Genomic DNA, 71,009 nt, shown 5'->3' with positions numbered 1-71,009 from the left:
AGAAATTGAACAGCATGGTTAGTTCGCTAAAGAACAGTGTTAGTAATTTTCACGGTGATTAGATAGCGCCGAAGTACGGCGAGCGTGACGCCACCTGCGTCGGCGCATCTGCCTCACGCGCCGGTAGTCGCATCGCCATTGCTCCAGGGTTCGGTTGGTTTTATGGCGAAAATGGAGAACCCATTTCAAGGATATTTTTGGGACAGGGACAGAAGCAAGCGTAGAAGAAACAATGTTTTTTTTGACACAGAAGCATGTGTAGCAGAAACCGGTACACTTTTTGGCACAGAAGCAACTGCATGAAAGATAATCAAAAGGTTCTCTTACCTCAGTAATTTAAATGAAGGATTAGTCGCCAGATTCACTGCAGGAGAACTAGTTGATCTTATTTCCTGGAGGAGAAATGGAGGAATTCATTTCAACCAAATGCTGTTCACTGCGGAACAAAAGACAGTTTTCCACAACGAACGGTCCTGTGTTGCCCGCATCCAAGTGCTTCGCAACCTTTACCAGATCATCAGTCCACTGAGTGGGAAATTCAAGCACCCAGGTTGTTTTTCAATAATTACTTAGAGATTCATTTGAAGCATAGAGAACAATACTCTAGGGTCATTATCACGGTTTCATAGTAGAGTTTCATTAGTATGTCCGAGGCCTCTGAAACCAAAAGTTGTATTGTAAAGTATATAATACCTTATTAAACTGACCAGGACTTTAGCAGTAACTGATGAAACAGGCCCTAAAAACTTTAATATTTGTTGTCAAGTACATTCCTAAGATCTTTTTAATGATGCAAGCCCTTCAAGGACTTTAATCAATAAACAAGATCTAACGATACCATAAAATACGGAACCATGATTCCTAGTTGAACATCACCTTATCCATGTTTATTTGTAAGCAATACTTTCTACCAATTAACAGATGCTGCGGTGAGACCATTAATTGAAGTCATTGGTATTTATTCGCGCTTTTCCTTATTAATTCATATAATTTGATTTGAGTGCCCTGAAAAGAGCCTATTATACATAAACGAATAGAGTAAAATTTAGAATTGAGATAGAACCTTTAAAGTCATCATTATCAATAATTGATGGCTAAAATCGGTCCCTAAAATCGATCCCGATACCCCCTGTCAGTATTTTTAGCACCCACTCTTTTATTTAAATGTAATATTCGTTTGGATGCGCAGATTTTCAATTCCCACTTTGGAATGTGAAATTCAATTACAAAAACAGCAATCGCCACAGTCTACCGGGCCCTAGTGCAAATAATAAAAGAATCTCCAAATTAAATAAACCAATCGAGAAGTAGATTTTAACGGTTCGTCGCCTCGCGAATATCAAATATTACCGGGGTATTGGCTCTGTCGACCGAATAATCGATACATTGTCAGCCGATAGTTTTTATGATCGAGTTAGCGGTATCGAGTTCGTTTGCCCCGTCTGTTAAATAACCCTTGACTTTTTGTTGGTTTTCGTCTCTTTCCACTGGGCTTAGTTAATTACGATCGGTGGAAATTGAATTTTACGTAACTAGTTCAATTGCTTGAAGAAAATTAAATAAAAGAGTACTCATCCAAAAATGCTACGAATAATTACCTAGTCTGTAAGTAATTAGATAGGTAAGTAGTATGATCCCATAGATGAAGACAATTTTATGCACTCGGTAGAACCCAGCTACTGCTCAAAGACTAAAGGCCCAGTTTTATTATTCATACTTAAAATAACTAATAGTCAAATTTTGCTACTTTAAATATTAACAAAATGTAAACTAATAGTTCAAAATAGTACTAAAATTAAAGCTAAACATTGTTCGAAAAACATTTCGTCACTTGCCTAAGGCCCAGTTTTTTGATTCGTAGTCAAAATAAATAATAGTCAAATTTGACAGATGTCAAATGAAAAAACTATTAAGTAAAAACTGGGTCTAATTTATTTAAATTCATAATCATTCATTTAGTATCTACTACATAAAATTCATAAAATTCATTCATTTTTGACCTACACACTCTCCACACTGGCCAGGGTTGGACTGACATAAAAATAAGGTGTAAAAATAACATGATGTCAGTAATGAAAGAATATGGGCGTCAGTTAGAATTCTAATGCTATTGTTGTTAGACTTAAAACAAAAAATTGCGAAGAATGCAGTTTACCATCAATAATTATTCGATTATCACTCGACGTGCAAAGAAACGGTTACGTACGATATAGTGTTTCAATTAATATTCGCAGGGTGTGCAATAATTTAATACATACGCTATTGAGTACGCGTAAAAACTAGTTGCTGTCTAAGGGTTGATACACACATAAGCAGGCCGGCATTGTTCGGGAGTATTTTTGTTGAACAAGAAAGCCAAGCCGACGAAATCTCTTCACTTTCGGCTTCAGTAATGGCAAAGCCGAACGACTTTTTACACACTTACACTTTACTTACACAAGCTAGCCTGGCGAAGTTCGTACCACCTCATACCCCATTCTATTCTACCTATCTATCACTACCAAAACTACTTCTAATACCACTACCATGCCGATAGATAGCAGCGCTATCTACATAGTTATCGGGTCCAATTATTTTTTCAAGTCATCCAGAAACCTATTGAAATAAAATACATAATTTTAACCAAATACGAGGAACGACGGAGGAGGAGAATCTAGGTTACAAACACACGTCCAGAAGAATTATGCATGCTAACATAATATTCCATTTTAACGCCCGGCCCGGGTGTTCCGATTAATGCTGACCCGCTTATGTGTGTAGCAACCCTAACACCTCACGTCGTATACGCACGGACTATTGCAAGCAATTTGGCAAGTATGATGTATGTGACGGTTCTATAGTCCTAATTGAAAAAGTTATTTACTTTAAATTAGTTTTGTAAAATAGCGATGTAATGCAACGAATAATGGTGTAACGGACATATTTATGATGACAATCAAAAAAGGCACACTAAAAATTAATAGAAATGACAAGCATTCAGACGCGTAATTCCCCTTTATTACGAATCATTTTAAATTAGCTTCATTATAAACGTTATTAACAATAATACATGGTTTTAATGGAAAAAGAAGAACATGAAAAATAAATAACAAGTACCGGCTTACGTTAACTATTGAAGGTTATAGGATTATTGTCTTTGAAACTCAGAGAAACAGCTGTATTTTTTTCTTTTGCAAAAATAAATTACTAGTGTATACCTATAGAAAAAACACGTGCCTATTGATGAAATGATATTAAAATTATTTATTGATTTTTGGTAGAAATTTGGCACTCTTGAAAGTTGAAAATGAAAAGAAAGCTCTATTTTTCAAGCTCTACCAGCTCCAAAAGAAACTTATGGCAAGTACTGAAAAGAAGCTTTGCTCAATATTCGACGAGAATTGAAATAACCATAAGACGTTTTACGCCTGTATTCACAAACGATGCTTGCTTAAGTGAAGCAGCAAATCGAACGCACAGCGTTGAATAGAGCTCTGTGATTGGTTCGTGTGTCACCCTGTGCGTCCACGCGCACTGTGAGACCTCATAGTAATGTTTGTGAATACAGGCTAGAGTCGCCAAATCCGGAGCAGCATGTCTTCGATCTTATCCTAATTTTGTCGAATTACTATCGAACAACGACTACTACTACTATTATGTATTCTGTGCAACGAGTGTCACTAAAACACGTTTGAAATTGTTACCATCGCAATCAATAGTGCTATTCTCAAAAATTCCTTAAGTAACATCTCTTTTTAAGCACATTATGACCATGATTGGAGTAATAACAGAAAATTTTGTAATTTTACGTAGGTAAAGTATTTTACACATGGTCTGTGAATCATCATCATCATGTCTTTTAGTGTCTACTGAAGGAGGTCTATGTATTCATAGTAATCTATTTATCTACTACAATGCCTTATACCTACAAAAGCGCATAAAGTACAATAAAACTCTGGATGTCAAAACTCTATCCCCTTTATTAATAAAAAGTTTAACCTAGGAAGAACACAGGATTAATGACATTTCCATACTAAATGACAATTTAAGCCAGAGTTCAACTAGGGTGTAACTTTTATTAATAAGGGCGTAAGATTATGGTATATTTAAACGAGAAATACGTACCTACTATTCATCATTGCAGTTCTCACACAAACTCGCTTAAAAAGTTTTTAACACTATCATAATATTTAACTACTCATTTTTGTGACTCAGGTAGCCTAACAATGTCAACCACGTTCCCTCGTCTCGGTCTCAGCTATAATAGGATTAGTGGTTGGACGCCTGGCGCCTAATTCGATAACGTCCTCCCCGGGCCATTAGTCCACCGATAATCCCGGTTTACACCCGTCGCTACTCACATGCCTTGGCTTTGAGGACTACTGAATTTTGACACGTTGTGACGTTGTGTTTGAGGTATACTACAACGGTTTTTTAACGGGCGAGTAATATTTCTAAACGTGGTGACAAGCGGTGAATCCTATAGCGAATGCCTCGTTCAAAATCCACGCTAAAGATATGATATTCCTTCAGAAAATAATAGAAGAAATTTTTTAGTTTACTGAACACAAAAAATCGTCAGTGACCTTTATCGAAGAAAACTCTGTTTGAGTGGTAAATGAATTTCAAGATGTACACTTATTGAGTAGCAGTCAAATTTCAGATCTGTCATCATCATTATCCGATCATTTAGTGTCACTGCAAGAAAAACCCCCTCGAATTTACCTGAGAGCAATTATTGAGGATTTGGCTTACACTCCAAATTATGCACAACTTACAATGTCATACCAATCGCCAATCTTGAAGCAGAACTGCTTTTTATCAACGTTCTCGGTCCCAGACAATACATTTTTAAACACTCGCTACCTACTTAACACTCAGAACAACAGACCCTCCCAAAACTTTGTTACGGGGGATTCTCCGTTCGCAGTTTAAGCGGGCAGGGATTAATGTTTTTGTCCATTAGGTCTGGTCTTAAGTGTTAATGGTGTCTCAGCTTATATCTGAAGATAAGCGTTGACTCACCGATCGCCGTCTGCAGATAGCCTCGGCATTTCTTCTGCCTTCGAATGCTATTCTCTAATGGAGGATTGGATAAGTTTGTTATTGTTAAAATCTTTTCTTGAATGTCAAAATGTTCCTATTCTAGATTAATTGGTGTCCTAGGTTCTAAATTATGTAATTACCTATATGTTTTATCCTTAGAGGATCTCTTATTAAATTACGTTGGCATTTGTTTCGTTAGGTACTTGATGTTCAAAAGTTACTGCTAACATCAGCTTTTATTTCATTCTAGTTCTATTTTTCTTCCCTTAAGCTACCTTTGAAATCTCACAAACGATTTCAAGCAGCTCGCTTAGTTCACTGGTAATCAAGTTTTTGCTTGCTCTACCACCGTCTATAATTGCATTGACTAATTATTCCTTTGTATCATCGAGATTACCATTCAATGCATTTCTTTTCAATGTTTAGTTTTTCTTTATCAACGTGGATATCGGTTTTTACATCAGCCATTAAAATGAAATTTATAAATGTTAATGCTTTTTACTTTTCTTCGTGTAATCATTTTCTTGATTACGCAAAAGTATCTTTAAACAATTTCAACATNCCTGATGGGAACATGTAAGACTAAAATAAAATTTCCAATATTACAGACCTTCTAGAGCAGATGCCGCGAAAACTATACAATTTATAGAAAAACTTGTCGATCTCACCTGTAGCAAATTGAATATGCTTGTTTTGGTTCAAAGTAGTCATGTCACTAGGACGCATAGTTTCCGAGGATTAAGCGAAAAACCGAAAAGTGGCACCTTTAAACCCCCTCTCCCCGCCGGCTCAAGGGCTAAGGGCGGGGACTTTTGCTATGTTCACCTCCTAACTAGTCTAAATAAAGTCCTGAGGTCAGAAATTGTGTTCTACAGTTTTCCATCTATAATGCTTTATTGACTGGACTAATAGCTAATTATACAACGCCCGTATCATGAAGCCATCTAGCATATGATATGGCCACTTGTACTATTATCTTGCTACTACAATGACTGCTATACATATAATGATCCAATTTCATCACCACATAATAATAAACAAAAACAAAACCTTCAATTTAATATCCGAACACAAAAAATCATCAAGATATAATTCGTATGGATGTAGATCAACTTTCCTATTGTAAACGCCGCTGGTAGCGCAGAGTAGCGTGTAATGAGAAACCTGAATGTTAATTAAGATCTAATTAACTCTAATACAATCAACAATGCTGCTCGCGTTCCGGAGGCATCCGCAAGTCATCGCGAGGGTTTTATCTCGGCTGCCGTAATGAGATCTCTGACCTTCAGCCGAGGCTTCCCTCCGTCATCAAGTCATCGCACCGAAAGGGGCGGGCAGCAGCTCTTTTTACACTGGCCACGATAATCGAATTGAGATCGGACAACCCTTTAGTAAAAAATCGCTTAAAATCACTCTTTCCACAACGCATTGTGTTGTGAGAACTCAATTTGGAGTACATTGTAGAATGACGTGAGATCAGTTGAAAGGGTAATAAAGATATCTGGAACGTGGTGAGTAATTATATTAAGGTTAGAGTAAAAAGTGGGGCCACGAGAAAAACTGGTTGTGTAAGTCGCTTCCTGATTGCTCAGGCCACCGATCCGGCTGAAGGAATGGCGAGAACGGCGCATGATGGATTACACCATGGGGCACTTGACTCTAGCTGATTACTAATAAATTTTCCGTAATTTGAAGCCATTAACAAGGAAGTCCTTAGTGAAAAATCACTCCTAAATTAATTGGATTGGGAGAGAGAATCTTTGCGAATTGAAAAAAAATAAATTAAGTTAACATGTTATAACACATATTTTGCAAACTTAGTAAGTATCTTCGAATATTACCAAACATAATATTGTGGAGAATATAACATTCGAAACAACTGAACAAGACGAAAACACAGCTGCGGACGATGTATCTATAGTACGTTTTTAAATTCTAACTAATTCTAAATCACACTTATAATAAGTGTATAATCAGGTAATAAACTACACACACTTAAGGGGAATATAATTAAGAAACAAGTTCACAACCTATTAACATTACAAACTAATATTAAATGTCTTTATTTTGACGTTCAGTTTAACACTCGAGAATAAGAAACACTATAAACTTGAAACCTACATCAAATTTGAATAAACGTTTATTAATAAACTATAACGCACAGTTATAAAAGTTTAGAAATCCATAAAAACCAGGAATATAGCATTCCATTGTAATAGCATAATAAAATCGAGATCAATAACATAAAATACACTATTGTTGCTGGTCGTGTAGTGTCTAACAACGTTTATAGAGCTGAGATATGGAAATACGTCCGGAGCTGGCCATAATACAAGCTATAAACAAAATTAACAACACAGGAACCCCCGCTGATATCAATTTTGAGCCTGACATCGGCTTTAATTCAATAAAGCAATAAAATTCACCTAATTATGCAAATGCCTTTGGAATATCAGCCATTATGCCTTTTTCGACTCAAAAAAATATGATGGAAGTCATCAAATAAGGTTGTTGTGCATTTTGATTAATGGGAGCGCGCCATTTTGTTATCAAAATAATGTCATTATCCCAATAATTAATTGTTTCACGTAATTAGGGGACGGCGGGAGGCTCCTCAGTAAAAACTTAATGTTGTCCGACGCGTTATTAAGTTGTAGTTAATTAATTTTCGTTTTTATGTAGTCCAAATTACGAAAGAATAACTTTTATCCATATTAATCACCTCTTTAAAATTGCTTTTGTCTTGTTCATCACGGACTTAACTGTTATTCAGTATCTTTTACTAATTGTGTGTTAAAGTGTTTGCAAATAATTATTTATTTATCTATTATCTAACTTTATCTTTGCTTGTTTTTTAACAAAACCTTATTGTATTGTTTTATCGTATTTTCATTACTATATTAGGGTTAAATGTGAAATTATTGAAAATATTTAGCATATAATTCAAGCCAATTATTAATCTAATTGAATGATATATTATTAATGTTTTACCTTCATTATTTTAATAATTACCCAAGTTAATTATTTTTATTTTTTTACAATTCATAGTAGCATATTTAATTGGAATCACATTTCGATTTCCTGATATTATTTTACAGGTGTCTGATTATTTATTGTATTAAAAATGTTTTAACTTTTGTACAGGAAGGTTATTCGTGTGATCAAGACATGTCAAATTATTTAACGTTTATGACGGCTCTACAAAAGGTTTTATTAAAGAAATAGTAAGAAGAGAAAATTTTATCTTACCAATATTGCGTTAATAATAAATAAGAAAATAACTGTATCGTAGCATTAATACAAGTATTAATATTAAATTAAAATTAATTTACCTTTTACCGTAAATAGCTAATATTTTAGTTATTAGGCAAAAAATAATACAAGTAAAGAAGGCCACGCTAGTGTAATTACAATCATAAATAAAATATCAGTTTGTATAATAGAAGCGAAAATCAATTTAAACTAGTTATGATCTTATTTAGATTTTATGAATTCATAAAATCTATTTTCACAACAATTATATAAATTTCAAAGTTTTAAACCGTTAAGCCTACATAATATTTGTTAGATTTCACTTCTCTTTCAATAAATTCTAATTACAGACTTTAATTGCTTCCACTAAACGTAATTATATTGAAAACGCTTACCTTATTCTAAATCAGCGAACTGTTTCCTTGGAAAGTCCTTGTCAAACACGAGACGGAAACGTAACCGGCACGAACGAAACGGCTTCTATTGACACAATATACGACACGCGGTGACGTGTCGATCGACAACAAAGCAATAAACTGTGACACACCGACGCCTCCAATCGACTGGTTCAGAATAAACTTGGCTCCGCGGTCACCTACGCACGACTCGAAAAAGCATAACAAAAAAGTAGCGGGCCCAAGCCACTCCCCTGCGGAACGCCCGGCCAATGGCGGCGGGCGGGCTTCGCTACGGCCGCGGAGGTGGGCCGAATCAGTTGATACACGTCCCTACTTCGATACCACTAATTGACTTTATCAACAAACCGACTTTACTGGGCGAAGTCACGATATATGCGTTTGTCTGCCGTGTCAAAAGCCTAACTGAGGCTCACTAGCGATATAATTACTTAGACCGCAAATTAATGACTGATTTTAAATAGCATATACATACCTACTTTGTCTAAGTCACCAGTATTATTTCATTTTGATTTAAACAATAACTTGTTATTTATTTTTCTAATAATGTTAGTGGGATAGAAAAAAATAGAACAATAGATAATTAAGTTACTAATCAATTAAAAATAATGATAACTTGTAGCAATTTAATGGCATCCAATTAGAAGATGCAAGTACCATTTATTATTGCCACCGTAATTTTTATTTCGAAACCTAATAAGGGTAATTGAATAGCAGGAAAGTTATAAAAACGCTTAATGTTGCATGTCGCTATCATATAGAAACCTCATATGGTTTAATTTACCTACGCTTTGCAATAATGAACTCCCTTCTCTGTATTCGACATTGGGAGCCATATTAGGTATCCAATTAGAAGCTATGAAATCTTTATATATGGCCGACGAATGGTGTTTATTTATAAATGTCGGTGCCTTTGCTCTAATAGCGCCTAGGGCTATAAAATTGATAGGGATGCTGTACATTGGCAACACAGTTATGGCGCTTCGGTTAAAGCGATACCTCGGTAATAACACTCATTTTATAGCTTGGTATTTGCGTGGATTACTGATCCAAATGAAGCAATTCATATTTGCAGCAATCTTGGCCATAAGTTTCGATTGACATATTACATTCAAAGCAGTGATGTTTAGAATAAACAATTTATTACCAAAAGTAAAATAATGATTACGATAGAAGTGGAATTTGAAATGTATCGTCCAACTTCCAACATAAAAGCAGAAAAAAACATAATAATCAGTATTTTTAGTTCTATTCCTAATGCAAATGGAAACCTTCGGTTAATTACAATAGAAATTATTAAGCATTTTATCCACTCTATTTTATTGTTCACTCCTCCTTTTTCCACTTCTTTTACCTAATTCATTATTACCGCTTCATTATCTGAAGTACATAAATTATATGTACAATAATCGTCATATTTTTTTTTAATTCTAAACAAAAATGTGAATTGAGTAGAATTATATTTTCGGAATAGTTTTCGAAACAAATATCAATCTAATACTAAGAATACTTGTTAAGTCTTATAGTAAAAGAATGCTGCATGCATTTGTGATAGTAGTTAGGAATTAAGACTTTGTCTTTAGGAATTATGAATTGAACTGAATATTGAACCTATAAAATGAAACTGAGATTCATCACAATAAACAGATTTAAAACAATGATGTAATAATAATCTGAGTTAGTTAAGCGTTTGACTTAATGCAGATGGAAACCTTAATTACAATAGAAATTATTCAGCAAATCTTCCAGACGTCTATTTACTCGAACACATTAACTCCTCCTTTCCCCAGTACTCCCACAAACAACTAACGGATCTTAATACGAACCGTCTGGTAGGCGTTGACAAAATTGATGGAATTACAATTTGGGATGATGGCGATAAGATCTCATTTGCAAGGCATTTACAAGACGTCCTGAATGAACCGATGAAAATGATGAAATAACTCCATGATGGCGGACAGGTAATTAGCCGGCAAGGGAACGTAATTAAAACTATTAAAATGACATTTGGCACGGCCGAGAGTGCCTCGCGTGCGCAATTCCGTGTGTAATAATACGAAATCGTTTTACGGATTGTTATTTTAACACGACATTTTAATGCGATTTCGACGGAAAAGTTTTCAGAACACAATTAGAAAGTTGGCTATAATTTTGTTGGAATAGGTTTTGCCAAGATAGTTTCTGACAAACCTCTTTTGATTTCCTAAGTTGGATATTATACAATGATTGTCATACCACGGTTCGAAATTGTACCTATCGTTCGTTTGTCCGTTTCAGCCAAATGACGTCAACTTCTGGACAAAGGCCTTCCCCAAGGATTTCCACAACAAACGGTCCTGCACTGCCCGCACCCAGGTGCTTCCCGTAACTATTACCAGATCGTCGGTCCAGCTAGTGGATGCCTGTCTACACTACGTTTTCCTGCCCGTGGCCGCCACTCGAGAAGTTTTCTGCCCCCAATGTGTAAAATATTGTTTAAAGTTCATTAATTTCGAAATTGTTTTATAGAATAAATAATGCTTATTAAATAAATCAAGACAACTATCGCAATAATGGATTGGAAGTTATAAAGTGTCCGATTAATCACTATCAATCTAATCTATTGAAATCTAAGTAACGTGCCATTTTATTTTTATTTATTAATGACAAAAACAGGATACCTACATTCATAACGATTTATTACTTATTTAATTATATTTTACTGATTCATTATTATTATTATACTAATAACAAAATTATTGTGCGACAAGAAATTGGTAGGTAATTCAAAATGTGCTATTATTTCAAGTTCGTTTTTATTTTTAATCCCTAGTCACACGAAGTAAGAATTCCGCAATTTCTCGAGTTATTTTGAGTATTAAAAGCTCTAGAAAAGTTTAAAGGTGGATAAAAAGTAATTAACTCAACCCAAAGCAGCTTTAAAAGTTTGACTTCGAAGAATTAAGCTCAACAATAAGTGACCTTTCTTAGCAAAGCTGGGTTTATCTTATGATTACTAGCAAAAAATACCTGTGAGAGGTCATTCTTAAGGCTTATCTCGTTTTTGTGCTAAAATGACATGTAATTTTAAATACATAACTCCTAAATTAAGGTCAGAAGAAATAAACTAAAATACTCGACTGAAAAGTATTCTGGCTACGCGATTGATGACGATTTAATAAGTAAAGAAGAAAATACTGTATTATTCTTTTAGGATTGTTCAAAATATATAATATAAATTGACTGTAATTTGACATTCATAAGTACCAAACCTTGGTCAAAACTGAATAAAAAAAGCAATTTCATATTCAACTGAATTGATTGCAAGCGGAATCTTGAGCGTAGTATCCATATTAATTTCAGTATTGTCTTGGTAAATATCGAGTAGGTAGTGTGGTTGAAAATCTAGATTTTTTAATTTGTAAATCGAACGCAAAAACATCTTTCTTTTCTACACATAAAAAAGTTATATGATGAACAACTACAACATCGGTACTTTTCATGCCTTACTATTATTAATTTACAGTGGATGTCCTCACTACTCTACTATCACTAAGTAATTAGTTTTATTTTCATTTACATTGTAAATTGTATATTTCTGTTTGATTAATTTATGTAGATAGTACTATGGCGATTGAAATACGTTTCTTGTCACTTAAATAGATACCTGTTATGAATATACTCGTACAATAAACTACAAAACTCAATTGACTGACTCCATGTTCGTACTTATCGGCCAAAATTGTTGTCCTTCGCAGGATTCAAACCCGGAACAGCTAACGTATTAAACAGCCAGATAGCTATACGAGTATATTATATGCAAAATTGGCAGATAAGTCCTTGTTATAAGTCAGTGACGGCTAAAGTACAAATAAACATTAAATTTTTTACATAATTATAAACTGCGAGGTAATTTAGAATTAGTCAATTAAAAATCCTTTCAACTTGTTTTGCCAAACACTTGGGTATCTAGCCAAACATTAGCAAAACATTTTAACTAACCCAATTACTAATTTAAGGTAATTAATTTGTGACTAACAACTTTTAATTAAGTTAGATGATTGTAACATTGAAGTAATTAATGTTTATCGTACTACTCGTATTAGTAAGTAGGCACTTCTACTTTAATTATTTAATTATTTGCATTAAGATAAAAGTGTTTACTTTAAAATAACTCAATGAAGGATAAATGGTGGCTCTACCTCAATAGTTTTTTTTAATAATAAAATAATTTTTGTATGTATCTATTTGAACATAGCTTCGAATCGATCTCTAAACCAAAAGTCATTAAATTGATTTCTGAACCAATTTTAAATGTGAAAACCACACAACATACGTAATAACAAATTCTTTGTAAGCCTACATTTCAAGGAGACGTTTCCAAAAGTTTCTGTGGCAATCCATATCTACTTAAGCTTTTTGTTTCTGAACCTCTTTAATACCTATATAAAATATATTGTTTACCAATCTATTAAACAGAGTGAAAAATCAGTCACATCAAATATTTCCAAATGTCAGAATATTAATTCTCACCCAAACGAATCACATTTATTAATTCTAAAGATTTTCATGAAAAAATAGATGTAAAGTCAGAAAACGATGTAATCTAACATTTAGTTTTGCAATTGAATCAGGAATCAGCCATTGTTTTCCAAGTTAACAATACAAACAGCTCAGCGCCCAAATAAGGTGCACATACCCCAAAAAAATCTTCTCACGAATTTACCACTTTAAATAATCACGGCCGAACGGAGGCCATGCAAATTTTATTTCATTAAACTTGGACGTGTCATTTTGCATCGCATAAATGCTTTTTAATGAATGACAATTGTAATAGAGTTAAGGTGGGTTTACGCTAGACGAGCCGAGTACGAGCGGAGCACGAGCCGAGCCAAAATTCGTGTAGCGTGGACAGACCTACTCGGGGTCATGGCGTTACGACCTTTTCAACCGACTTCAAAAAAGGAGGAGGTTCTCAATTCGACCCGTATGTTTTTTTTTTTCTATGTTTGTTACGCGATAACTCCGCCAATTATGAACCGATTTGAACAAATCTTTTTTCGGCGTATAGGTAATACCTCAAGGGTGGTCCCATTTAAATTTAATAATAGAAAAAACAACCCCCAAGGGTGGAAAATTGGGGATGAACTTTTTTATACGCAATATCTCTGCCGATTATAAATCAATTTGAACGATTATTTTTTTGTTGAATAGGTATTATCAAAAGGGTGGTTTCATGCGAATTTGAAGAAAATATTTCACCCCTAAGGGTGGAAAATTGGGGATGAACTTTTTTATACGCAATATTTTTAATTTTTAGTTTTTTTTTGTGTTCACGCATTTGAAGTCGGTTTTATTTTTTTAAAAAGGTAATTATTATAGCTCGTAGAGACGTTTACCGTTAGGGAAGAAAAGTTCTCGAGTTGCAACCACATGCCTATTGGGGGACTCCTATGTTCAGCAGTGGATGTCCTATGGCTGAAATGATGATGATGATGAACCACGGGCCGGAAGACGTAGCGTGGACAGGTCTCCCACTAGCTAGACCGACGATCTGGTGAAAATCGCGGGAAGAACCCTGGATGCGGGCAGCGTAGGACCGATCGATATGTAAAGCCTTGGGGAGGCCTTTGTCCAGCAGTGGACGTCATTTGGCTGAAACGAACGAATGAACGAAATTGATATTTAATAAATATCATAATTTCAATTAAGAAAAACTATAATGAAACCCAGTGTCATACAAAAGCTCGTTTTAATCACTCACATAATTTGGAGGCTCGACGAGCGCGCTTTGAGCATTAGGATCGTGCTCGACTGTGCTCAACTTGTTGGTTTTTTTACTAACATAAAAGGATTTGCATCGCACTCTACTATGTTCAAGGAGAGTGATTGTTATAGGCTCACATTTGACACCGCGAATAGAGCGTCTCGGCTTGGAGGTATTCCTCGAAGTGCACTCATTTTGAGGCGCACCTAAACTGTTCCTCAAAGCGTACGCAAAAGTACCAGGGCAAAATAACATAGGTAGGTACGTACCTACCTATGTTATTTTGCCCTGGTACTTTTTATTCATCTTTGTAAACATAAAGCTTAAAATCTTTATATTAGTCAACATAGGTGCACTTCGAGATGCACACCTAAACTATCCGGTAACCTCCGGTATAGTAACAATACAAACAAAGGATAACACCTCCGATCTTTATTTTGAAATTTGCGTCCATTTTAAAAACTGGGGCTCGTTAGTCACATGAGTCATATAAGTCCTTTAAGTTTTCTAAGTTCCTAGAGCCTTTTCAATTATTTGAGTCTTGAACTTGAGTTGATGTATGGGTGATTTTATCTGTTTTATTATTAAGTCTTTTAGTAAAAGATTCAAAATTTGAATAAAAACGTGAGCTCTTAAGTTTTATTTATAAGACTATTAGTCAAAAATAGCCCAAGTTTAATAAAATAAGACTCCAATACTCGAGTTTCTTACAACACTAGCTCGTGCTCGGCTCGTCTAGCATAGACCCACCTTTAGCTAAGTGCGCTTGCGCATACGAGGGCTGATTACGACAGGAGCGTTGTAATTGCACACGAATTACACAAGTAATAACACGAATAATAAACGAGCGTTTGATAATGCCGCCCTTGTCGCCAGATTTTAGGGTTCCGCTGACTTAATTATGTTTATTGTTGGGCGTTCATAGTGACTATAGAATAGGGTTTCTGCTCGAGCTTTCTCGAACTCGAGAAAACTCGAGAAAGGATGATGGGCACAAATGTATGGAAAGTGGTACCCGCTCCAATAGCCATAACCAATATATATTTTAAAAGGCCTTTAGATGTAGGAAAATGTCTGCTATGGGGCCAGTTCTAATTCACGTTTTGAAAGCAGTAATTCCACTAAGTATTATAATGAAAGTATAACACAATCATCCATGTATACGAGTATGTATTATGAATACAATCTATTAATATAACTAAAAGAAGCATTGAAAAGGAAAGGATTATACCTACGATGAACTACCCAAGCTATTAGCCCTTTATCATCATCATCATGATCATTTTAGCCATAGGACGTCCATTTGAACATAGGCCTCCCCCAATGATTTCCACAATGGCCGGTTGGTGGCGGCCTGCATCCAGCGCCTTCCCGCTACCTTTATGAGGTCATCGGTCCATCTTGTGGGTGGACTTATTGGGTCTTGTGGGTTTATTCGCTTTAGCAACTCATAATAAAACCCGTAAGAAGTAATAAAACTTTAACCCCTTTATTAATAAAAGTTACACCCTAGTTGAATTCTGGCTTAAATTGTCATTTGGTATGGAAATATCATTTTAATCCAAGGTTTTTCCTAGGTGTAACTTTTTATTAATAAGGGGGTAGTACTTCTTTAAATAAAAATATTTATTTCACAATTATCCCCATCAATAATTATAGAGTTAAGGAAGGATGCTGGAGCAGTAAACCCTTCCTGCCTCGCATAACCTAAGTACCATACGATGGACACGTATGATAGTTCTTCTTCTTCTTCCTCGGTCCCTCACTGATGAGGATCGCGACCACAGATAGTGTTCCTCCACAGACTGCGGTCATAAGCTGTGTGGACCGCACGATGCAAACTCCCGCCCACCGTCTTCCTCACCGCGTCCGACCATCTCGTCGGTGCCCTGCCCTGAGCGCGTCCCCCTTCATACTGTATGATACTTCAGGTTACACAAAAAGTATCTTTATCTTCGAACGCAACCATATCTGAGGCTGGTGGCCATAGTAAATGTTGTTCGTCTTGGTAGGACCTTTCAAATGACACTACAAACATAACTATTGGAGTCGGGTACCATTCTGCAAAAAAGTATGTATATCTTCGTACACAACCAGATCTGAGGCTGGTGGTCATAGTAAAAGTTGTTCATCTTGGTAAGACCTTTCAAACGATACTAGACACATATCTATTGGAGCCGGGTACCATTTTGCCCATTGTCCTTTGGCTTCATTCGAGACGAGAAAAAAATTACCGGAGCTCGAGAATTCTCGAGTTTCGATTTTGAATCTTTAATATTCTTGAAAGCCTATTTTCTTAGACAAAAGTAAGTTTTTAATTATTTAATAGGTTAACGTTGCGTTTAGACTGGCCTAGTCTTTCCTTTTTTTAACTAATTTGATTTGAAAGTAATGATCTTAACCGAAACTAATAATGTTCACCTACGAGTATGCTATATTTCATTATGTTTGTATAACTGACTGATTTAAAGACTGTTTTTTTTTGTTAACTATCTGTTAGTTTAGGTACTCGTAAATACGTTTATTCAAGTCGTTATCTTTAAGTTTAAAAATTTATTTAAAAGTTTTTTTTTGTTTGTAAATGTAGGTTTATTATCGTAATTTTTCAATTAATTTGGACTTGTGTTCTTTGGAAAACAAGTGATTCAATTGGAGCTCCAGATATTTATGGTTATTAATCCTTAAAGTACACGCGACTTTATGACTATTGTTCCTTTAGTTAATTACTAAGTTATAATTATCCTACTAATATTATAAAAACTCGAGACTTTGGCCTCGAGAATTCCCGAAACTCGAGAAAAAAAATAAGTCGAGAAATCAGAAACCCTACATAGAACCTCTTCAAATATTTCTGCTGGCGTTTTCGACCTTGATCGAAAGCTGGCGTAAAATATAATAATCTTTGGTTTCTCTACTATTTCATTTTGCATGAGTTTACGATCACATTTCTATAGACGCGCATTTGTGATAAAATTTGTTCCATGTGTGCAACGGTCATTATTTATAAGCTCATTTTTGCAATAATAATCCCCCTAAATTAGCGGAGCCATCGTGGCTGGCGACAACTTTATTTTATCAATGACACGAAATTCCTACAACACTAAAATAAACCTTAATTCTTTAGAAATTTCCATCGATGTAAACAAACACTTGTGCACACAATTACACTATAATTACTCACGTTTTCTTAATATCATACACATTATTTCACAAGCTCATGAAACCAACTTTATTCTCATGATGAAACAAATATAAAATCTAACATTGAAAACAAAATATTTTAACAAAATATTTGGATGGTGAAAATTTGTGCTACATGTTAAAATGTCACATCGACATTTGACATTTAAATTTAGGTCCTATCTCTGGAAAATCTGTAAGTCATAGACAATATTCATAGATAATAATCTGTAAATTTAATCGATTTTATTTCAAGTATTCAATTATTTCAATTACCAATTACTTTGGTAATATTAATTTAAAATAAATATAAACGAGGTTATATTCAACAATGTATTTTTTCTTCATTGAATGCAACAACACACTTTGCGAAGAAGTCTTTTATTCAGCTTTATTATACAGACGCATGTCACATAAATTATATTTCCTAAACAAATAAAATAAAAATTAAATTTTCTTTGATTAAGAAGATCCTATTTTGACGATCACATTACTGATCTCAACATCAATCAGAAGAGGGATTGATCTTAATAATTATACAAACGATCTTTGAAAATCTAATAATCGTCTGTTGCAGTCCAGTAAATGACATTTACAGAATTGCGATTAACGAGAGATTTTGTCGCATCACTAGTAGATCAACTGACATAGACTAAAAATTCGTCAATGTCAGTTGGCCATATTTGTTTACATTTAGGGAAATTTCTAAAGAACTAAGGTATAGAGAATCCTTGATTTAAAATAGAGCCACACTTGCCTATTATCTGAATCACACGAGTTATAACAACGTAATTCGGCCAACACAAATTAGCCCATATTTAATTTTGGGAAAATGTAAAAATAAACGTTTTTATTTGTGTAAATAACACAATAAAACTGCCGGTCCCATTACAGCGACACGAATTTGAGCGACCAAATTACACAGATAGCATCTAGTCACCATAATTGTTATTTTACCGTCGTTAGTGGCCATCGTGTAAATTCAGTTACGAGGGTTACGATTTTTCAAATTCAATATTCGAATGTTTTTTTTGTCGTCAACGCCGGAAACGGACGCGTTAGGGAAAAAATTACGCGCGTCCGGTTCGCTTTCGCGCAATAAAAGTAATTAGTTTTTGAAATGACGAGCACAAAGGCACCGCGCTCCGTCAGGTTAACGGTAATGTGACAATATTAAAGAGCACGAGCGCTGATGAAGAAGTATTGCCGTTCTGACAGGTCTGTTTGCTGGCCAATTTTTCGCCTAACTCTACAGAGAATAAAAACTATTTTTGGTCACAATTCGAGGTGTCGATTGAAGGTTTGGCGATGACCATTTGCGGTTAACGGAATCAATCACCGGATCGCTTCGTGACTGATGTCACAGCGGATGTGATGCCAGTCTCCACGATTTCCTTTTTTCTGCCATCTTAGGGACTTAATTTAAAATAAATTGCTTAGGGCGTTCACTCTGTTTCTTGTCCGAGTGTTTTCGAATAAATCCGATTGTTGGACAAACAAAAAGCGTGTTAAGCAGCTAATTGTCAATCGGTCAGTGACTTTATTCAATCAGAGGTCAAAGGAAACACGAGTCGATACGCCTCTCAATTAGCTGACGTAATTCCGCTTTAAATAATGTGGGACTGATAATTGTAAAACCAATTAATTGTACAACAATGGAAATTAACAATGTTACGCCGGATATACCTACTCGAAGACAACGCGACGAATTAACTGAACTCTTTAACTTAATGTTTACCTCTATACGCAAGCATTTTAAGGTTTTAAATGACCTTATTTCCTATGGATATATATGTTAAAGTCAAATACTGAGTTTGGATAAAATCTAAATAGGCGAAGTTTTGTATGAACTTAGGTTTAAAAAGAAAAAAGCAGCAGTAAAAACTATTTTTTACTGCTGTAAAAGTAAATAAGTTAACCAAATGTCCAGTTGTTGAAAAGTCAGACTTTTTCGAGAGAGGTTCTAGGTTTTGAATTCTTAATAAGATCTTCTTTGTGTTTTTGTAATCTGATAATATCTAAAACCAAAGTTGTCACTGAAGTTACAACAACAATAGCAAAAGACGATCACTTTATGTACTGTTAACAACAATTTATCCTTAACATCCAACCAATCTGTGCGGTCAAGCAAAAAACTGGGACGCATCAAATGATCGCAAGACGAAACCGTAACTCAATATTTGTTTTAATGACAAATAATTGATTACTCACGGGCGGATCGTGTATCCTCCCAAAAACGTCGTCACGACGTTCTCAGGCACGACTACTAACAAAATTTAGCCCCCTTTGTGCGTCGCGAACAAAAAGCAAATCGAGTTACTTACCGAAAACAGAGAAAATCGACAAACAAACAATATTACCACGGATATTTTGGAGCGCGGCCCGCTCGTGATGATAGCGTTTTTCAGCTCTGGTACCTCTCTACATTTGACCACAACCTCGCGTTGCAACTCATCCATCTCCGACTTCAACCCTGCAGCATTTTAAAACACTCTCCAAACTCTTTAATGTATAACTGCCCAAGTTTTAACCCTACAAAGGATGCGGTCAAGCACCGGACGCGTAAGATTCAATTCTCGGCTCGTCTTTTTGGACAGTCAGGTTAAACCAACTGAGCCACGCAGCAGCCGAATCAATTGGTCTCGCGCTGGTGCCGAACTGATCAACTGATACTCAAAAAGAGAAAAACCTTGGGGCTTTGGTTTGTACAGTGATTTGTACCGGAGACAGACTCTCTATTTACTTAAAATCTTAACAATGATTATATGCGGACGATCTTTCGAGTTTCGTTACTAAATAAAACTGATTTAATAACCAGCGTTTGTCGGCCATTGTTCTAAGTTTTAGACGGTATGTAAACCTAAAGTAGTGTAGTTGTAGCAAAATAGGTGAGATTAATAAATAGTTTTTGCGCTGTCGATTGTTTTTCTATTACTATAACAGACATAGACATATTGTTATCAAGTACACATCATTGACATAAGACAAAACACGCTGAGCAACACGAAACGATTTTGAGAAAGTTAGAGAGACTGCTATGTCTCTACATAAATGTGTTCTTTGAATGACTCAAAAAAGAGCAATAAGTAACAGGCAAAAATAATAACTGTCACTACGTCATATTGCAGCAGTACATTGAAACATATTTTTTACAGTCCCAAGTTACCCCTATACACTTAAAAGGTTCAAACCTATAATTACCCCGAGACCGCATTATAATTACTTGAAGTATCACAAAGTAATGGCAACATTGTAACTAATTGCAAGTGTCGAGAACTACTAAAGAACTTACAGTTTACACTTAGCTTTTAGTGTGGTGCTGTAAATGTTCTTGTGATAATGATAAAGCTGGTTACACATAAGATAAATAATATCAAACAAGTCCAGCTGTTCTTGCCTGGAAAGGGTTCGATACAGTGTTAGTTCATTTCTGGATAGATACGAGTATAATATTGTGTTTTAGAATTAAAATTCTAAAGGACCCATTTCGTACTGAAAGTTAATGTTTTAACTTTTCGACCGGGTTGCACCGGTCGTGGTCACAGGCTGACTGGAGAAATACTTAAAATGTTTACCTACAATTGAATACAGGATTTTTTTAAACTTACAGTTACCTCAATAAAAAGAGAACCTCCTCCTTTTTTTAAGTCGTTCAAAAATTACCCCATGAATGTACACCTAAAATTATAAAACCCGCATTTGCTGAGTGTCAATTAATGTGTAACCTGCTTAATGCCTCATCGCTTCATCGACCGATCGCGTAGCTATGAAAAGCGGAAATTATTTTTGCGATTTCCATATTATCTACTTCTTTCAAGTTAAAAGTTGTTGATGTCTAGGTAAGTGAATTGAATTCACCTTCATGAATACATTGATTGAAATCAACACCCCATAAATGCCAATATTCATAAAACTTGAGGTTTATTTTGTTACGGCAACTTAATACTGCAGTCAAATTCAAATTAAGCTCTTAACTATGTGCTTTAAAATATAGGTACTTACCTACTTTAATTAATAATTCGTTTTTTTAATGACACAACATCTATAAAATATAATAGAAGGCATCCTGCAACATATTTTACGTATTCTACGAGGGCGGCACTGAAAATTTCGGGAATCAAGGAAGTGAAACAACATTACTATTTAAAAATGTATTTATTGCTTTTTAAAGTATTCTCCGCGAAATTTGACACATTTTTCCATACACGAAACCAATCATTGAAGCAACCATTGCATTCGGAAGTTTGGGTCTCCAAAATGGCCGTTTTGTAGNGTTAATCAACACCTGATTTATGTAACTACGTATCTGTGATTCTTAAATAATAATTATATTTTGTAACAATTTTAGATTTTTTGTTATTATTTGTTAGTGAGGAGTTTTAGAGTTACTTTTTATCACACTGGACTATTAGAGTGCTATTAATATTGACTGATTAATGCAATTACGCATCTGTGATTCTAAAAGTAATATTTAAGTTTATGACCTAAATATTTTGTGACAGTTAAACTTACTTTTATTGTTAATCAACAACTGATTAATGTAACTACCTACGTATCTGTGATTCTTAAATAATAATATTTTGTAACAATTTTAGAGTTACTTTTTATCACATTAGACTATTAGAGTGTTATTAATATTGACTGATTAATGCAATTGCGCATCTGTGATTCTAAACGTAATCTATAGGTTTATGACCATTATAATATTGTGTGACAATTAATTTTACCTACTTTTATACTGTAGATTTTTTAAACAGTGACTGTTAAATAAAATTGATTATTATTTACATATTTTTTTATTTTATTAACAGGTTTTATTTTCGGTATGCAATACCGAGGTGGAACCTTTTAGATCTGTGTCATCTTTCACGTTTAGTGATATACCGGGGTGGTTGAAACTTGATTTGATCCATCCGCCCCGTTAAACGATATACCGGGGTGGTTGACACTTGAAGTGTTCCATCCACCCCGTTGAACGCTAAGACTATGACTACCGGGGTCGTTGAAACACTTTTTCCCATCCGCCCCGTTGACGGGGCAGATCCACCGGGGCCGTTGGGACTAACCGTTTTATGGGTTTATCGTAAAATGCATAATGACAAATGTTGATCAGCATTCAAAATGCTATCCAAAACAATTTTTGTTTCAGTGAAATTATGACTTTCGATCGTATGTCCACCTATTTTTAAAATCAAACTACTGTGTGGCGTTAGGCCAGCCTCCCTAGACAAGTTGCACTTTTTGATCGAATCTGTCAAAACTACAAAAAAAGGCCATTCGACCATTTTTCGACTGGTTTGCGATTAAAAAGTGCACTTTGTTTCCACCAAAGCGGAGCAGACGGAGGAGTGTTTTGAATAACCAATCATTTCTTTATTTCCACTTCTCCTGTCCGCTCATCACTCATCGCAGCTCCGCAAAGCGCGGCGCCGCCGCCGCTGTCAAATTCTATAGAAAAATTTGACTACCCGACACTTAATAATTATGTTCTTAAATGCTTAAATAGGTAGGTACTTAATGATCGAATACGATGAAGACATATTTTTTGTTTCGGGAAATGAGAGCGCACTTGAGAAGTAACCATGAAGCTACAGATCTTTAGCTTCATGGAAGTAAGCACAGCAGAGCCCCGATTACGGTAACTTTTAACGTTTACAATCCAGACACGCTTCTCGATTCTGCGATACGATTGGTCAAAACAGCTGACGTACGCTGTTGAACGACCAATCGTATCGCAGAATCGAGAAGCGTGTCTGGATTGAAAACGTTAAAAGTTACCGTAATCGGGGCTCTGATATGGATTAGAGGAAGTAAGTGATATATATATATATTTTTTTTTTATATGGCTACGCTATGCCTTTTGCCAGTGTCGAGTTAAAAACGGGGAAACGGGAATTGAGGAAAATTGCCAAATATCGGAATTTGGAAAGGATTTGGATCAAGAAAATAAGGATATAAAACAGGGAAAATAAACATTATTATACACATAAATAAAAATTAAGTTTATAAACATCATAACTTTAAACTATTTACAGAAATAAAAGAGGCTATTGAACATCTTTGTGAAACAGGAGAGACATTATGACTTAAATAACTCTATGGGTTCTTAGGCCTTGGNTTTTTGGATGAAATCAGATCGATCATAATTGGGACAAGAAAAGAAAATATGATACGGAAATGTTTGTTGACAGAAATGACAGCAAGCAATAGACAAAAGCACAGATAAAAAGTATACTGAGAGTGAGCTCGATCCTCTCAAATCTCTCAATAATTTATAAAAATCGCCTTCACTGAGCAAGTAATTAATTGTCGCCTTATATTCGTCTGTAATTACATGAGGGATTAAGATAAACGACTATTTTGCACTCTTTTTGTCAAGGAGATTTTCATGAGAAAAGTGAGCNAAGTTTTTGGATGAAATCAGATCGATCATAATTGGGACAAGAAAAGAAAATATGATTGATGGTGCCTGAATCATAACCGCACTCGCACAGATCATCATTAATGATGTGCAACCTGGCAAGGTGAGAGGGTGCACATGTGTGACCCAATCTCAGACGTATGATAATAGAGGTTACACATTTGTCAAATTTTAATTTAAAAAACCAAGGTTTTACAGGAATTTGTGGTTGAAGGAGTGAAAAAAGATAACCTTTCGATTTACTACTATCTTCCCAATCCGCTTGCCAAGAAGATATAAGAGATAGNAAAAAAAAAAAAAAAAAAATTATGTATATAGTATTCAATTTATTGTAAATTACTGTATATTAATATGGTCATTTTATCCTACCTCAATCCGCTCTCCTGATCACTTTCTTCTCTCCGCCCGATCCTTCCGTTCCGTATTTTTCTTTCCTTAACCGTTTCCCCGTTTTTACTCGACGAATGGCAACACACAAGCCGTGTAAAGCCAAAAAAAAAAAAAAAAAAAAAAAAAAGTACACTCATGAAATTCTTTTCTAATATCATATATAACAGGGAATTGGGTTCTGGATTTGAATGGAAAATGCTTTAAAGCATGAAGTGCACTCATGGAATCAGTGAAAATTACAGTATTATCAAGTTTATACAGTTTGACATATTCTATTGCTCTCAAAAGGCCATAGCATTCCCCCGTAAAGACGGAGGTTTCAGGAGGAAATTTGACTTTTTGGACAATTTTATACTGTGTGTGGAAAATTCCCACTCCAGTAGTTTCAGTGCAGGAATGTTTGGAAGCATCTGTATAAATATGATGAAAACCAGTAAACTGTGTGTCTAAAATTTCATGAAATTTAGTAACAATATTTATGTCTTGCTTATCAATAGGAAGAAAAGAGATGTTGATAGGGGTTAAAAGAGACTCAATGTTGCAATGAAACAGTGGTAAGTATTTTGATCGGTGAATAGGGGAGGAGAGAGACTTTAATTTACTGTAACTCTGTAAAAGATAAGGAACAGATTTATGTTTCCAATAGTTTGAAACGACAACTTTTTCAGACAAACATTGCAGTTTTGGTAAAAGCTGATGATTAGAAAAATAGAATATACGAAATAGAAATTTGTCACATAGGAACTGCCTTCTAAATTTGAGAGGGGGATCACAACATTCAACTTGAAGTGCATTTACTGGACTACTTTTCATTGCTCCTGTTACAATTCTAAGGGCTTTTGATTGAATAAGATCTAGTTTTCTAAAAGCTGATTTGTTACCTGGCTCTAGAAGGAATGTACCGTAATCTAAAACACTTCTAATGAGAGTAGAGGTGGGCGCCACGCCGGCGCGCCGCCGCCGCCGCGAATTTTTTCACGCCGCCGCCGCGGACGACCAGCTGTCGGCGCGCCGATACTGATACTGTACAAACTATTTGCAATTTATTCCTCTCCTATACTGTACTAATTTGTGTTTTAAACGCAGAAGAACTATATTTTTATTGAGTTGAGTGGCTATTCTAGTTCAATAAAGTTCTAGTATCACTGCGACCGGTACCGATCTATTGTGATCGTCGCTATTTTGCTTACAGTTCGCCTCCGAGTCCTGCATCCATTAGGAATTGCAGTATCTTTTGGGGGGCAATATGTTTTACATCTTGTGGGCTTAGGATGTGTTTGCCCAGGTGTAAGCTCCGCTTGCGCATCAAAGGTCAGCAGTCCGTGAGAATGTGTAGTGGCGGTTCATCTGCCTCTTGGCACATCCTGCACGTTCTTGATTCGGACAGTCCGATAGTAGACAAGTGCTCGTTTAAGCTGCAGTGTCCAGTGAAGGCTTGAACTAAGATGCGCATTTTGATCCTACTGAGTCCTATGATCTGCTTAGAGCTTTTATAAGAGCTTTGGAATGAGTTAATCCTGGCGTGTCTGACCATGCCTTAATGGATTTGTTTAAATAGATGTTCTCCAGGGTCATTCGAGCGAGACTTTTGGGAATGCCACAAAAGGGTTCTGGACCATATTGTGTTCCCTCCGCTCCCACTCTGGCCAGTTCGTCGGCATTTCCACGATTCCCGCGTGACCTGGAACCCATCTCAGCGTTACTCTGTTACGTTTTCCTAGGGTATTCAGTCGACTCATGCAGTTTTCTACCAACTTTGAGATGATTAAGTTGGAATTTAAGGACTTGAGCGCGGCTTGACTGTCTGATTTAATGTAAATTATGTGGTTGGCATATTTTTTTCGCAGGTTAGCTTCAGCACATTCAATAATGGCGTAGACTTCTGCCTGAAAGATAGAGGCAAATTTACCCAGGCTTTGAGATAGCCTAAGCTTTGGCTGCTCTCCATACACGCCAAAGCCTACGTTAGGGCCCATTTTTGACCCATCAGTAAACCATATAACAGAAGAACTAACTATAAAATTAGAATTATAGCCATTAACTTTCAACTTTTGGTTAGGTTTAAGCCAAGTTTCTGCCAGAGCAAAAACGAAAGGCTCAAACTTATTAATCATGTGAAAAAAGTCACTCTTTTTGCTGATGATACTCCGGCAGTTCCACTGCATTGCCTTCGCAGCCATTTTGAAGGAATCGAATTAAACTTTCTAGTAAAGGGGCGACGTTGGACGGTGATTTGATATTACATTGAGAAAAAACATTAATCAAAGTTATAATAAGACTAGATAAATTTGTTGCTGAATCTTCTTTAGGTTGGTTATTAATAGCACATCCATCCCTTGGGGATGGGAAAGAATAGTCACGTATTAAATTATTATGAGCCACTTTATCATAACCCTTAGAATGTGAAGGAGAAGGACGGGGTGTCATGAAGACTGTCTTTTTGTAAGATGATGCTTTTGGAGGACCAGAATTAGGGTTATAATAAGGAATATTTTTACTAAAAGAGCTTTGTTTTTCAGGGTTAGAGGACAATACGTCTGCATAGGACTTTGAGGCTGGAGGGTGAATCTTGGAAGCCTCTGCATATGAGATGGAATTTTCAGCCATATAAGACTTAATTTTTTTCTGACGGATGAATTCTGGGCATGACTTGCTAGTTGCAAAGTGGAAACCGGAGCAAAGACAACAGGAAGCTTGGTCTTCATAAACAGAGCACGAATCTCCCATGTGGGCCTGCCCACACTTAAAACAGCGAGGCTGGGACCTACATTGGGCCTTTGTATGACCAAATCGGCAACAATTAAAACATTGTACTGTAGGAAAGATATACAATTCAACTGGTAAAGCATTGTAGCAAATAAATACTCTTTTTGGTAAGGTTTGTCCGTCAAATGTTACAACAACTGATTGAGAGGGTTTCCAAGAAACTGAACCATTATTAAAAGATTTAAAATTCGCACCGGCGGACTCGACAGGCAAATTGGCACATTTCCCTACCACCATCAATGCTACTAAGCCTGGGCAAAGCCTTGACCTGGGCTATCTCGTTCAACACAATATGCTCGGGGCGGCCGAATCTAGCCTCCAAGGCGCTCATGACCACGTCTGGGTCTCGCGCAGAGGCTAGAAGCGCGCCTACTTCGTCTCTAGCAACGCCTCGCAAAGCAAAATTTAGCCGAGCTTGGTTTTCTAGCGGAGAAAACCCAGCTTTGGTTAGATCAAACGTACGTTTAAATAGTAGCCAGTCCTGGATTCGCCCATCAAACAAAGGAAGCTTTAGGTCACTCACCCGCGGCGACTGCTGCTTCGACGCGGCCAGGCTCGTGATGGCTTCAGCTAATTGTTGTATATCAGTAGGTGTATCCTGGCTAATAGCAACTTTATTAAAATTGTTACATAAATCGCGTTGTGTATGTGTACCTAAACCTAAGTAATGTGCATGTCTAGTAGGTAATGCTTGAGGCTGACGTAGCGGCTTAGCTGGGGCAGGTCCGGCAGGCGCGGGCGGCTCCGGCCGCACGGTAGCCGGCGCGGCAACGCTTGTCGTTGCCTCAATAAGCGACGGCTGCCCTTGGTGCGGCGTTGGGAAAGCCACTGACGATGAAGGCGCATCCGTGGTAGCAGCGCCGGGAAATAGTACCGCCAAGGGTACCGACACTGACGGTTTACGCACATATTCTTTGTCATCGTCATTGACGAGCATAGGCACCTGCAAATTAGGATCATTGTTACATGAAGCCACCCAATCAGCTGTTCTACTGTACCGGCTACTAGAACCACTATGCGCATCGATCGCAGCTAGTTCGGCTTGCAGTTCCAAATCAGCTGCAACTCGCTCCTTCTCCAACACAGCGCGCTCGAGCTCGGCGACGCGGCGTGCGTGCTCGGCCTGCGCCGCGAGCTTCTGCGCCACCACGGTGGCGCTGGAACGGCTAGAACGGCCTGAGCGGCCCGAAGGGCACGAGGCGGATGATGGTTGTGTCGTGTGGGGCAATTGCGGCAAAGCCGATGACGAACATGAACTCATTGGTTCCATAGTAGTAGCGGTAGGTTGCTCACTTTGCTCAGCCATTTTCCTCTTGCTTCTAGTAAGCATAATTGGGAAAATTGAAGGCAACACTATAAAGTAAATAAGCTAGTACTTACCGCGAAGGACCATTTGTTGGGCACCGGGTGTGCCCGTTACTATACCTATTGTATATTGAATTGATTTGGAGATGTTCACTTTTTACTATATTGAAACACGTCTTTGACTAATGGTGTTTAATGAACAACTGAAGTAAAAAAGTAAAAAAACAAAGCGTCAAAATATAAAAAACATTCCAAAAGAAAAAATACAAAAAACGCATATAAAAAAGGTCTGTCGCCAACACTTATAACTATAAAATGTATAGTATACATTATTTTTATAGGACATGGCGTTGATGCGCGACTACATCGTGTTCGCGAAGGAGCACGTCCAACCGACCCTTAGCGAGGCGGCGCAACAAAGGCTTATTGACGCCTACGTCGATATGCGGTTAGTAATCACAAGGCACTAGAATGTTCAGGATAAGTCGTTATAGTTTTATGCGAGCTGGATTTTCGGATTAGCTGTATTACTATCATATTTTATACTAGATAAATAAATATGAGACGATGTTTTTTCTTCGCCAGAAATGGATCTAAAGATTTTGTTTCATTACCAGGCGTGTGGGCAGCGGGCGCGGGCAGATCTCAGCCTACCCTCGTCAACTGGAATCGCTCATCCGTTTAGCCGAGGCGCACGCGCGTATGCGTCTCTCCTCCGTCGTCGAGTTATCTGACGTCGACGAAGCCGCCAGGTATGTAACAAAGATACTAAACTGTTTTGATCGCCTACTAAAGAGGCACCATGTTTATCTCTCACAGACATAGCGATGAATCTCAATATCAAAATTCGTGATAAAATTCAGAAAATGACCAACAAACGAATAATGAATAACATTCTTTGGACTATCGTCATCAAATAAATACTATGAGCCAGTGCCTGAAGTATGGAAGTGGCACGGGAGTGTCTTTGTATCATCAAATGTCAGCGAGACTTCAAATGTTATTTGTGTGCTCCGTAACGTCAGAGGCCGTTCCCATACCTCAAGCACTGAGTCAACTTGACCTATAAATGAGCCAACGAAATAAGTCCCCTCCAAACGTGTAACTCAGATATTTCAATAACCGCCTGTGTGCTCTAGTGGTAAGACCACCTGCTTCAGACGCAAAGGTCCCGGGTTCGATTCCTAGTGGGGGCAGATTGTTCCGTTCGGTTTGGTTGGTGGTAGGGCTTGTTCTAAGTCCGCCTGGCTAGCTACCACCATCTTACCTAAGTCTGTCGCCATAACAGCAATGTTAACAGCATTGTTGTGCTCCGGCAGTTAGAGGTAAGATAGCCAGTTCCTCCGTGGTTGAGGATTCCGGGTGAAGCTCGCTTCCACCTTCGGCCTGATCATTACTTACCATCAGGTGAGATATAGGCCAAGAGCTTCCTCGTTATGTGTGTGTGTTGTAAAATTTTATGTTGTAATTTAAGTCTAAACTTGCATTTCCCCACTCCAGACTCCACCGCGAAGCCCTAAAGCAATCAGCGACCGACCCGGCGTCCGGTCGCATCGACGTGGGCATCCTAACCACAGGCCTGGGAGCCGCCGCGCGCAGACGCCGCGCCGACTTGGTAGCGGCGCTGAAGGAACTGATGCAGCCTTACTCCAAGCCGCACACCATCACGCATGCAAAGATACTGCAGGAGATCAACGCCAACTCGCAACTTGTAAGTAGTTTGTATCCAGACTCCACTGCGAAGCCCTAAAGCAGTCGGCGACCGACTCGGCGTCAGGTCGCATCCTCACCACAGGCCTGGGAGACGCCGCGCCGACTTAGTGGCGGCGCTGAAGGAACTGATGCAACCTTACTCCAAGCCGCACATTATCACCCACGCAAAGATACTACAAGAGATCAACGCCAACTCGCAGCTTGTAAGTAGTTTGTATCCAGACTCCACCGCGAAGCCCTAAAGCAGTCGGCGACCGGCGTCCGGTCGCATCGACGTGGGCATCCTAACCACAGGCCTGGGAGCGGCCGCGCGCAGACGCCGCGCCGACTTAGTCGCGGCGCTGAAGGAACTGATGCAACCTTACTCCAAGCCACACACCATCACGCATGCAAAGATACTGCAGGAGATCAACGCCAACTCGCAGCTTGTAAGTAGTTTGTATCCAGACTCCACCGCGAAGCCCTAAAGCAGTCGGCGACCGGCGTCCGGTCGCATCGACGTGGGCATCCTAACGACAGGCCTGGGCAACTACAGGCCGCGCTAATTTGGTAGCGGCGCTGAAGGAACTGATGCAACCTTACTCCAAGCCACACACCATCACGCATGCCAAGATACTGCAGGAGATCAACGCCAACTAGCAGCTTGTAAGTAATTTGTATCCAGAATTCATCGCGAAGCCCTAAAGCAGTCAGCGACCGACCCGGCGTCAGGTCGCATCGACGTGGGCATCCTAACCACAGGCCTGGGCAACTACAGGCCGCGCTGACTTGGTGGCGGCGCTGAAGGAGCTCATGCAGCCTTACTCCAAGCCGCACACCATCACGCATGCGAAGATACTGCAGGAGATCAACGCCAACTAGCAGCTTGTAAGTAATTTGTATCCAGAATTCATCGCGAAGCCCTAAAGCAGTCGGCGACCGCTTAGTGGCGGCGCTGAAGGAACTCATGCAGCCTTACTCTAAGCCGCACACCATCACGCACGCGAAGATACTGCAGGAGATCAACGCCAACTCGCAGCTTGTAAGTAGTTTGTATCCAGACTTCACCACGAAGCCCTAAAGCAGTCGGCGACCGACTCGGCGTCAGGTCGCATCGACGTTGGCATCCTAACCACAGGCCTGGGCAACTACAGGCCGCGCTGACTTTGTAGCGGCGCTGAAGGAACTGATGCAACCTTACTCCAAGCCANAATTGAAGGCAACACTATAAAGTAAATAAGCTAGTACTTACCGCGAAGGACCATTTGTTGGGCACCGGGTGTGCCCGTTACTATACCTATATAATATATTTAATTGATTTTGAGATGTTCACTTTTTACTATATTGAAACACGTCTTTGTCTAATGGTGTTTAATGAACAACTGAAGTAAAAAAGTAAAAAAACAAAGCGTCAAAATATAAAAAACATTCCAAAAGAAAAAATACAAAAAACGCATATAAAAAAAGGTCTGTCGCCAACACCTTTTTTGTTATCGACCTCTTTTGCGATTTGTTTATTTGTTTGCGACTTGTTTGCGATTTTAAAGTGCGTTTTGACTAGACCCACAGATTTGTATGCTCTGTCACGTCATATGTCAATGTCACCCCTCCTCCAGCGTCAGACCTATAATTTTCCCGATTTTTTATTTTCTGTTCTAACTGAGCAAGAAGTTAAAAATAAGTGAGTTATTATCAATTATTAATAATCTTTGAATTTCACACAAAAACAACGCGATAAAAATTAAGTATACAAATTGTAGTCAAATACATGGCTCGGAAGCGTCTAAAATAAACATTATTTACACATAACATATTGTCTTTTATGACTAGAGGTGAGCTTCTAAATAAATAGGTACTATTAGCCTAGGCGCAGACCACCGACTTTTAGGCCCAGAACAGATGGTGAAACGCAACTGCAACGAAACTGCAACTTTCTGATGATTCTGATGAATGAAACTGAAAGTTTCAAACTGGTCGCGTCATGTGTGGTCTCTCAACGGACGCTATGGCAGAAACTTAGATGCAACTCAAAAGTAACTAGCAGTTGCAGTTTCGTTGCAGTTGCGTTGCAGTTGCGTTTCACCGTCTGTTCTGGGCCTTAGTTGGCCGATAGTTAGGTCGGACTGCTAATCAGTACGAAGATGTATGAAAGTACGCACATTGCACCGATTTGGCATCGGCCGGTTTTTCATACAATTTAGAATCGGGCCCAACTATCGGCCAACTAAAAGTATGTAGTGTGCGGGGTATCTAAATGAGCCTACTCATAGGGCAGTTGGACAAATGTTTATACAGGGTGGAATTTTGTAATGCCACCTGAAGGGGAAGTACTCTAAATAGGTACCTACTGTAGATAAAAAAAATTACTCAAAGGATACGTTCCATTATTTTTGAAAAGAAAGAGAACTGCATTCAAAAATTTTTGAGGCGCGCTGTTAATTTGACCGGGTTGTAATACAGCTAGCTAGGGTTGCCAGGTGTCCGGCTTTAGAAGTCGAGCTACAGAATAATATCAAGCGCACGCATCAGGATATTGGGCAACCGATGATGATAGAATTCACTCGTAAACTATGACACTAATTGCATGACATGTCCGGCTTTTAGGGTAAAATGTCCGGTCAAATGAGCACAAAGTCCGGCTTTTGTGTTTTAGGACCTGGCAACCCTAAATACAGCTCACAATGTTCAAATGTTTTTTATAAGTAGACGCACCATTCAGAAGGCTTTCTTGCTTCTCTGAGGAAGGATAGACTCCTTGGCGAAACTGAAGAAAGAGAGGAGACTGTATCTCTTCGATTTTCGGGAGAGGTAGTCTGTCACCACGTTGTTGTCACCTGAAATATAAATTAGATAGCTGTATAATAGCAGAGTAAATACAAATGAGTAGGTCATCTTCATAGAAACGCACCGAGCGCGGTTTGTATGTGAGCGCGCCAATACGTATGCGGCGCGCACGCACACACTGACAAAATTTGGCGCAACCACGACTGGCTCACCGCTAATCCCCGCTATTTACTCTGATATAATAGACTATTTCATTGTCAATAGAGGGAAGTTCGGGATGCTTCGCGACATATTCACGTCCAAAATACCACTACTGTTTCTCGACAAAAGACCAGTAGGGCGATGAAAGTACTATGCTTAGTCTCCTTGCTTGATCGAATCAGATATAAGGAGATCCGCAGGAAAACTAAAGACCATAACATGTAGAACTGATGGCCTTTGGGGCAGAAAGGTTCACGAGTGGCGACCACGGGCCGGAAGACGTTGTGTGGGTGACTCCCACCCACTACGTAGAACGACGATGTGGTCAAGGTACCTATGGGAGCACCTGGCCCCGTCATTGTGGAAATACTTGAAGGAGTCCTTTGACCAGAAGTGAACATCATTTGGCTGAAATGAACGATTGGCACAGGCTATATCCTACTAATATTATAAATGCGAAAGTTTGGATGTCTGGATGTTTGTTACCCTTTCACGCAAAAACTACTGAACGTATTTTGTTGAAACTTTACAGTATCATTGTTTGTACCCAGATTAACATATAGGCTATAATTTCTGCCGATCTGTGACACTAAATTTCGCAAAAGCTAGTTATGTATAAACATATATTTACCTAGGAGTAACGGCTGTCGCTCGTCCGTGGTAGGCAGTACGTAGTCGTTGGCCGACAGCGATATAAACAGCGCAAACGGAACGATCCACAGGCACAAAGTGAAGTATGCTAGCACCTGAAATTGTAATGAATAACAATATTAACATCCTATAGGATAAGAAATTAATAATTTTCCAAAAAAATTTCTCGATAACTCTTTTATAATGCGAATGCTGGAATTCGCTGCCTGCTGCTGTATTTAACGAACATTATAATCCGGGCCTTTTCGGCTAAGAACTTAGTCGCGATTTTCACCCGCCCGCGGCGGTTCGGGCCTGCAGCTTCTGTAGAATGCAGATACTTATGTAAAAAGTAATGCACAACTCACGATGCGGTTTTCGCCCGCAGCGGGCGCGGTTGTATGCGGGTCCCGCTCGGCGGTCGACCATTTTGTAGGTACCAGTGACTTAGCGCGCGGCGCGATTTCAAATCGCGACGTGAGTTCTTAGAATAACCGCGCAAATAACCGCTCCCGTTAGTTTTGAAATAAAACCGCAATTCCACAACCGCCGCGGGCGCGGGTGAAAATCGCGCCGTGAGTTCTTAGCCTTCAAGGTGAGAGTTAATTGGCACTTACAGGCAGATTTGTACCATCCTAGACTGCATCTCACTAAACACCGGGGGCAATTGCGGTCAAATACCTACCTTGTTATGCATTAAAAAAATCTATGTAACATACTATTTTAAAAGTGGATATAATTTTCGAGCAAGTTCTCTTATCAATTTCTATTCACATTCATCACCTTCGAACTATCAAACGTGCGAAGATAAAATAGTCGTTAATCGTTTCGCATTCTGAAGCTATCCGATTTTTTCTGAATCACATCATTCTTTCTGAATCACCACTGTATTAACCTATTGAGTTATCACGTTTTTTTAGTACTGAGTTGCATCATAACCTGAGAGTATGAGAAAACTTACAAATGGTCATAGCACACTTTTCAACTCCGAAAGGGATCAACACCGTATCGCCTTTCGCCGCGCTGTCAATTGAGACCCAGTACGGAGTTTCACACAAAGAATACTGAGCGCCTAGAGTTGCTACAGTTACGATCCATTTCCGGGTTGATAAGTGTGCTTCGTTAAAACAAACTTAAGTACAATTTAAGCTAATTTATTCCCTGAAAGTTCCTACAAGAGACTAACGCCCGTTTTCATCATCAATACCTAATTTTTAAGTAATCCCTACGTAAACATAATTCCTGTTATTTGTTACCATAGGGGTCACTTAAAAATTAGGAAATGATGGTGAAAACATTCATAATGCTCGTATTCATCATCAATCCCTAATTTTAAAGTGACCCATACCAGAGGTAACAATAACAGGAATTTTGTTTTCATAGGGATCACTTAAAAATTAGGGATTGATTGTGAGAACGGGCATTAGTTTCATACATACCTCAGAATAGTTATAATACACCGATCCAAAGTACTTCAAGGCTAAGTAGTGGTGTAACACCAAGGAAGACACTGCAGCGACAAAAGCCAGGCTCGTGACTCGTACTACCGGGAACTCTCTGAGCAAGACTGTGTGTAGCAACTGTTGGAAGAGCCCTAGCGCGTTCAGGTACAGCGGTAAGTCTTCGAAGAGTATCAGCCCCAAGTGGATGACAGATGTCAGCTGAAACGTTATATCTTTGTTGACGTAGTGATGGTCAGGTGGATTTGTTTGTCACGCTGAACTGCAGCACATTTAGGCTCAGTTGCACCATCTTATTTTAACCGTAACCATAACAATAACCGGTGTTTTTTGTATGGTGTTTGGGCATTTTTCTGACGTTTCTTAAAGTTGAAGTAAGATGGTGCAACCCAGGCTAAAAATAGGTATAATTTTATAGAAAGTCAGCGTCAAATCGTTTGTGACACCCGGAGTAGACATAAAGTATGCAACACGTCTTTGTTACAATGAGGGTTTTCGCGATTGAAAAATCCGCCAGATGGCAATACGTAGACGCGAGGTCCAAATGCTGCGTGATTGGTGGATTTTGACATATCTGTTAATGTCATCTCAAAAATAACCAATCATGCAGCATTTGGACCTCGCGTCTACATATTGCCATCTGGCAGATTTTTCAATCGCGAAAACCCTTATTGGAAAAAGGTTGTGTTGTCAACTTTTTGGCCACTTTGGGTGTCACAAACTATTTGACGCTGACTGTGTGAGGGCAGACATGGGAAAATAGTAACAATTTAAATAGTAAACATCTTCTAAATGTTTTATCTTATCTTAATTACTTTTAGTGCTTAGATTTAAGAGGTTTGAGATTTTTTTTAAACCAAAAATTAAGTGAGTCATCTCGCAGAATTTTACAAATATGAAAATCATGACTTTATTATCTAGTTTTCTTTATGTTTGCATACTAAAATGTATTCAGCGAAACATGAAATTTATTTTATGTAGTTGCGACCATCATTATGTTACCTGTTTCTGGCAAATTAATAAAATTGATTTGATTTGAAATTGATTCGTCCAAAGAGGTAAAACATGTAAACACTTACAGCCACTGCCCAAGAAATGACGTATTTAGCCATTACTGAGTATTCCTCTACCAGCTCCGCTAAATAGTACATGCCCGCCGCTGTGAAACATAAAAAAATCATCTGGTAATTTTTTGCAACTTATTAATCAAATTATAACATTAAACTGATTTATAGAAGTTATAAATGGAAAAATAAATAACGCATTGACTGTTAAGAAACTATAAAACAGGCTGTCTATAAATATCATCAATAAATATAACTATTTTAAGCAAGGAAGGTCTATAGCAAGGTAAATATTTTATAACACCAAATTTTAAATTTCCTGTATGAAAACTCACCTATTGCAAGCGTCACGAAAATCGCCTGGACCGCAAGAGAAATAATACTCAGTATATACAGGAATAACATATTGGAAAATGATTAAAATCGACTTTGTTTTGGTATAAATGCAAAATTTTTGCAGGTTAGACGCGTTGTCATTGGCTTGTCACTGATATGTCAATGTCAGTTTCAATATAGTCGCGTTCAGATAGGTACTGCAATTTATTTGAAGAAAAAAAAATATAATGAGTGTTCTTCTCCTATAGGTGGCTCTGACATCGTCACATCGAGATGTTATGAGAATGATTTAAGGAGCTGTTTGCGAGCGACAACAACCGCATGCGCAACCCGCCACTCGGCGGCTTCGTAACACACCACAAGCAACGAAACACCGGTATCGTGATTTTAGAAATCTCGTCACAGTAAATTCTTTGTACGAAATCCGCCGCAGTGGACGTGGAGAAACCGCGGCGGGTGCTGCGAGTGAAACCGCGTCGTTAGCCTTATGATATTAAAACTTCATATTATTACATTTATCTTCTTTTATTTATTAAGTAACAATCAACAGGATTTTCACTTTGTGACACAATCACATTCGTTAACTGATGCACGAAGTACAATCAACGCAATCGCTGCTATTGGAGCTAAAAGCATTTGCTCTAAATTAAATATTTTCTTAGATTCATACTCAGATTCTGGAATAGTGTATGTTTCTTGTCTTGCTTCAGAATTCAAAGTAGAAAAGCTTCTTTTAGTTGTATTAATATCACGGCTTATTTTCTTGTAATTTGACAGTGGCTTCTTTTTGGGTATAGGGGTTTTGCTATTGAAAGTTTCTTTTGTAGAAGGTATAGTGTATGGTTTGCAAATGTCGAACTTCGGTTTGGTCCAGTCAGTTTTGAAGAAACTTCTAGCAAGCACCGGAGACTCTTCATTTTGTACTGTAAAGGCAAAAAAAGTTACACCATGTAAGTCCTTACAATTCCTAGTGTACTTACTAGGTACTTACACTACCCAAATCCATTTAAGAGATTGTCTCTTTATAAGGCTGTGTTGCACCACCTAACTTTAACGGTAACTTTACCGAAAATCGGTGTTTTTTGTATGGAGTTTGAGATTTTTGACGTTTGTTAAAGTTAAAGTAAGATGGTGCAACCCAGCCTGGGCCCTAAATTTGAAATTAATTGATTTAGGATAATACTATTTATTATTAATAATATTATGTAATAATACTGAGATGTGTTCGTGTGTTTTCAATTAAAAATAAAGAGATAAATAATGCTTACCTATAGCAGCTAACTGTATCAAGGTTCTGGCGTAAAAAATAAAAATCCAGAAAATATAAAGCTAAAAATTTATTTTCGCTGATTATCATTTCCAAAAGGTAATAATCAAAATTCGCCTACATCAAACACAATTTTCTTTCCTATTTGCTGGATAATAAAATCTACAACGGTGAATTTATTGTGTCTTGGTAGGTTTCCACATGGATAGACGTTTTTACATGGATAATTACACTTTGGAGGTATTACTTTGCAACCTTCCTTAGGGCAAGCAAATTTTTTCTTTTCTTCTTTGACAGGAATTGGCCAAGAGGGTATTGGAGACCATGGATCGTATGTTCTGGCATACTTCATACCTTCTTTTCCTGCTAGGACAGACTCTAAAGCTTCTATATCTCCTCTGAAACTAGCGAATAATACAATGCTACAAAGATCTTGTAGTTTGGTAAATATGCGTTCCATAGCTTCGGTCTTAGAATCTCGTATGCTTGCTTTGATGTTCAAAGCGCAGGCAAACACAGGAAGCAAAGTCTTCTGAGGGATATGAAGTTGAGGTCCCAAATATAAAAGCAGAGTCAAGGTATCTTGGATTTGAACGGATGAGCATTTAGTTTTCTTGAATTTGTCGAAAGGNGACAGATTAAGGCACTAACATTATTAAAATACTATTTCAAAATACATGAAATTGTTGAATATGTGTGTACGAACGTAACACCCGAAACGATGGAATGACCCTTAATGCAATAAAAATTTAAAATCAAAAATTTTCGAACCCTGTGTAAAATATTTATTTCTTATTTCACAACTTACGTGTGAGGGGAAAAACATATGAATTTAACGGTTTATTTATTTGTTTAGGTGACGTAGTTGGTGATCCAACATGAGTTCACCGCCACCGGTGCAGTTGGAAGTGGAGGTGGGGGACGAGTCTATGGAGGAAGACTCTTCGGAGATGATGGCACCAGACAGGTAATAATTCATCAAATTTTTGTCATAATTAGGGCTATATCCCTATGTGTGTGTTTTCTATAGATCATTTCATCCACGAAGACGCGCCCCACCATTCTTCCGCTAATATTTGAGTGTTATCAGTACATGCTAAATCATCCATGAGTGCACACGCTCACGCACACTACAATAATGACGCTCGGTTTGCTCGGATCAAACTGCCCGCACCCCGCGCTTCCCTCGACCAAAAATTGGTGGGGCGCGTCTTCGTGGATGAAACGATCTATAGATAATTTTGTTGAATGTTGACATGTTTTTGTTGAGTTCACATTTTCACGTGTTTTCTGAAAATAGAAAACAGCCAGACCAACGCAAAGATTACATTTACGCAAGCAATTTATTTACTGAGCGGGATCGAACCCAGGATAGTAGTCCAGTACAGGAACCACTACTAGGAGTTTTTTTTATGCATAAAAAGGCAGGTATATGACCACAATCGCACCTGGTGTTAAGTGGGATAATTAATTATCATCCAAGCATTGAACTTTGTTTTGAACATTTAAGTTTATTTTTTGAGAGCCAATGTAAATTTTTCAATTGACTGTTTCTTAATGCCTTTTCCCTGTGATGCGGATATTTCGCGTGCGTGTAGCCCGCGTAATAGAAAAGGCATGTATGAAATAATGAAATGCGGGCAGCCCGCATGCGTGCCGAAATCCGTATCATAGGTAAAGGCACTAAATTATACGAGTGGTAATTATATGGAACTCTGGAAGTAAGAAGTATTGCATACATTAATTTTCACTGGAGTACTTACATACTGCTGCCCATTCTCTGTTTGATGTGTATGTGATCTGTCTGAAAAACATCAATCTTTTAAACTGCGATCTCCAACCCGCCTGCCAAGCGTGGAGATTATGGCAAAACCCTCCACTATAGTGGAGGAGGCTCATAGTCCAGCAGTGGACTGTAAAGGGCTGTTGATGATGATGATGATGACTTACATACTAGTGACGTCACGCAGATCTGTTGACCGTGTTATCTGTAGGAAGCTATACTTAACGTGCATTTGCATATTGAATGTCACCCACACCTTGCCCAGCTGTGTGACCGAACCTTTAATGCCTGTCGTGCTAAAGATGCCCTTAAATGAGTATATTTTTAGCACCATTACGTATATCACGTATGAATCAATCTGCGGCAATTCCAGTAAATTCTACAAACAGGTTTGCTCCATATTGCCGAATATCAAATCAATCGGAAATCTCAGTGAATCTTTCCATCATATTTACGACTAGCGGCCGCCCGCGACTTCCTACGCGTGGATCCCGTTTTACCCCCTTTGGGGTGGAATGGAGTTTTGTAAAATACGTTCTTAGCGGATGTCTACACCCTATAAAGAACCTGCCCGCGAAAATTTCCAGTTTGTAGGTGTTATAAGTTTCTGAGATTTCGTGGTGAGTGATCTCTTACTCCAGCATTTTCTTTTCTTCATCACCACAATCTTAAAGCACTAAACAAACTTTAAGATAACGCTCATATCCACATCCTCATAGGTTCTTCTGATGAATGACGTTGGGTCCAATGGCAGTGTAACTGTTTTTCCCTAGACAAACTTGGCCTTAAGTGTATGTAGGGCACTTTAGGGCATATTGGTGTAGTGGTTTAGTTCCTGAAAGAAGTTGAAAGAGTCCAATGGACATGGCGCACAATTTTTGTTGAAGATGCCAAAAAAAACTACAAAAAATTAGAATGAATACTGTATTTTTACTTGATATCTTTTGATATCGAGATCAACGCCAACTCGCAGCTTGTAAGTAGTTTGTATCCAGACTTCACCGCGAAGCTCTAGAGCAGTCGGCGACCGACCCGGCGTCAGGTCGCATCGACGTGGGCATCCTTACCACAAGTCTGGGGGCAATCAACTCACAGCTTGTGTTGTTTATAAGTATTTACTAACAGCTCCCTACTATGCCTATTGTGCCTGAAAAATGCAAACGTAGTAGTAGACGCCCACCTACTTACTTAAGCCACTCACAACCCTTATTGCAAGAAATCTCGCACTAACTCCCAGCTTGTGAGTAGTTATCTTACTTTAGTTTAGATTTACTAACAGCCCTACCCATCTAAAAGGGGAATGCTTGAGTTGAAAAAATATACGACCAGAATATCGTGTCAGAATAGACGACACTGGCCTAAAGTGGATATCACTATGAACTGGGGTTGCGTGCAATAAACAAAATTTACGAAATTAAGCTACTCAAGCTTAAACCTACAATTGTTTATTTACAGACGGTATCGCGCGATTTGCTGGACGAAGCGCTGCGGGACCTGCAAGACGAAGGGAAGGTGGTGGTGGTCAGCCACACCCACCTGCGGTTATGTTAACGTCTAAACTGTATTTGTAAGAATATTTTGTAATTCCAATAAACGGTTATTCTTTATCTTGCGTTTAAATTATTTGATCATACAACTCATAAAATATAGAAGGAGCAAGGACACCATACATAGCACTTGATTAGGTATATTAAAATGAAAACAAATCATTAAATTCAATAAATTATGTTTATTTACAGTTTAATTCATTCCACGTATCAAAAGCCACAGGCTAAACAACACGACAACAAAACAATTTGTATTGTCTTAATTCAATAAAATAAAAGTCAAAATTGTGCATTTACCAAATCACACTATGTTATAATACTTTGTAGTCCAATTTTTGGGGTGGTTCATTAAGTTTAGATACCTTAAGTATTAACATACTACGTAATATGGCAGAAATTGTATAATAAAGTTATGAATGAGCTTTTAAGGACCATAGACAATATCGATTAATAATTTATAGCCAAATCTTTGGTGAACAAAATGCACAGAACTAGTAAAACTATCATGATCAATATTTAACATATAAAATCATTAATCGATCCATTGAAGGAAGTCCATATGGACGTGCATCGACACAAATAAACTTTATCTAAAACTAACTTCAACAATTAATTAAATTTATGAATCGTTAACAATGTAACCCGTAACATATCTTAACTATTGTGGAAGTAATAGTATGCGAGACAACATTTTAATTTGGTCAAATGTTAATAAACTCTAACTTTAGAAGATTTTGTAAGTAGAATAGGAAGATGATTACAGAATTGAAGCGTTTCAAGTAAGGCGTCTGAGACGGCATTTTCCATTTTTCTGATGCATGCAAGAGTCTTGTGATCTTAGATCTATAATATAATTCACGACGCAATCTTAGTGATCAGAAGCCATAGAATTTCCAAAATGTATATTTCACCTAAACTCATGGATCTCCAATTTAGAATATAAGTTAAAATTGCTTGAATACAGTTGCTGTAAACTTTCTACTTAGAGAAAAGTGTACCATAAAGTGCGACTTTGAGTAAAACGTCAACATTACTTATCGCATTAAATCTAAAATACTTGCACCGATCGAGTAGTCTTGAGACGGTCAAATCTTACTTCACTAATTATTTAGGCAAACGTATTACAAATCGCGTACAAAATCAGCCTAGCAGGTACTCCGAAAGCTTAACGTGAGTCTTCAACGACTATAAAGCGAGTCACGGGAGGCGTTCTGTTCAGTTCCGGTGTAGACAGCCGACCCAATAGTTCCTGAGTGGTTGCTCGTGTAATTTCAAGTTACTGTATAAAATAACCTAAGCTGAATTGGCAGTGACGGTGTAATTGGTCTGTGACGATTATTAATAATAGGATCAAAATTGCCAATTTCACATGCAACCGGGGGTCTTCATTCGATTAACCTAGGAGGTCGACGCAAAAGGCAGATTCGGGTGTAAATTGTAGCAAAGCAACCGAAGATTGTCGTCTGCGTCGACGCTCGTATGGAGAGAACAACCTATCTAATGAGGGCTATCGTTTTAGCGCTCACTAGTTAGCGCCACTGTAGAGTAAGGTCCTGTCACTTGCTAGTAGCGCAGACAGTGGCATCAACTGGTGAGCGCTAAAGTGGTAGGAGGACTATCGCATTTGCACTCATCAAGGTGGCGCCACTGTAGAGTAAGGTCCTGTCAAATGCCAGGGGTGCCAACTGTTAAGTATAAAAACGATAGCCCTCATTGAGTCCATCGCCTCCCATTACAACTTATGTTAGTCCCACTCGTGGTATCAAGAGGCGGGGGTGGTCGCGGAGGCGGAGTCTCCCGCTTCTGTGGCGGGGGCTTCGCCGGCCTGAATGGCAGCTGCGGGCTTATCTTTGCGCTCATCTGCGCGAACACACGCCTCAAGGACGAACTTGTTGAAGAGCTCCGGCTTGTCCAGGTACACGTGGTGGCCTGCTCCGTTGATCACCTGCAATGTAATCATGTTTAGGGGCCATCCATAAAGTACGTCACACGAATTTCATGATCATGAAATTAACAGCAGTTCCGAAATTAGTTTTATTTCCATTTAAATTAAGTACATTTTTGATTCATGAAATCAACATTATATCAAATATTTAAAACAATTGAAATGTGATGTCACGAAACTTAGGACCCCTCCCACCCCTTGTCACACCATGTCACACTTTGTCAACCCCTCCCCCCCTCTTTACGTATGACGTACTTTATGGATGACCCCTTATTTAAAGAATAGGTCGATAAAACTGGTCGTGAACTTTTAAAAGAAGTCTTGGGTGAGCATAGCAGCAAAAAAGCTGGCGGTGGAGAGACATTTAGAGGAGGTCTCAAACCATGTATTTTTGCAAAGGAGAGGGTCTGACGGTATTAGGCAGGGTCTACGGGGTTACTACCAAAAACGGTATGAAGTTTCAAATGTTGCCATCCCTCTCACGTAAGTGAAGATGCCAGAATGAGCGACAGTTACAAAAACTACGTATAAGCGTTACGGAGTAGCCCTACTATTCAGTCTCTTTGTCACGAGGTTCCTATGGTTCACTGACCTGCACGTAGGTGCTAGAGCCGGGTCTGTTCTCGCTGAGCACCTGGCCAGAGCTGTTGTCGACCCAGGAGCGCGAGCCGTACAGCACGGTGATGGGAAGCGCTGGATCCAGCTTGTCTAAACGCTTCACCATCGGGTTCTTCGCCCAGCCGAAACTGTGCATCAGGCTGTGGAACGCGCTTTCTCCGCTAGAAAAAGAAAAAACATGCAATTTAGCATTATGTTATTCTACAAACTTATGCCTCATTTAAAGTCACAATGAGTGAATGAGTTTGGCTGTTTTCACAGCGGCGGCATTGCTGCAAAGTACCCGCTATCGCAATATTATTGAAGTTAACGCATGTTGTACAAGTCTGTCTAATGACGGCCTAGTGAAATTGTTATTGTAGAGGTCGCATACGACCAAACTCCTTGGCCGCTCGCCTGGCTGGCGAGAAACTTCTTTTTTCTTTTATGTGTTTTTTTATCGACTGTCACTTTTTTCGCTTCTTTTGACTTTTCTACTTCGAACTAATGTAACTTGATTTTATTTTACAATATAATTTTATTTTACACCACAAAGCCTTTCAATCAATTAATTTCTCGTAGTGAAAGACGTAAATTTCGTTCACATGTTTACATACGCCGCAGCGGCGCCGCTCGGGGCACTTACTCATGCCCAACCACAGTTCTCACAAAGAAATCAATTTATTTGGTGTGCTATTAAGTGTGTACAAGCTGCGTCGCTATATCTGCGGTCTATTAGTCAGACGAAGCGATCACAGAAAATACACACAATGAGGGCTATCGTTTTAATACTTAACAGTTGGCACCCCTGGCGATTGACAGGACCTTACTCTACAGTGGCGACATCTTGACGACTGCAAATTCGATAGTCCTCCTACCACTTTCGCGCTCACCAGTTGGTGCCACTGTCTTCGCTACTGGCAAGTGACAGGACCTTACTCTACAGTGGCGCTAACTGGTGAGCGCTAAAACGATAGCCCTCATTAGATTAAATAAACAAAAACCAACCAACCTGGGTGTCTGCGAGTTACACTGATAGATGTACTCTGGTATAACGACTTCGGCATCTCGCACATAGTTGACGTATTTCCTGGACAAGTCTGGACGAGTCTTGCTGACCAGCCACTTGCCAGCTGGCCCGGCGGCGCGAACTGCCCACAGCGGGTTAAGAGGTTGCACAGCGGTGGCCACGGCGCGTATCCATAAGGGGACTTGGTATTTCTCGTATACGTTGGATGGTTTTTCAGGGAAACCCCAGGGGTCGGCCAGGATTAAGTGGCGGACTCTGAAAATGTTACGTTGTTAGATGGTGGTAATCTGTTTTATTTACGTTAAATTACAAAATCAACGTAGTCATCAGAGTAGAAGAGAGAGTAGAAAGGGACCAACCCCACTCCTCCCGTGGATATCGTAACTAACGCGACGGGAATATGCGAACATCAGGCCAACCCTGTTGCAGTAGGCGTAGGGATTGTAGGCCAAATCCTTCATTTGCTTGGGTTGTCCTCCTGCAGTGAAGACTACCTGACCTGATGATTATGATGATGGTAGTGACTATAAATCAACACACGATTCAATTACACGGTATAAGGAATATAAACAGCGCGGCAACGTCTCGGAGTATCCTTGTAGGGCTCAGGGGGCTTAGTGTGAGTTAACATCAAACGTCTTCACTAGTGACTGTGGAAAAAAAATGACATTAAATGTATGACGGATTGTACAGCGACCCTAGCGGATACTTTCAAGAACTAAAATAAACTAAATAGACGCGACTTCATGCGCTCATTAGTGACGAGATGTAAACACACACTAAGCCCTCAGAATACTTGATAGTACACCTTTTAGGAAGAGTTCGAAGTAAGCTTACCTCTCCGGGTACTTCATAGCGTAGGCCGTGGCGATGTATCCGCCGAGGCTGTGGCCCAGCAGGATGACCTGCCCGAGGTTGACCTCGCGCCGCCACTCCTCCACCGACTCCACCCATTGCGCTTCCACCTTCGCCGCGTCTGATGCGAACTTGGGCCGCGAGCTACGGCCGAAACCTGGAGACATTAACAGTCTATTACAGCACATTTATGGTACAAAAGCCTAAGTTTTGGGCCAAAAAGAAGTTAGTCAATGTCTGAGATTGGGATTCTATCCATATGATCCGTATGAGAGCGGCACGGAAGGGTGTATTTGTAACGTCAAACGTCAATCTCCTTCAGATTTATATGCTCTGTCACGTCCTATTATGTCATTGTCATGCCCCTTCCGTGCCGCTCCCATACCTCAAGCACTGACAGAGTTAAGAGCTAGATCTACAGATCTACTCATGAACTGTCGTTTAGAATTGTATGTCATTAAAAATCGGGTCACTGTCATAAAGACACAATACTTTTACTGGCAGGTCGTAATCGATCCCTAAGACGAAAAGCAAGTCTTCTACATATACATAGACCAATACTCATCGAGGAATCTATCTCTTCCAGACGTCTGGAGATAATTCACGGGCAACAGATACCGTATCGCCTAACGAAGCGAAGTAGACAGCTGACTTCGTTTTAATACCTAGTCACGTTTATCTGCTGGCGAGTGTTACCCAATAACATTATACGAGGAATAAGCATTTAGTTTTACGACAAAAGTCGTGGGAATATTTCTGACTAGCTGTGTAGGTGACAAAATAGTTTCAATAATATTTCCCGTTTGAAAGAAAAACGTTTACACATTTTTCTTAACTGCTCCGCCCCTATTGGTTATAGGAAAGCCTTTCTCGGTAAATGAGCTATCCAAAAGAAAAATAATTTTTCAAATCGGACTAGTAATTCTTGAGATTAGCGCGTTCAAGCAAACAAACTCTTTAGCTTTATAATATTAATATAGTACCGGAAAACGCAGCTTGGGTCGTCCACCCACAAGGTGGACCGATGACATCATAAAGGTAGCAGGAAGGCGCTGGACCCAGTGCGCTACCAACCGGGCAACATGGAAAGCATTGCGGGAGGCCTATGTTCAGCAATGGACGTCCTATGACTGAGATGATGATGATGATGATAGATTACCCAGCAAATCGATGGCGTAGACAGGCCTGGTAGCGGCGAGTGCGTTCACGTTAGGGCACCAGAGCGCGACTCCCGCGCCCATGCCGTGCAGCATGACCAGTGGTGTCGCGGGCGACTCGTCGTTCAGAGAGATCGTCCATATTTTTAGTTTTTTAATTTAGAGAGATCGTCCATATCTACTTTTAAGGACTAAATTCGAGGGAGTGTCTTTACAATAGGGCTCAATTTATATCATACCCAGCAAATCGATGGCGTAGACAGGCCTGGTAGCGGCGAGTGCGTTCAAGTTAGGGCACCAGAGCGCGACTCCCGCGCCCATGCCGTGCAGCATGACCAGTGGTGTCGCGGGCGACTCGTCGTTCAGAGATATCGTCCATATCTAGTTTTAAGGACTAAAATCGCTAGAGTATGTTTACGATAGGGCTCAATGTATGTATTAATATCATACCCAGCAAATCGATGGCGTAGACCGGCCTGGTAGCGGCGAGTGCGTTCAAGTTAGGGCACCAGAGCGCGACTCCTGCGCCCATGCCGTGCAGCATGACCAGTGGTGTCGCGGGCGACTCGTCGTTCAGAGAGATCGTCCATATCTAGTTTTAAGGACTAAAATCGCCGGAGTATGTTTACGATAGGGCTCAATGTATGTATATTTATATCATACCCAGCAAATCGATGGCGTAGACCGGCCTGGTAGCAGCAAGCGCGTCCAAGTTAGGGCACCAGAGCGCGACTCCCGCGCCCATGCCGTGCAGCATGACCAGTGGTGTCGCGGGCGACTCGTCGTTCAGAGAGATCGTCCATATCTAGTTTTAAGGACTAAAATCGCTGGAGTATGTTTACGATAGGGCTCAATGTATGTATTTATATCATACCCAGCAAATCGATGGCGTAGACGGGCCTGATAGCGGCAAGCGCGTCCAAGTTAGGGCACCAGAGCGCGACTCCTGCGCCCATGCCGTGCAGCATGACCAGAGGTGTCGCGGGCGACTCGTCGTTCAGAGAGATGGTCCATATCTAGTTTTAAGGACTAAATCGCTGGAGTATGTTTACGATAGGGCTCAATGTATGTATATTTATATCATACCCAGCAAATCGATGGCGTAGACCGGCCTGGTAGCAGCAAGCGCGTCCAAGTTAGGGCACCAGAGCGCGACTCCTGCGCCCATGCCGTGCAGCATGACCAGTGGTGTGGCGGGCGACTCGTCGTTCAGAGAGATCGTCCATATCTAGTTTTAAGGACTAAAATCGCTGGAGTATGTTTACGATAGGGCTCAATGTATGTATTTATATCATACCCAGCAAATCGATGGCGTAGACGGGCCTGATAGCGGCAAGCGCGTCCAAGTTAGGGCACCAGAGCGCGACTCCTGCGCCCATGCCGTGCAGCATGACCAGTGGTGTTGCGGGCGACTCGTCGTTCAGGGATATCGTCCATATCTAGTTTTAAGGACTAAAATCGCTGGAGTGTCTTTACAATAGGGCTCAATTTATATCATACCCAGCAAATCGATGGCGTAAACGGGCCTGGTAGCGGCGAGTGCGTCCAAGTTAGGGCACCAGAGCGCGACTCCTGCGCCCATGCCGTGCAGCATGACCAGTGGTGTCGCGGGCGACTCGTCGTTCAGAGAGATCGTCCATATCTAGTTTTAAAGACTAAAGTCGCTGGAGTATGTTTACGATAGGGCTCAATGTATGTATATTTGTATCATACCCAGCAAATCGATGGCGTAGACCGGCCTGGTAGCAGCAAGCGCGTCCAAGTTAGGGCACCAGAGCGCGACTCCCGCGCCCATGCCGTGCAGCATGACCAGTGGTGTGGCGGGCGACTCGTCGTTCAGGGATATCGTCCATATCTTGTCGCTCTGCCCCACTACAGATCCGATGTCCACGTAGAAACGCTTGTACGCTGTTTTCAGACCTGGGTAATGAAAATATCATAGTTGTAGACAGTTTGCAGTAAGTATCTGTGCAACTGGTAATGTTCTGCCAGAAACAAAATAAAAATATTTTCCTTCCAAAAATAAAAAGCGGAAACAGTCAACGAATTAATAAGCATCTTTAAGACCTGGTTCAGACACGCCAGACATGCAGTTGCTGAGCAGTTCTCGAACATTTTACATCAAACCGTAACAGCGCGGTCACAGCTTCAGTGCATCGCCAATGAGAACCAGAAACCGCGCGATTATGGCTGCAAGTGTCTGAAACGGGCCTAAAAGAGACTTTGGATATAAACAAAAAAATTTAAACTATATTTTTGGGCCAGGAAAAATGCTTATAGGTGTAGGTACCGTTTATACAACGTTATATCAATCTATCTTTATTGAACTCTGTTATCTAATTACCATAGATCATATCGTTTATCAGTTATGTATCCTATCTATAGTGCTATTATGTGACTGAGTACCAGATCAACTAATAAAAGCACATGTCTGTAATCTTCTGTGTACCTCTATATGGCACATAATAATAAGTAGTGCAGATTGCGAGCGCAATCGCCGAGGGGACTGATTACTAGCTACTTCCTCCAATAAAAACGTCATAGTCATATTTACAGCTTTGTCCTTGTGTCACTATAGCATTATATTAGATTATTTATGAGAGAAAAATGTAAATTTATTGTACGCTAATCAATTTCATATCAATGATTACGTAAATAGATCTTGATAAAACACATGCACTAGTTTGTTTCCAAGTGCGGTAGGGGCTCGCGCGCACGGGTGACTTTTATACTTGTATCTTTCCTTTTTACACTTTTTTAAAGAGAAAAAGAGAGACAACGTAGTACTTATTGTTATCTTATGGAGAAACATACTGGCACTGTGACAAAAGTCGCCCGTGCGCGCGAGCCCTAACTTCCGGCAAAGACGTGCAGGCAGACTTTGTTAAATTGGGGCTGGTATGTTTGTAAAACATTCGTAAGCCGGGTCTCCAGCGCAGCCCTACACATTCAATAAAAAGAAGTCAACATTCAAAATTTTTTGTAGACAATTTTGTTGAATGTTGAGATGTTATTGTTAATTTTGTTGATTCTGTAAGACAAAATACGCGCTGGAGACCCATAAAGCATACATTTAAACAGGTATTAGTTACCAAATAGAATCGTGTGTGGTTTTTTTGCATAGTAGCTATGACAACAACATCATTAAAGTTATGACGATACAAAACCCAACCAAGGTCATCATGATTCATTATACCTATCGTATCAAATCGACGCGGAACTGAGGATTCTAGTAAAGAAGGTCATTGGGACTTTGTATCTAAGATAAAGCCGGTCTAATCTATTGCTAAAATATAACAAAGAATTAACATAAACAGACTGGACTTTAATAACATCGCGTTTTAAAGGGTCATGTCCATATCATAACAATAATGCGTCATGATGATGACAGAGCATTTCATCATAATTAAATACAGGGTGTCCTAAAATTAGTACGTCACACTGACACTGGAGGTAGCTGGGCCCAAGACGCATCTACCTTCAATGTCAGTATGACGTGCTAATTTGGACATCCTGTATAATTAGACAACATTTTTTTCTTTGGAAAACACTTAAGTTAGCACAATTAAGCTATTGAGATAGTTTTAACCTGTCGAAAATCAAGGAAAAGTCATAGTTTCGAGAATCCAATTTTTTTTACAGTAATATACTTTACTTCATATGATACAAGTAAAAGTAATACATACTTCCTGTTTTAGGGCGAATGAACGCATCGGGTAGATAATACTGATAACGAAAATGATATCAATTATTGTGTGTGATGTTAATTACTGTTGTTCTAATTATTCATGTATCCTGATGTTGATTTTTATTCATCATTACGTAATGTACTCTCCAGGAGGACAGTTGACTTATCCTCTAACCAGAGGCATAAAGGAGTATTAAAAAAAATAAGTGAGGATTTGGCCAACATTGACCAGACGGGTTAGGGAGGCTTGAAATTCTTATATTACTCCCTTAGCCCTCTCTTACTAGAAGAATGGGAGTAAAAGTAAATAAAAGAATGAGAAAAAATTAAGGTAAACTTACATGATAATATTTTCTTTTCAATGTTCCGTAGCATCTCATCTGACTGACGAGTCCAGCTGAACCACCCACCCGTCCAACTAAAAAGGAAAACACATATAAGCCGTCAATAATATTGGTACAATTCCATTACACGAATAGCCTTCACGGTTTAATATTGCTAGCCAATTCAGTGTTATTTTAGTCCACTCGTTACATTAATAGGCATTAGTACCAATTTATAGCACCTACTTTTTGAAAATAAATAAGTAAAGAAAAAGCAATTGAATGGATAAAAAAGCAAATGAAAATGATTTTCGGACTTGACACAAAAAAATTGCAAAATATTATTAGTGTCAGAATATCATATTTTATAATGCCAATAGTTTTAGTTTACAAACAGCTGTCAATAGCAAATATACCCTGCATTTAATACGATAACAAGTTTTATAATAATAAAATGTGCAATTTATTTTTGTATTATAAGAAATACAAGACTTTTAACTATCAATTCTCTTGGCAATCCTGATTGTTTTTGTTATGCAATACTTAATCACACTTTTGATCCAATCATGATTCATCAATTTGTGACATCAAGTTGTGCTAATATGCCAGTCACACAGTGAATAGCAGTTTTCTTAGACCAATTATTCACCCCTTCACTAGTTTTATACCAAAATAGATATGAATCATTCATAAAAAATTAATTGCAAAAAAATTTATTATGTTAAATCATTTGTTCTTACATGTGATAACTATTTGAATACTAAACATTTCGTCATCGTCCATTTTATCACTGTGCATTCAACAAAATAAACAAAATATATTTAATCAGAACATAGTAGGCAAACAAATTAAAGTGCAAATAAGAGGTGTCAACAGGAAATTGGAATAAATCTTACTTCCATATAATGGATAAGATACTTCCAATCCATGTTCGGCTTACTACACTGAAATCCGGAAAATTCACACATTAATGTCACTCAAAAACACTTTTTCAAACACATAAATCACACAGAAACTAGCATTCAAATATAATACACATCCATACATGAAAAAACACATAGTAATAAAACAAAGAGACAAAACACATAGTAATAAAATAATGGCACAAACAAGTTAAGGCCTAAAAACTAACACTGGAAAACGTTATTACTGTTCCTACAGGAACAAAATAAAAAAATCTAAAGGTTTGACAAGTTATGTAATATTCATAAACATGCAAACAACCACTAGGGGGCACAACAATTAACTTGCTTGATGTATCCCATTGAAGCTTGCCCTTATTATCTGAAAGAACACCAAAAATATGCACCACTCTCAGACAAGTTGCTTGCTTAGTATAGAAAAGTAACAATTTAATATTAGGCATTTTACTGTTACTCCAAATGCAGAAATATTGAAGTAATGTCATCAGTATGTAAAGAAATATTACTTAGTACAATTTCACATAGCTAAAATAAGTAAGAAAAGATGATAAAATATTTTTTCTAAATAATGACATGGTGATAGATAATGCTGAAAATGATATTTTATAAATTAACAAAATTAAACAAACTGTGAATTTACCTTAAGATGGTGATAATGAGATGGCAAATGAGAGGTAAGACAAGCTTAGTCCAAATATAAGAACATGGCTCATGAAACCTTGGCATAACAGAGAGTGTGGTTCACCTACAAAATGGGAATAGTATAAAAAACAAACGAACCAAATGAAATGCATAAAACATTTTTAAAGCAATTGCGCATTATATGAGCGTAAATTTGGTAGCATAAAATTGATTTAATCTTACCTGGATCCAGTAGTCTCGATATTCAAATCACTTGCCATTTGGCCACTGGCAGAAAATGCAGAAATACAATGCACATATCACAATCAACCAATAGTAGAAATCTTTTTTCTGTAGCTTAAATTGTTTCGCAGTTTTCTCACAAAATACACAGCGTTATCTAAAACAAAATGTAGAAAAGTGACTGAATCAAAGCGATTTCTGAAAGAAATTTGTTTGCATGACAATGACAGCTAAATTTTGACAGTGACAGTAATAATTTCGTTCAAAAACCCAAATAATAATGGATTGAGTAAATCCGATTTATTACCAATGTTACATTTTTTTTCACATGTGAATGACTGAAAATCTTTCTTTAACTTTAACCATGATCTTCTGGAAACATTTAATATTCCCGAATTCCAAATGTTTCAAGCGTAAAGAATACTGCCAAATTAATATGATTTTTGGTCATGACTTTGTATCCATGGAGATAAATTCCTAACATAACTTTAATAAATAAAAACATTTGAATTAAAAGCAACTTAACTTATCAAGATGCAGTTATCAACAGTCCAGCCTGTTTTTAAATTGGAATTAAATCACAAAGTAACGCCTGGTATTGTTATTATAGCAAAGTTTGACGGTACTCATCCGTGCTTGACTGCATCCGCCGGATATGATAAAGTAACTATTTTAACAAGTTAATAATATCCAGGAATCACATTTTTTAATGCAGCAGAATAGATCAGAATAGAATGCCCAACGTCTCCTCTGAAATACCTACTTAATACTATAAGGAAGGGGGATGGTCAATTGCATTAGAATGAATCATGGACGACACCCAGACGAGCAGGCCTTATATCTGACTGGGTTTAAAGCTTGTAACTAATAAACCTTTTTATTACCAGATTATAATCCACCACCCTCACGGAGGTGTGGTGAGCGGGCGCGCTCAGAGGTCGCAGGCGCACGGTGAGGTCTCAGAGTTGAACCTCAGTCAGGCTGTGATTGCACTGGCTGCAGGGCCTCTGCGTCCTGACACTGGGAGAGACATGTTGCTGATAGGCTCACCTTCACAGATTCTAGGCAAGAACTTTTCCATTCATTACTTAAATCACCAGACTCCTGCAACAAGAGATAGGATTGCATTTTCTTTTTATTGTGAGAAATTCTTAAGATTCTATTTAAATTACAGCATACGATGTCCATGACAACACAGACCTTTTCTTCAGAGACTCTCCAGATGGCGTTAATGTGATTATTGTGGGTAGTTTTGGGAAGTATACCGAACCGTTAGCAATCGTCGGGGGCAATAGTTCTGTGCAGGGGCTCAACTGGCAAGGCACTGAGCTGTTTTGGAATGTTGTCAGTGGAAAGGTGTGCGCTATGATCACTTTCGATTTTGATAAAGATGGCGAAAATGAGGTGAGTACGAACTACGAAGTTACGAATACTTTTAAACCAAATGTGCACGCGGTGCAGTCAACCATGTGCCAACATTAATTTTTCTTTTATAGCTGCTCATAGGTTGTGAAGATTCTTACATCAGAGTGCTGAAGAATAACCAATTTATCATAGAAATAGCTGAAACGGGACCAGTCCTTTGTTTGACACCAGTCACTGAAATTAGATTCGCGTACGGTTTGGCTAATGGTACCATCGGGATATACGAAGAAGGCATTAGACTCTGGAGAGTAAAGGTAACATAACAGTTGATTTACAAAAATTGCATCTTCTTTGTTTTCATAAATAAATATTAATAATAATACTTTTAAAATGTCGTTTATTCGGTTTGTTACTGGTACACCCACCCTAACTGTGCCATGATTGTCTAGTCGAAACAAAACACCGTCGCCCTGCAATGGTCAGGAGACACCCTGGCATGCTGCTGGAGCAACGGCCGCGTTGACTGGCGCGAGGGCACCACGGGCCGCGTCCTCAGAAGAGTGCAGATGCGCGCAGGCGCCGCGGCTATGCTCTTAGCTGATTACAGATCAGTTGGTGCTCCAGATTTGGTATGCGTTTCTGATAGGGGCGAAGGTAACTTTATCATTTGAATTGTAGGATTATTATTCGGTCCGGCTCGAAGGACCAATAGTAACATATAAAATCAGCAACATTGTTTAGTAATAAATAATTACACACATTACCTACTTATATTCTTACTCGTAGTTATGGGTTACCCACCATACCAAGAAAACACGGGCTTCAACGCGACTTCAAAGAAGCTGCCATCCGAAGAGGACCGGTTAGCTATAACCGAGTTATTCAATAAAAAACAAGCTCTATTGGTGGAGCTTCAGCACTACGAAGCAAACGCAGCGACAGGCTCAATGAGCCTAGAAACTCCTGAGCGAGGATCGACTGCAATGCCCACGAACACTCGTTTACAAGTTGCGGTTTCTGCTTCGCCGGAGGAGGCAAGTTTATCACACAGAACGCGCATGAATCGCGTTTTTTTGTTTGTTGTCGTTGTTAATAAAGTAGGAACTTAGCGCCTAAAACTTATTTTCATCTACAGCGCTGTTTAGACCTCGTAATATCGACCAACAATGAGACCATAGTGCGGGCGGCCTTGGTTCTCGCTGAGGGTATATTCGAGACAGGCGAGACCTTGGCGCGGCACCCACCGGCCTCACAGTTGCGCTCGATGCTGCAGATGCCGCTGAAACCGCCTAGAGATGTACCCGTCGATGTACACATAAAGGTAGTCAAATATCACCAGTTTTTTGGTTCGTTTTAAGTTATGGTAAAATTGCTTAAATTTTTTTGACATTGCATGACTAGTGTTGGTCTATATGTATGTTTCAATTCTTTTCTCTTATTCCAGGCTCTAGTTGGCTATCCAGATAGTGAGCAATTTCATATTTTTGAGTTGACCAAGCAACTCCCTAGGTTCTCTATGTACACTGTAGCAGTACCTGGTACAACTGCTTGTAAAGACAGCTATGTCACTTTTCGAATTACTGAGAGAGTACAAAGAATCTGCATTTGGATCAACCAAAATTTCTTATTAGAACAAGATGTAACTTTAGAATCTGAAGATACTAAAGAGCTTCATCTAAACCTTTTCTGCTTGAGAAGTCAGTCACAACTGGATATGGACTTTGCTGCTGATGGACAAGTGAAGATCAGCACACCAGATATAAGACTAGCTGGAGACCTGATACAAAGCCTGGCTGTCTACTTGAATCTATCGGATTTGCAGGTACTCAATGAGGTGTAGAAATAAAAGTAGGTTTGTGTACTTAGGTAATTATAATCTTGCTTCAGCTTACACACTAGACAGATCAAGTCTCACTGACCATAAAGTTCTACAAAGCCAACACATTTGACTGGGTTAAAAAAGAACATGTTGTTATGAGGGGGCTCTCGTTGGCTCACAGCTTTCACGACCTCCTGGCCTATCACACCCCCTACAACGGCAGCTGCTCCGGCCACAATACCAAACACATCAGCCAGGAGAGCATCACTTACAAACCCAACAGGGAGATTTAACTCCTTCACCAATTCATTCCTCATTTTCAAAAGAATCTCGGTATCTGCTTTTCTCTTAGCTGGATCAGGGTTACGGTTGTATTCATCCCGGAAGCGTAGAAGGATCTTGAGGACAAAGTATGAGGGATCTCCGCGACGTAGCCGCGTGCGCAATTCTGGCTTTGACCAGTCTGCTGAAAGCGCGTTTTGCAGGGGTACATAAATCGCTCGACGTTTGACTGTAATACTGACGGTCTCACGCGCACTTTTTTCACTGTCGTCGGGTCCACGTTTAACAGCTTTATGTTGTACTATTTCTTCAGAATACTCGTGATCAACCAGATCGGCGAACATGTAACCGTACATACCCCAAACATCACCGCAGAGAAACTTCTTATTGCTGTCTCGACAAGCGTTGTTTATACGTTCCAACTGCTCCTGCTTCAATCCAGTAGCACAAACTATATCAAATGTGGTGAAATATTCATCAGGCAAATCATCAACGGCTTTAGTTTCGGAGGTGACATCTACCATGGGGTTCAATGCCCGTGCTCGTTGTAACGAAGCTTCTGCCTTGTTGTCACCCACCTTATCCGGAGGTGCCAAAAACTGAGAATACAAATCTATTTCTTTCAGCTTTTCATTGTCCAGTAAACAAACGCTCTTCACGCCAGACAGAATAATGTTTTTTGCTATTTCAGCACCAAGACCCGACAAACCGATGATCAACACTTTAGAGGCACGTAGCCTTTTCTGGGATTCTAGGCCCCATAGTCGAATTTGACGATCGTACTGTTCTGCCTCTGCTTCGGAGAGTTCAACTTCGTTATTTTCAACCATTTTCACGGAAAAATAAATTAGAAATGCAGTTTGACGTTCGATGAACACACGCAGCCCGGCCGGCAAACCATAGAGAATGTAGATTTTTTTTTGACGCGCCACAAGACACAGATTATATTCACCCAGGCCAGGCCCTGCCTACTAGGGCAGTGCAGTTAATATTAGTTACCGGTTTTATGACTTGTTCTATTATCGATATTTTTCTTTTTAATTCTGCCGCCAAACCAATTTCAAAATTATTTTAAAACTTTACTTTCGAAGCTTTATTTTTATACAAAGTATTTTTTTATACAGTCTACAGCACAATTTCCTGAAGCCGAAAAGAAACTGCGTCAGGAGATGGAGATAGCTGCTCAAGTTGGTGAAATGCGATCTCGCTTAGCAGCTGAAACAGCAGAACGGGCGCAGCTAATAACGGCATTACTTCCTGCTGCTCAGGATGCTGCTGCTTTTGACTTGTAAGAGAATTTAACAGATGACTCTTCTCAAGAAAACAGGCGAATTTATTCCATGGTAGAAAGATGCCAGAGTCGAGAATATTTTTATGTTGTATGTAGCTTTTTAATTGAAACAGATACCTATTATAATTTTATTTCAGGAAAGAAATGCTGAATCGATATAAAGAAGTAATAATGCTGAATGAAGAGCTACTTTCTGGGTGTCATGTACGACGATCGACTCAAGATCAGGCAGTTACTTCTCTCAAAAACTTGCATACAATCTTGCAGCAAGCCTCAAGATTACGTGGTGGGTATTTCATTTCATCTAAAATACGTATTATTAGGGTTTGGGGTTCTTCTGTGTAACTGTTCTTAACAAGCTTTATATTGGTTTTAGTTGGAAAATACAGCAAAGCAGTAGTAGCTGCAAGCAGAAAGGCAGTTAGAGAAGACAATGTGGAAGCGCTAATTAAAATTCTTCAAGTTGGCGACTCATAAATTAGGGTCAACTGTAAATGGGTAAAGATGTGTGTGTTATTAATAAAATATTGCGGTTATTTATGTAACAAAAACCTGTTTTATTCCATAAAAATATTTATCATTAATTCATGCTAACTTAAAAAAAATAAAGTGTATTGTACTTAGACCTAAAAAAATTCAGTCAACAGTAATATCATTCACAAAAATCCGCTAGTTTATTTATTTGAGATCAACATCACTGTATAAGTTCATATTGAATAAATAGATTGACGACATACACGTTTTTATTTCAATTCTTATGCTTTTTAGTTATTGATTTCTTCAAAAAAATATGTGGCCTTGTTGTATGCTGATTTGTATTGTAAGGGAACGGATTTTCGCATAATTAATTAACACTAGAGTACACGCGCGGACTACTATAGTAGACCAGGGTAACATTTTACGCTATAACTTTTTGAAAACTTGCGCCAGAGAGCTGGCATTCCAGGAAAGCCTCGTTTACTAAATTTGTCAGTAAGTCAGTAAAGCTTGGGTCGATAGAGTCTGCGCACTTTTCTAAAATTGACCGTCAAAACTGCCAGTTTACTCAAAAGCCCGAAATCACTCGACAAAAAAATTATGAAAGACTTGCAACAAATGGATTTACACCGTGTACCAGGCAGTAGAAAGTCATGAATACTATGACAGATAAAAAAATTATCATATTTTTTCAGTCAATTTTTTTTGTTAACATTGGTCTCAGAGTGCAATTTTGGTCCAAAAAATTTACAACTTTTAAATCTGTTTATAATGTTTAATCCTAAATAGTTATTAAAGAAACTTTAAATATAAAATAACTATAATAAACACTTTTATCATTTACATAATAATTCTATTCATAAATTGCTTACAAACTGATTTACAGTGATTTTAAATTGGCTTACCAGAGTAGGCCGCGCGTGTATTCGTGTAAAAAAAGGGGCGCGTGTACTGCAGTGTTAAACTATACAGTGATTTGTCTGGTAGCGTAATGCACATCATCTGGGCTGACGTTCAACAGTAGCCTCGGTTCTGATGGCTTAGGTTCCAATAACAGTAACTTGGCAGCAGCGAGCCGCGCGCATATAGCGTGCGCTTGGGCCGGCGTAGGCGCTCGAATGGCTTTGGCGGAGCGGTAGGGGCGGCCGTCGAGCGCTACGATGGCGGCAGCTGTGCTGAGCGCGCGGGAGAGCGTCGTCTCGTCTGTGCCTGTGCGCTCCACCTGTGAAATAAATTAAATAAATAAATAAAACGTAAAATATTGCCAATTTTGAAACATGATCGTGGTCAAAACGTATATCCCATAGATATTGTATGGCAGAGTGTTAGGTTATGGCGTCACTAGTTCGCGAACTTGAATTTACAAAATGGTGATGACATAGGTAAACTTAAAAAAAAATTCCTATAAAAATATGTCAATTTACCAGGCCCCTCTTTCCCACTGGGCACGTGCCCAGGGCCCCAGGGCCCCGCGATCGAGGAGGACCCCGTCTGTTCTCATAAAAGATCTTTCTCCAGATGAGAAGGCCCTCCCTTGATCCTTATGTGCCCAGGGCCCCTAGTAGGTTAAAGACGAGACGGCCCTGCAATGAGGGTTTTCGCGATTGAAAAATCCGCCAGATGGCAATACGTAGACGCGAGGTCCAAATGCTGCATGATTGGTTATTTTTGACATGACATTGACAGATATGTCAAAATCCACCAATCATGCAGCATTTGGACCTCCCGTCTACGTATTGCCATCTGGCGGATTTTTCAATCGCGAAAACCCTCATTTACTAGAGTTACCAAACACCGATTGCAGTTTTGCAAATGACACCGCATCGTGGCAAGCAGAACCATAAAGAAACAAAACGACTTCCAAACTCACCTCTGCGGCGACAGCTCGCAGCATAAGCCGCTCGGCGGGACAGCAGTTGCGGACGGCGCGAACGGCGGCGCCCGACGCGGCCTCCTCTAAAGCCCGCTGTACTTGAACTAGGCCTGCGGTGCCGGACCCGGCCAGCTCTAGTGCGCGCCCGCATAGGGCCAACGCTCGGCGCGCGTCGCCTGATACTGCTGCTACTTTTCTGAAATCAAAAATGTTAAATAGGTGTATAATGTTAGCTAGGGACATGGATCGCAGCCTCAATTAATTTTATGCAAAACATTTCAGCGACAGCCTCTTTGCATTGCAGGCAATGTGTCATACAAGGAATAAATAATATGAGATTATTATACTAATTTAGCTTGATGTGTCCTCCGCACCTGACAATAAGCTGCACAGCATCCGCAGTAACTTCAATCTTGAAGCCACGATGGCCTGCTCCGGATGAGTATAATTACAGCGTGAAACTAATGCCCGTTTTCACCAGCAATCCGTAATTTTTAAGTTTTTAAGAAAACAAAATTCCTGATAAGTTTTATAGGGATCACCTGAAAATTAGGGATTGATGGTGAAAACGAGCATAAATCTCGTCAGTCTAATTAAGTCTCGAAGTCACGCGATCTGCTAGCGTCCATTCCGGCATTTCCATGGTGTTGGCGACGGCTAGCACGAAATCGCTCTTATTAGAACTCCATAAAGTCCATACCTGGCAATAAGCTGCACAGCGTCCGCTGTAACATTAGCGCCGCTCAATCTTGAAGCTACAATAGCCTGTAGCTGCGCGTGAGTGTATGGAGCGAAACTGAGTCTTGTGAGCCCCAGTCTCGAAGCCACTCGGGCCGCTAGCGCCCGCTCCGGTAGATCCATGGTGTAGGCGACGGCTAGCACGAAATCGCTCTTATTAGAACTCCATAAAGTCCATACCTGGCAATAAGCTGCACAGCGTCCGCCGTAACATTAGCGCCGCTCAATCTCGAAGCCACAATAGCCTGTAGCTGCGCATGAGTGTATGGAGCGAAACTGAGTCTTGTGAGCCCCAGTCTCGAAGCCACTCGGGCCGCTAGCGCCCGCTCCGGTAGATCTATGGTGTTAGCGACGGCTAGCACGAAATCGCTCTTATTAGAACTCCGTAAAGTCCATACCTGGCAATAAGCTGCACAGCGTCCGCTGTAACATTAGCGCCGCTCAATCTTGAAGCTACAATAGCCTGTAGCTGCGCGTGAGTGTATGGAGCGAAACTGAGTCTTGTCAGACCCAGTCTCGAAGCCACGCGGGCCGCTAGCGCCCGCTCAGGTAGATCCATAGTATTGGCGACGGCTAACACAGTAAGAAGTGCTGATGAGTGCGCCGCCCACTCCATTATGCTGTACAGAACGTCTTGGCGCCGTGTGCAGAGCGCATCCAGCTGTTGAATTATAGTTGACAATATTTAATCAATAATTCGTAAGTTCTTTAAAAAATATCTTCAATCTAGCTCTGCAAGTTTTCAATGTGCTTTACAATTCCATTTGACTCAAAGCAATTTGACTGTGTCACACTGTGATTGCTATAAAAAGTACAGTGTTAACTGAACTTAATAGTTATTTCTATAAAATGTAACTGTTCTGTAAAATGTCTATATGAACTAAGGTTACCTCATCAACCAGCAAAACTGTGGGTGTTCTCCTAGGGCCAGGATTTGTGAAGCGTTTTTCTAGCAGTGAACATGCTTGCTCCCATACCACTGTTTTTCCTGAAATGTGATAAAACAACATTTGTTCAGAATCCTAGCTAGATTTATTCCCAAAAAGTCTCAAACTAAAATTATTATATCAGTTATATTATTTACCAGTTAGTTGCTTATAAATCTGCACATAAGCCTGTCTCGGTTCAGCTATTCTCATTCCATTCACTTCAACAAGTTGGAAATCTGGCAGATCATCTTCATCCTTCAGGATCTTTAGTGCTGAACATACTGTGGCTGTTTTTCCTGTACCAGGGACTCCTGATATGTACATACATCTAGAAATTGTTTAAAATAATTATTTCCTGCACTGACTTGAAGAAACCTACTATTTTTATGTTATATTTTAAGCATAACTTACCCACTAGTGCCATCAAGCAATTTGTTCCTCACAAAGGACAATATTTCATCCAATTGGTTTTCTCGCCCGGGCAATGATTTGTTATCTTTCATGTAATCTGTAAACATTAAAATAAAATATAACATTAGTTAAATATTGGACCAATTTAATAAATCTTCACTATCTTCTCTTTCTGATTGCTGCTTGCTTTGATATTTATATGTATACCAGACTACAGTGCCAACTGAACTTAGTTTAATTTTCTCACCATCAAGAGTTTCAATTGAGTGTGCTCGAGGATGCAAAGAGGGTGTTAGTTCACTAGTCATGATCCTTCTGGTAACACTTCTTTTGGGCGTCTTAGCAGGTGTGGCTTTAGAAGCCCTAGGAGTTCTTGGTGTCCTAGGCGTTTTAGGAATAGGTTTGAAATCATCATCATCATCTTGATCTACCATTTTACGTACAGACTTCCTTGGAGTTTGTTTCACTGGAGAAGAGTCCTCTTCCATGTAATGAATTTGGCTCTTAGCTCTAGCAGAGGCAGCTCTTGGTGTCCTTTTAACAGGAGTAGTGTCTTCTTCCATATGATTAATAGCACTTTTAGCTCTTGGTGTTCTCTTCACTGGCGATAATTCCTCTTCAATGTAACTAATTGGATTTTTTATAACACGGCCAGAACGAGTCGAGTATTTTTCTTTTTCATCTTCCTCAAAGACTAAGACTTTTTTTGGAGTTTCATCAGTATTTCTCGAAATGGATGGCTTGCGTTTTGGTGTTGCTGGTACATGTTGTCTTATGATTAACGTTGGTAATTCATCATCAGAATTTTCTCTCAATTCCATGGACAATGCTTCTTCAATGTTATAATTGGTTAATTTTTTGGAACTTCGTGGTGTATCTGTAGGAGTGTGAACAGGAGTAGGTTTTGGAGTCTTCTTAGGGGAGTCCTTTTCTGTTTTATCAGCTAAAATTGCCCTTTTAAGCAGCAGTTTAGTTCCATCATTTTTTGATACACTCCAGTTTTTTTGCTCTTGTATAGAAACTCTGCTCATTCGTTTTACCAAGCTATTGGGTGTTTTGGGTGTTCTGTTAGGCGTGGAAACCGCTTTCATTGGAGTACAAAGGAGTTCAATAGCCTTTCGTTCTTCTTCCATCACTGGTTCGATGTAAACTTTCCGTTTACCCATAGCCATTAACCTATATCGGCATATGTAGTGATATGGATTTTTAGTGACATTAATATCTGTATCTTTTGTAAATGTTAGTGTGATTGCACATTTTTTGAAGAATGTTTCAATTGATACATGAGTATCGAAAGGGCGGTGATCTTCAATTACCTGTAATAATTTGATAAATTAACTCGGTTATATTTTAAAATGAAAATACATATACGTACCAAAAAGTTTGAAATTATCTTACTTCTTTTTCCAAAAAACTAATAGGGTCCATCTTATTTAAGCATGAGTTAGGCAAGTCTGCTGGCTTGGAATACCACTGTACTTTAGCCCGGAAGGGATCATGTTTGTTTGAAGAGTCTTCGTATAGAGAGAGTATGCGAGCTGCATCACATCCTTCTTCGGTATCTGGTTCTGCAGCATCAGCATTCGAAACCAGAACAAAGTCATTGATTTCTGCGATTATGTTTTTAAATTGGAATTTCCTGTAATAAATGTTTAAAATGTAAATAAAAACAACTACAATAACTAAGATATCATGCAACAGAAGTTGGAATTCGAAACGTAATAAGTAAACTTTTAACTTACTCATAATACTGAAAAGAATTTGATACTGCTTGTTTGTCAACTATTTCGTCACTAAGCCATATTACAGGTTTCACTTTCACAGAAGGTTTTCTAGGCATTTTGTGTTATTGTATGGAGTTATTTAATTGATTTATAATTTTATTATTATTTTGGAGGTTATTTCCCAACTGTTGCAGCTGTTTACGTTTTTGGAACTGTCATAATTCGCGCCAAATGTTTTGTTTCTGTTACTAGGGATGTAATAACCGGTGATATTGTTATTTTTACAATTGAATGTTCAAATACTTCAGTTCGATTTACACAAAACAATCACTTATTCTTTGGGCTAGACAGCTATCATAATAAGTCGGGTCTTCAGCGCGTGTTTTGCCCTACACAATCAAAAAAAAACATACACTTCAAACAACTTCAGCCCTGAGAAAACTTTTCTTAATATTTGGCTGAAATACTCGACTCGAAGCTATAAAATGATGATGAAAAAAAAAAGTACAACTGTCAAAACAAACGTCAATGTCAAACACACGTTTTGGAAATTCAGCAGAGTACGAATTTTGTGGTTAGAATTTACTAAATTATCTTTTATCATGAAGTTTAAGCAAAAGAAAACATCAAAAACGACTTTGTCGGAGAAAATAGCCAATGCTTTAACGTTAAAACCTCGTGCAGATATAGAAGATGACCAAGTATTCGGTACTAAACCTCACACAGTTTCACGTGCTGATTTTAGTTCTTCAGACAGCGAGGATGAAACAGCTATCAGTGATTTTCGTAAGAGAAACGTTAATTTACTCAGTGATATAAGTAAAAAGTACGAGGGCCAAGTAATTTCCCGTAAAGAACTGGACAAGAACTCGGATGAAAGTTCTGATGATAGCGAATCCGCAGGTAAACAAAACAACAATTTTCACGATAATTCAGATGAAAGTGAAGAAGAGAGCGAGTTAGAAGACACAAAAGACTCAAATCTAATCAAGAAATTCATTCAACTGACCAAAGCAGATGACAGTGATGATTCGGATGAGAAGCACACTAAAAGTACCACACAGAAGAAAAGTAAAAAGACCACAAGTAAGCAAGAACTTGATTCAGACTCAGGCGATAACTCTGAAAGTGATGAGGAGAGTGATGACTATGGTATAACTCAATTCAAGAAGCAATTAGAAAATGATGATTCAGATGAGCAAAGTGAAGATGATGATGATGACGGCGATGAGGATGATGATAATGAGGAAGGTTACGACATAAGCCAAATGGATGAGCCTCCCAAAGAGGAATTTGAGCATGTAAAAAAGCAAAATGTATCTGAAGAGGCCAAAAAAGGTGCCTGCGTTAGGAACCAGTTGCTCGTCTGGGAAGGCCTTCTGGAGATGAGAATACACCTCCAAAGGTGCATGACCACCGCCAACCAAATGCCAATGCCTGATACATATGATAGTCTTAAAGGAAATAATGAATTTATTGAAGAATGTAATGCTACAAAGTCGAACATTACAAGTGTTTTGGACAAGTAAGTTATTTTTTTATGTTTACAAGCTAATTTATCACATGCTTTATACTTTTTATCATAATAGAGTAATATTTAAACTTCTTTTTTCAGATTTCTAACACTGCAAAATTTATTGTTCAAGAATTTTCCTGAAACAAAGAATTTATCATCTAAACAAAAATCAACTGAGGTCAAGGAACAGTCTAAAGAAGAAAGTGATGAAGAAATACCAAGTGACACTGACAATGAGGAGATACCTTCAAATACTGAACCTGAAGATAATGGGGAGCAAGAAGAGAAATCACCTAAAAAGAACAATAAGCAACTCAACCAAGCAGCAGCCAAGAAACGGAAATTGGAAGATTATGAAAAAGAAATTGCTACTTCTCATAAAGCATTCAAATCCTTCAGAGACTCTACAATACAAAAATGGAATGACAAAACTAGGCTGGCTACAGCTTCTAATGTTAAAAATACTCCTACAAACACAGTCTTGCAGCAGATATCTTATATTTTGTCTGATAGAGACAAGTTGATCAAAAGAACACAGTTGAAAAGATCTGAATATGATATTGTGGGTTATGAAAAACCTTCAATAGAAGAGAATGGGGAGAAAAATGGCACAGATGTAAATACTGGAATGAGGGATAGGAAAGACAATGATGAATATATCCCAGAAATATTTGATGACAGTGACTTTTATCATCAGTTGCTAAGAGAGTTAATTGAATGCAAGTCAGCTGATATTTCTGACCCGGTGCAGTTGAGTCGGCAGTGGATAGCATTGCAGCAAATGAGGAGTAAGATGAAAAGGAAAGTAGACACAAAAGCTACTAAAGGTAGAAAAATCAAGTATGTGGTACATAACCAGCTTGTCAATTATATGGCCCCAGAAAAATGTACCACATGGACGGATGAGAGCACCAATGAGCTGTATAGTTCTCTATTCGGAAAGATGTTTGAGCAAAATAATGTAGGACTTAATGACAATTCAAGCAATGTATTTAAAATTAAATAATTTATTAAAACAATCTTTTTTTATTATTTATCCTGTTATCTATTTTTATAGCTGAACATCATGATAAAAACATGTTACAATATCACTGTTAAACATAATCCTGCCGACACACACATTAGGGTAGGTAATACCAACAAATTAGAATAAATTACATTACCACAACATACATATTACATACGCATGTCTATTTACATTTTCCCTACAGTCTCTAATGTACTATAATGTTACAAACTAATGCGTCTACTCTACACCACTGACCATTAAAAACGGTATTTAAAGATGGTTTAGGTCCCGGACTCCCGGGAAAGGACATAGGATATTTTTTTATCTCGGTATTTGGAACTTAGGCGCGCGCGGTATAGTTTTCTGTAACAGAAACTACCTATTAGGTGGGCGAAGCCGCGGGCACAAGCTAATATAAAATATTCTTCAACTTTTAAAACGGGTACGATTACCTAATTAATAATGCTACAAAGTTTCCCGATTAATTTTAACTAAGTAAGTAATCGCCAAAGTTTACGTTCCTGTAACGTTAATTAATTACCCTACTTTATTTGAACTTTCAAAAGGCTACCGGTTTCCAAGACGATACCTTTAGTTAGACTGGTGAAAGACCAGTGGGCAGATTTTATACTCAAAAGTATTGAAAGAAAGTTCATAACAAGTTGTTGGATCACTTTTAAAGCTTTTACCTCATATTTTATCTTATTGTAGTTCCATTTTTTTTTTAATTTCCAGTTTCCATCATTCGCGTTGAAAATTAGAGTGCTTTATCTCCTTTGGCATAAAATCAGAGAGAAAGAAAATTGCTTCTGCGTTTTCTTCTTTTCAGCTGCAGAAGATTTACTGATAGTTTTTTTTTCATAGAGTACCTACTGATAGGTATTAGTATGTATAGTAGGAATGCTAGCCGTAACGTAGAACACTATTCTATCCTCTTGGTGCATAATATTCATACAATATTGATACTTGAAGATAATCTGACAAAATAAATATACTTAATAATTTTTTCGATATTGGCGTGTGGAACTTCCGGGAGCAGCCTTACGTAAAGAGCATGATAGGCACGTGAGCCGATCGCGATAGGTGTTCAGATTTTATGGCGTCTTGTGCTGTAGCGAGTGTGGGAAATGCCTCAGTTTTAAAAACGGCTAAATATGACTATTATAACATACAGCTGATAGTTAGGTCAAATAATTAAAGTTAACAGAAGCTCATAAATAGTACATCTTGCTGATTTATTTTGTCGTGTTTTGTAGACCTAACTTGCAACGAAGTTGCCGATAAAAGCCATTAAGTAAGACCTCAGGTGGCATCCGGATGTTATCTACGTATATATGTATAGCCCAAAGGTAACTTAGGTAACTAGGCATTGGACTCGGTTTACTTTGAGATAAAAAATCCTGATAATTAATAGGTCCTTACCTACCTATACGGCTACGAAAAGCCATAAAATGAAAAGTCTACTTCGGTCAATATTACATGTGATATAAATAGACTTAAGGAATAATGTAATTAAGCCGCAGAAAGCCAAATCCAGGATTGGCCAGTTAAATTCGGCCAGACAAACAAACCCTGAAAAGGGAAGGCTACGCGTGTTTCAGCTTGAGGTCATTTTATTTTTATTTATCTTTATTTTAAGCTTCTGAAAAAGTTCTAACTCGATTACATATTTGTTTTTATCGTGCGAATTTCGCTAATTTGGATCTGTATCAAGTGTTTTCAGGAAGTTTCATTTCATTGTCAAAAAAGAGCTTTACTGGATAGAAGAAAAGAAAAAGAAGAAATGAACATGTAAATTATTATAAAAACGGATTAGCAGTTTCCTCTAGTGTCCCATTTTCTCGACGCAGCATCTTACTTATCAGTTTCAATGACCTGCCGTGCGGGTTATCGGCTCCACATAAACAAAACAATTCAACTATCTAGCTGCTAATAAACATATCGGAATTTTCGACTTCATAACAAACATTTCTTAATTAGTGGACGTTTTTAATGAGACGCAGTACTTTTATGTCGATTCCGAAGTGATTATCTGGGAGTGCAGAGTACCTAGTTTTATTATTGTGACGCGTTTTTTGAGTCAACTGATAACCTGGGAAAAATTTGGTGTTCATTACTGTTCATTTGTTGTTGTCGTTGGTAACTAAATATTACCTAACTACTTACTTATCCGTATGTAAGACAGTTATGTCTACAAAAAGCATATTATGTAATTATATAGGTACGTAGGTTGCTCTGCAATAACTAAATCAAAAATACTTAAATCACAGAGTCAGTTAGAGCCAATGAATACCTATCTACTTACCTAATTAAACTAAAATTAATATCAACCTGACTAAGTGAACCGTTATAAAGTTCGTGAGGACCGCTATCCAATTTATTTTTCTCAATGGTTACTAAGAACCTCTTAGCCAAGCCATCGGATAGTATAGAAATAATATTTTTTGGTCGCGTTGGTTGGACTGCCACGAGAGCCACTAAATGCTGCTTGAAATGCATCATAAAGATTTTGTAACATTTTTTGTAACATATTAAGTATATTGCAATTACCTACCTCGTATCTTTTGATTTAATTGCACAAAATAATTAGGTACTCTTATCTCTCCGACTCCAAGACAAAATAGGAAATACAAGATTGTATTTTGCAATTAAATTAAGTAGGTAACTATGTTAAAACAATCATTTGTAGAAGTCAATCAGCCACGAGCTTTGTAGCACTGGTCATAAAAACATTAGACTTTATACGATCTTCATCCTAAGCTACACTAAGCTAGTGTAAAAGAGTTTACAAATCGTATACCTTCTATGCTCTGCCTGCTAATTAGGCACTTATAAAGTTAATGAAAATTTATGTCAGATAATATAATAAACTTTCTAAAGCAGTCCAACGATGATAGTCCACGAATATTCAAAGAAACTTCGCCGTTATTAAAACTTTCAGCTGAATGCTACTCGCGATATTCTATCGGCATTTCGAATAATTAGTATTTCTTCTCAAGAACTTTTCAAAGACGTTGAAACTGATAATATTAAGTATAAATTAATAAATTTTCAATTATAAAATACCTAGTAAGTAAACAATTTTATAATTGAAAATTGTTACTGAAATTTGTTTAATGAAAGCAACTGTTTTCAGCTACCTTGCCCTGTGTTGAGTAGGTAGACGTTTAATTTAATAAATGAAACTAATGAAAATGGTCCTATTTTCATTAGTTTCATTTATTAAATTAAACGTCTCGATCTCGAGGTACCACTTTGGGGAGTTCATAAGACAGGGCTTAGTCTAATAAAACTAATATCTAACCTTGTTTCCTCCACTTCCATAATATTGAGCGGTGTTTCAAGTAGGCAATAAGGAGGAGATCAGAACCAACTTTCATATTAAATAAAAGTTAGCCAGAAGAGATATGATTGATCGAGGTTCAATCGAATAATAAAAGACCTTTATTTAGAGGATTTTAATAAAGAAAAGGGAATATGGTTGTAGTACAAAGAGCTATTTGCAGATAATTTTCTTAAGAAGTTATAAAGAACGTGAAAAGCGAACCACCAAGCCACGCGGACATGTAAGTAACTTAGCAGAAATAGTAATATAGTAAAATACATTTTAAGTTAAAATTATACTTTTTGGATGCAGTGCGCTACTTCATACTAAGATCAGCGGTTTAGGTGTGAAAAGTAAAGTAACTTTCATACTTATTATATTATCAGAAGTTTTTGGGTTAGCACTTTGTAGATTGTTTGACTTCGACCAACACCCAGTTATGAAATCAGCAAACGTTATTGTTTTCAGGTTTTTGCGTTTCAAAAAGTTTAGAAACCTTTGACCCTTGTCACAAACAGGGCTTAAGGTTGAAATTGATGATTGTATGTAATGTCTGCTTTTGTCAGTCGGTAGAAAAATATTCGTATATAACGCAATAGTGAAACGGAAAAAGTTTTTCAGTATTCAGATAAAATACTTAATAGGTAGGTACTCTGGTAGATAGGTCTAGGTACTCTGTAGGTGATTTGTGGCACTTAATTATGCTTAGCCAGCACCTAATTACAAAATACAGAGCACGCATTACAAAATAATTGCCTAATTTTCTTGTTACTAACTCTGTTACAGAAGTTAAGCGGCGAATGTCCCGAAATTATGGGACAATATTATGGCTTAATGCGATCTGCAGCCACCTTAAAGGCGTCGTTAACGCGACGTGTTTACACAGCTCTTTAACTGAAACAATTGACGACTACAGGGTGCCTCCGGGGACACTCAACAACTGAGAGATATAAAGTGTTAGTGAGTGAGGCGCAAGGCACAGGAGAGAGCTAATTGGCCAAGGAATATGACACACCCACAAGACTCAATATTGAAAAAGTTCTCGACTATGAGTAATAGGTGTGTTTTTCAGGAGTCAAACAAATAACAACAACATGTGAAGTGAGGTGACATACTCGTAGTATCTGAGAGTAATAAATCGTAGGAAATTATCTATCATGCATAGAAAATATGTTTCAGTACTTCATGAAGACCAATACCATTTTAATGAAGTCATAAAATGTAAACATATCCACTGAACACCGTTCTCCTTCGCCTCTGACCTGCACCACACGCGCTCAAGTCGGAGATAGCATCTAGGCGGGCCGCCCGCCCGTAGAGACCGGCCAGTAGCGGCAACACTCGCGCGCGGAGTCAACGTGTCCGGGACACGGGATACATCATACAGCTGCCCATCACTAGTGACCCAAACTGCAGTGATTGTGATCAGTGCATGCTAAATACAAGTGTTGTGTGACGGATTGGATGTGAAAACTTTCTTGTGAGTATTAAAAAGTTTTTAAAGTTTGATTCGATGACGGCAAAGTGCCGGAGAACTTTTGTTTTAGTTCGCACTTTGTTTTGGTTGTAGCTATGAACTTTTTTATAGTTGTTAACATTTTAA

At 38.6% G+C, this 71,009-nt stretch overlaps 8 protein-coding genes across 11 annotated transcripts in view; 3 read left to right on the top strand and 5 right to left on the bottom strand.

Annotated features, from left to right (window-relative positions):
• LOC114358202 (double homeobox protein A-like) overlaps nt 1–9,006 on the bottom strand; it is a gene marked incomplete at its 3' end in the record, with an annotated part of 16,705 nt that extends 7,699 nt beyond the window's left edge. The window contains exon 1 of the mRNA XM_028312106.1: nt 8,673–9,006. The remainder of the gene's footprint in view (nt 1–8,672) is intronic.
• A 19,793-nt stretch (nt 9,007–28,799) lies between these two features.
• On the top strand, nt 28,800–41,330 carry LOC114358196 (DNA replication licensing factor MCM4-like). Its single transcript, XM_028312097.1, has 4 exons — nt 28,800–28,949; nt 29,119–29,253; nt 30,002–30,212; nt 41,174–41,330. The coding sequence occupies exons 1-4, from the start codon at nt 28,846–28,848 to the stop codon at nt 41,267–41,269; spliced, it is 546 nt and encodes a 181-aa protein (XP_028167898.1). The 5' UTR covers nt 28,800–28,845; the 3' UTR covers nt 41,270–41,330.
• On the bottom strand, nt 32,798–36,808 carry LOC114358195 (protein TEX261). The gene is made up of 5 exons (XM_028312096.1): nt 36,668–36,808; nt 36,348–36,427; nt 35,248–35,469; nt 33,810–33,924; nt 32,798–33,027 (listed from the first exon to the last, which is right to left on the bottom strand). Exons 1-5 carry the CDS (start codon nt 36,735–36,737, stop codon nt 32,909–32,911), a joined length of 606 nt encoding a protein of 201 aa, XP_028167897.1. The 5' UTR covers nt 36,738–36,808; the 3' UTR covers nt 32,798–32,908.
• Nucleotides 41,331–41,528: 198 nt separating the features above from the next.
• Nucleotides 41,529–52,859, bottom strand: puml (pummelig). 4 transcript variants are annotated; one of them, XM_028312079.1, is made up of 8 exons: nt 52,648–52,830; nt 52,424–52,528; nt 50,879–50,955; nt 48,563–48,769; nt 45,675–45,849; nt 44,820–45,092; nt 43,803–43,989; nt 41,529–43,210 (listed from the first exon to the last, which is right to left on the bottom strand). In XM_028312079.1, the coding sequence occupies exons 2-8, from the start codon at nt 52,507–52,509 to the stop codon at nt 43,028–43,030; spliced, it is 1,188 nt and encodes a 395-aa protein (XP_028167880.1). In that variant the 5' UTR covers nt 52,510–52,528; nt 52,648–52,830; the 3' UTR covers nt 41,529–43,027. The 4 variants fall into 4 exon arrangements, with proteins under 4 accessions (XP_028167880.1, XP_028167882.1, XP_028167881.1 ...); XM_028312081.1 differs by lacking the exon at nt 52,424–52,528 and adding an exon at nt 52,112–52,144 and having other exon boundaries at nt 52,648–52,817; XM_028312080.1 differs by lacking the exon at nt 52,424–52,528 and having other exon boundaries at nt 52,648–52,859.
• A 258-nt stretch (nt 52,860–53,117) lies between these two features.
• On the top strand, nt 53,118–58,138 carry LOC114358179 (Bardet-Biedl syndrome 2 protein). The gene is made up of 11 exons (XM_028312073.1): nt 53,118–53,310; nt 53,535–53,712; nt 53,822–54,051; nt 54,144–54,326; nt 54,462–54,666; nt 54,799–55,046; nt 55,148–55,333; nt 55,457–55,834; nt 57,238–57,401; nt 57,542–57,690; nt 57,781–58,138. Exons 1-11 carry the CDS (start codon nt 53,182–53,184, stop codon nt 57,879–57,881), a joined length of 2,151 nt encoding a protein of 716 aa, XP_028167874.1. The 5' UTR covers nt 53,118–53,181; the 3' UTR covers nt 57,882–58,138.
• Aos1 (SUMO1 activating enzyme subunit 1) lies at nt 55,866–57,027 on the bottom strand. Its single transcript, XM_028312075.1, has one exon. The coding sequence runs from the start codon at nt 56,941–56,943 to the stop codon at nt 55,924–55,926; it is 1,020 nt and encodes a 339-aa protein (XP_028167876.1). The 5' UTR covers nt 56,944–57,027; the 3' UTR covers nt 55,866–55,923.
• Orc1 (origin recognition complex subunit 1) lies at nt 58,031–63,867 on the bottom strand. The gene is made up of 10 exons (XM_028312072.1): nt 63,575–63,867; nt 63,231–63,471; nt 62,080–63,148; nt 61,833–61,929; nt 61,577–61,749; nt 61,383–61,480; nt 60,891–61,153; nt 59,752–59,950; nt 58,845–59,103; nt 58,031–58,256 (listed from the first exon to the last, which is right to left on the bottom strand). Exons 1-9 carry the CDS (start codon nt 63,670–63,672, stop codon nt 58,846–58,848), a joined length of 2,496 nt encoding a protein of 831 aa, XP_028167873.1. The 5' UTR covers nt 63,673–63,867; the 3' UTR covers nt 58,031–58,256; nt 58,845.
• Nucleotides 63,868–64,061: 194 nt separating this feature from the next.
• Aatf (Apoptosis antagonizing transcription factor) lies at nt 64,062–66,091 on the top strand. Its single transcript, XM_028312074.1, has 2 exons — nt 64,062–65,081; nt 65,172–66,091. Exons 1-2 carry the CDS (start codon nt 64,159–64,161, stop codon nt 66,076–66,078), a joined length of 1,830 nt encoding a protein of 609 aa, XP_028167875.1. The 5' UTR covers nt 64,062–64,158; the 3' UTR covers nt 66,079–66,091.
• The last annotated feature ends 4,918 nt before the right edge of the window (nt 66,092–71,009 follow it).

This window comes from Ostrinia furnacalis, unplaced genomic scaffold (assembly GCF_004193835.3).
Source record: "Ostrinia furnacalis isolate ACB-3 unplaced genomic scaffold, ASM419383v2 OfSCF3746, whole genome shotgun sequence".
NCBI lineage: Eukaryota > Metazoa > Arthropoda > Insecta > Lepidoptera > Crambidae > Ostrinia > Ostrinia furnacalis.
This window is presented reverse-complemented; position numbering and strand designations above follow the sequence as displayed.

Coding starts and splice junctions, on each gene's coding strand:
- LOC114358179 (XM_028312073.1), top strand. CDS start 53,182: ATGCAGTTATCAACAGTCCAGCCTGTTTTTAAATTGGAATTAAATCAC. Junction 54,667..54,798: donor CGTTTCTGATAGGGGCGAAG/GTAACTTTATCA, acceptor TCTTACTCGTAG/TTATGGGTTACCCACCATAC. Junction 57,691..57,780: donor GCAAGCCTCAAGATTACGTG/GTGGGTATTTCA, acceptor TATTGGTTTTAG/TTGGAAAATACAGCAAAGCA.
- puml (XM_028312079.1), bottom strand. CDS start 52,509: ATGCCAAGGTTTCATGAGCCATGTTCTTATATTTGGACTAAGCTTGTC. Junction 50,956..52,423: donor CTCATTATCACCATCTTAAG/GTAAATTCACAG, acceptor TTTCCTTTTTAG/TTGGACGGGTGGGTGGTTCA. Junction 45,093..45,674: donor GCTATGAAGTACCCGGAGAG/GTAAGCTTACTT, acceptor TAACATTTTCAG/AGTCCGCCACTTAATCCTGG.
- Aos1 (XM_028312075.1), bottom strand. CDS start 56,943: ATGGTTGAAAATAACGAAGTTGAACTCTCCGAAGCAGAGGCAGAACAG.
- Orc1 (XM_028312072.1), bottom strand. CDS start 63,672: ATGCCTAGAAAACCTTCTGTGAAAGTGAAACCTGTAATATGGCTTAGT. Junction 63,149..63,230: donor TTAGTTTTTTGGAAAAAGAA/GTAAGATAATTT, acceptor AAATTATTACAG/GTAATTGAAGATCACCGCCC. Junction 61,750..61,832: donor TTGCTTGATGGCACTAGTGG/GTAAGTTATGCT, acceptor AACAATTTCTAG/ATGTATGTACATATCAGGAG.
- Aatf (XM_028312074.1), top strand. CDS start 64,159: ATGAAGTTTAAGCAAAAGAAAACATCAAAAACGACTTTGTCGGAGAAA. Junction 65,082..65,171: donor ATTACAAGTGTTTTGGACAA/GTAAGTTATTTT, acceptor TTCTTTTTTCAG/ATTTCTAACACTGCAAAATT.
- LOC114358195 (XM_028312096.1), bottom strand. CDS start 36,737: ATGTTATTCCTGTATATACTGAGTATTATTTCTCTTGCGGTCCAGGCG. Junction 35,470..36,347: donor TCATTTCTTGGGCAGTGGCT/GTAAGTGTTTAC, acceptor ATAACGTTTCAG/CTGACATCTGTCATCCACTT. Junction 33,925..35,247: donor TGTATTATAACTATTCTGAG/GTATGTATGAAA, acceptor TTACAATTTCAG/GTGCTAGCATACTTCACTTT.
- LOC114358196 (XM_028312097.1), top strand. CDS start 28,846: ATGGCGTTGATGCGCGACTACATCGTGTTCGCGAAGGAGCACGTCCAA. Junction 28,950..29,118: donor GACGCCTACGTCGATATGCG/GTTAGTAATCAC, acceptor TTTCATTACCAG/GCGTGTGGGCAGCGGGCGCG. Junction 29,254..30,001: donor GACGTCGACGAAGCCGCCAG/GTATGTAACAAA, acceptor TCCCCACTCCAG/ACTCCACCGCGAAGCCCTAA.